Source organism: Haemaphysalis longicornis, unplaced genomic scaffold, assembly GCF_048455015.1.
Source record: "Haemaphysalis longicornis isolate Haplotype H1 unplaced genomic scaffold, Haemaphysalis longicornis Haplotype H1 scaffold_12, whole genome shotgun sequence".
Lineage (NCBI taxonomy): Eukaryota > Metazoa > Arthropoda > Arachnida > Ixodida > Ixodidae > Haemaphysalis > Haemaphysalis longicornis.
This window is the reverse complement of record NW_027526225.1, coordinates 39,512,656-39,584,744: the sequence shown is the minus strand read 5'-3', so window position 1 is coordinate 39,584,744 and position 72,089 is coordinate 39,512,656. Positions and strand designations below refer to the sequence as shown.

At 48.3% G+C, this 72,089-nt stretch overlaps 5 non-coding genes across 5 annotated transcripts; all 5 read left to right on the top strand.

Moving 5' to 3' along the window:
• Positions 1–40,088: 40,088 nt before the first annotated feature.
• On the top strand, positions 40,089–40,160 carry Trnat-ugu (transfer RNA threonine (anticodon UGU)). Its single transcript has one exon. It is a non-coding gene; the product is annotated as a tRNA-Thr (tRNA).
• A 1,886-nt stretch (positions 40,161–42,046) lies between these two features.
• Trnat-ugu (transfer RNA threonine (anticodon UGU)) lies at positions 42,047–42,118 on the top strand. The gene has a single exon. It is a non-coding gene; the product is annotated as a tRNA-Thr (tRNA).
• A 1,378-nt stretch (positions 42,119–43,496) lies between these two features.
• Positions 43,497–43,568, top strand: Trnat-ugu (transfer RNA threonine (anticodon UGU)). Its single transcript has one exon. It is a non-coding gene; the product is annotated as a tRNA-Thr (tRNA).
• A 1,450-nt stretch (positions 43,569–45,018) lies between these two features.
• On the top strand, positions 45,019–45,090 carry Trnat-ugu (transfer RNA threonine (anticodon UGU)). The gene has a single exon. It is a non-coding gene; the product is annotated as a tRNA-Thr (tRNA).
• A 411-nt stretch (positions 45,091–45,501) lies between these two features.
• Positions 45,502–45,573, top strand: Trnat-ugu (transfer RNA threonine (anticodon UGU)). Its single transcript has one exon. It is a non-coding gene; the product is annotated as a tRNA-Thr (tRNA).
• Positions 45,574–72,089: the final 26,516 nt, after the last annotated feature.

Sequence of the window (72,089 nt, the reverse complement as noted above, 5' to 3'; positions counted from 1 at the left end):
ACACGTATTCTAACAGGCACATCTCCCTAACGACAGGTCGTGGATGAATCAAATTTTGCGCAAAAACGTTTTTAAAACTTACCAGCCTACCGCAAACCACATCGTGTTGCCCCGCTCACCAGACGACGTGAAGTTCCTATGCGTATTTGCAACCTCGTAAAAGCCAAAAGTGATTGCCTGCAGCACTCTTGCTTTCATGATGGGCATATTTTAGTGTAATGTCTGCCTGTGAAATCAGCCTTGCTGACTTGTGTTGCACCCGCAGGCCTAAAACAGTACTGTTCGCCAGTTATAGCTAAAGCTTGCCTAGGTAATTACATATTTTCATAAAGATGCATCACACGTACTTTGTAACGTGAGAAGATATCCAGCACTGTGAACTGGAAGGAACTTCACTCCTTCCTCTTTTGTAAGCATTGTTCGATACGGGTTAATTTTTGGGCATAAAGAGTGCGAGCTGATTCCCGTAGGAAAACCCAAGGCGGAACATTAACTTTCCAGTTGCCGTCTTCGCCGTGGAAGATGTTGGATTTCTTTAAGCAGCAGTAGTGCTCGCACACAGAGAATAAATTATTCTTGTGTTGGCTTTGAGGTTTCTAAATTGCTTAATTGGCCGCTACGAGAATCATAAGATAAAAAGCACCCTCTATATGGCGAAGTGCAGTGACTTCGATAGTAGCTAAATTTATGATTAACACGGAGTGAATAAAGGTAAATATGCCTTGCTACCAAACACCGATTTTTCAAACGCATCGACGGCACATAATTCAGCTTATCATTGTCACTTGCAGTGACATTGTCACGTGCAGTCACTTCGATAATAACTAAATGCATGATTAACACGGAGTGATTAAGGGTAAATGCCTTGCTACTAAACACTGATTTTTCAAACGCATCGACCGCGCATAGTTCAGCTTACCATTGTCAGCGTCTTGTACTTTGGATCTAGTGCCATCTCCGGGTTAGGTCCTGTTGGGTATAGATCAGTGTCTCCAGCTACTCTGTCAACGTGTACATTTATGATAATAATCTTGATGAAATCAAACTCCCTGTAAAAAACACATGTCATTTTAAGACGTTATGACCAGAACGCATGCACCCAATCTGCGTCCGCACCAACACTTTCAAGATTTGTTCCAAACTTACACAATTTTCAACTAAAATCACCTCGAAAACTAATACTACTCAGCCATTAAAATACGTTTATTGAACCATCTATGCCAATGTCCTGGTCTCTATCTTCTTAATTCAGCAATTACTCCTTACGACGTAACCTAGTGAAAGGGACCAGTCCCGTCTCCCGAATAGGCTGCCAAGACAGTGGTATTTTTTAGCACCATGGTTTCCATCTTCAAAGGCATCCTTCCTGGGAGATACCTGAGGCCAGCAGTTTGGAAAACTGATGATGACAAAGGAACCGGGCGTGTCCGCAAGATGTCATCCAGAGTTGCCTCAGAGGCCAGGAATGGACAAAAATAACGTCTTCCCAGACAAAATTGAGTTGTCCGCACAGGTTTATTAGCCGGAGTCAAAACTGCGGGAATTTAAAATCTGCGAAAGGCCACCTCCTTGCGGCGGTACCAACCACAGTATTGTATAACCCACGGGAAGAGAAATGGACACGAGTAGATTGCCAGAGTCACCCATACTGAACGAGGAGCGAGTCGCTCTTAGACAACTGAAGCAGGGGTATCGGTAGAATCGTCCTCTGCGGACGGCAGGCCTTATCAGCGTCCATCTGGGCACGTGTCAGTCAGAGTCCACAAAGCTCTCCTTGGTAAAGAAACAAATCCACGATGGGCTGCACATCAAGGCCGAGTGGAGAGACCTGGAAATGTTTGAGTTTACGAGAAGCACATGCGTAATCAGTATAGAGGCAATGCCACTGCGACACGATCATGCATGCGCGAAATACTAAGGCACATAAAACAACCCCAAGCCGTGCCGGAAATTCTCCCATGATTGGACGTAGAAGTTTCTCGGTTACGTTTGAGCACCTCTGCTACTTTTGAAAATAAGTAGGCCACACCAAGATGTTGTGTTGGAGATTCTGGTCCACATTTGCGTCGACCACCGTTGAAGTGCAGTGGTTGTACCACCCGACTGCGATGGTTGGGGGTGAGACTGAACCACTAAAATGCGGTTCGCGTGCAGTACGTGTAGTACGTAGAAACTGCATGTCGGTTGGTTTCGATCTAGTGGAAGATCAGGTGATGCTTGTGGTACTACAGGTTACCTGGAAAGAAAATATTCGGCAAATGCAGAAACAGCGGGAACGGCTTTAATCTACCAACTTTCAGAGGATACTGTTATAGCTTTTTACTACTATTGTTAATTTTATTTGTTTGCAGTGCGCATGAATATTCCCGTCCTACATAGTCGGCGCAGAGAAACCATATTTCCCTAATTTGCAAAGAACAAGCAAGAAGAGGCTGCAAGAGATCGCATATGAGAGTGAGAGAAGAGATAGAAAATTGACCTTGCTGTTTGCCGAGGTTGAAGGCAGGGGTGCGGTAGCCTTATAAACCCTTCCGTCCCCCTTCAGTCAGTGGCCATGAGCCTCTGATATTTGGCGGCGACCTAGGCCATACAGAACGTTCACGATTAAAACTCGGCTACAAAGCCGGGCAGCACCATCTCCCGCTACTCCTGTGTAGTTACATTCTCCCTGGGTGATCATTGTGATAGCAGGGCAGGCGGACAGCTGACGTTTGAGTTCAACTTTTGAGCTATGTCAATATCAATAGTGCAAAAGACATCTCTGTTAAATCGTTGTTCTGTTATATTCGGCTCAGTTGGTGTAAAGGCATCATCATCATTAACAGCGTTTTTAGGTCCACTGCAGGACGAAGACCCTTGCCATTGCCTCCCACCTACTTCTGTCCTGCGCTGCCCGAGTCCATTCTTTCCATGCGAATTTTCTTATTTCGTCACTCCACCGAGTCAATGGTCTTCACCTTTATGCAGACACGCCTCTCGGTGTCCATTATGTGGCCCTCGCAGTCCACCTGTTGTCCGTTCATCGTAGTACGTGGCCATCCCAAATCGACTTCTCTTTCTGAATTTGAACTATGATGTCGTGTACTCGAGTTTGCTCCGTAATCCACGTTGCTCGTTTCCTGTCTCTAAGCTCTACTACTATCACGTTATGGGATCTGACTTCGCTTTCTAGTTTCGTAGTAAGGCTCCACGTTTCCGCTCCGTATGTCATCATCAGCAAGATGCATAGATTGTATACCTTATTTTACGGATATGCGTAGCTCAGTTTTCATTATTTGCGACTGCTTGGCGACTGCTGTCCAAACCAATCCTATTCGGCGCCGGATTTTTTTGTCGTGGTTGGGGTCAGCACTGACCGTCTGGTCAAGGTAGTTATATTCTTCCACTTCTTGCAGTTTTTTGTTGCCGTAGCTGAAAAAGACTGTGGGCTTGTTTGTGTATTATTACTTTTGGGGTTATCATTAGTAACATTAACAGCACGGCGAACCTCTCTGTTTGCAGTTCTTCAGACAATTTATGGTGTTTTCCCGCAGCTTCAGTGAGCAAGAATATGTCATCTGCAAAGCTCAAATCCTTCAAGTATTTCCCGTTTATCCACGAACATAAGTTTCGCCAGGCACACTTACCAACTCAACTGTACAGACAGGATGAAAACAATTTCGGTGAGGCAGAATCTCCTTCTGGCAACCCCTACCCAGTTAGGAAATTTTTTGCTTTGCTTGTGAAAAATGATCCTGCCCCTGAATTTCTTTTATATTTGGTATGGCAGTGGTAGGCAGGTCTCCTTCATGCCGTGGTCCTTTAAAGCGTCCATAAAAGAGCGGTGTTTACTAATTGAAATTGGTTTTTCATAAACTATGAATATCATGTAAAACACCTTATACTCTGAGATGACATGGGCATGATCTATTGCAGCGTATCCTTTTCTAAACCCAGCCTGTTCGCTAGGTTATTAAATATTGGGCTCTCGCTTATAAGGTTAACTATAGCCTTCATAAACAGCTTGCATGCAACTGACAAAAGGGGGTGGATTTGTTGTTCTTAAGATCGTTGTGGTCTTCCTTCTTGTGAATTAAAACTTGTGAAAATTGTGGTAACCCGCAATTCCAACTCGGTAGGCCGTTAGCAGATGACAGTCGTGAGGTGCTCCTAGGCGGCAGCAGCTATTTCAGCATAAAGGTGGCCACTACGGCGGAGTTCGCTTTCGCTCCGGGGGTGGCGCCAACACTTAAGCGTGCTTGGATGGCGGGACCTCGATGGGTGCGCCTACGTGAAGGGACGTTAGGAGTGCTTCTTTCTGAAAGGTGGCTGTGGAGAGCTGGAGCTTCGGCATTGGCGCTGGGTGCGACCGATTGGAGGTGTCGAACGGGTACATCAAGAAGTGAGGCGACGGGACAACCCGGCTTTGGCCTTCGAGACTGGACCGACAATCTTCGACCTGCAGCACGGGAGCCGTACTACAGCGGCTGCTCGAGTAACGCGAGACTCGTCAACGACATAGAAGATTAGAGCACTAATGTGGCATGGTAATACACGACCTCGGAGGTTGGGGTCAACTGCAGTTGCATATCGCCCGTGTCGCACTCCAGCCTCGCAGACGCAGCAGCCGTGTGCAGGGGATCGCCCGAGTCACGCCCAAACGCAACATTTGGCGCCCAACGTGGGACCTCAACTGAAAGCACAGATGATGCGAATACCGGGAAGAGATCAAGCAACGCCAGCGAGTGAAGCGACCGGAGGACGTCCGCCAACATCGACGCTTGCCAGGGTTGAGGCACGTAGACCCATTTTCAACATGGTGGCGGGTCGGCTCCATCACCGCTTCGTACCCGTGCACACTCACCGGCGGTACCAATGAATTGTCTCCCATGCACCGTAGGGTGCGCCGCACACTGCCTTCGAGGAGGCCGCGTTTGAGAGTACGCAAATGCTCGCGATAAACCCATCATGACGGCGCTTCGAGTTTGAGGCGCCGTGGTGGGAGAGGCGACGTCTCACAACGAACGAGGAGGGCGTTATAGATCAGTGTTTCTTTAGCTGCGAGACAAAATCGTCTCCGCGCTGGTGCGTACATGCACTCATAGTCAGAAATGTGAACAAGGTTCCATTCGAGCTTACATAAAGCAGTAAGAGCGTAGCGTGGCTCGCCAGGGGTTTTTTGCCGCAAGCTGACCGCCTGTCTTTGTAACAGACGGATCTCAGACGACTATAACGGAGGGCGCACCCATAAACCGCTGGTAATGTGGTGTTCGCTGGTCTATGGCCGCCTGTATTGCAGGGAGCGGTGATGTGTGTGTGGGTGAGCGTTACTGTTCGAGAGTGTGTGTACGCACTCACAAGAATGCTGCGGGCGCTGAGTTTAGTGCAGCTCGTAATGCTGCGACCCATGGTGTTTGAAAGTTCTTGTCTGGTTGCATGCCCGAGAGCCGCGAGTACTGCAGTTGGCAACAGCTATAGTGCAGCTGGTGTTGCTGTGAGGGAGTTGTTGGTGGCTTGCCTGCTTGACAATATTGCAGCTTTGCCGAGTAATGGAGCCAGGGAAACAAAACTGTAATGTGGATTACGAAACCACCACCATTGTTATGCCAGACCAGCAGCTCCCAAGTTGGCTTTCCCGCCTGTGACAGAAGTTGGCGCGAATTCCATAAAGAATTGGAATTGGTCGCATCGAATGGTGAGAGCAGAGCCCTCCGCACACGGATGGCGCAAGGAGTCACACCAGCTACCAGTCGCTACCGGCATGGACAGTAGTAGAGACCAGCCGAACCACCTGGCAGGGCCGCCCAGTGAAGGTAGCACAGAGCGCATCGTGTTGAGCTGCCGCCAGTTCCTGCACCGGCCCCTCCCCATCGGTTGAGAGCCCTGCGGGGTTACCAGTCAGCCTTTCAGGAGGACCATCCGCCGAAGCAGCCGCGGAACACAGGACCCCGACGGACTCGCAATTGGGGAGAATGCGTTTCGCTCAGAGCGGGTGTCCCATCAGCAAGCGACTCCCGATTATTAGTTTGTGGCTGCAGTAATCTCGTGGACTTTCAAACTGCTCTGATTCTCGACAATGAGGGAATCCACCCAGTGCAACGCGCTTGTGGGCTTGTCAGTCCAGGTTTGCGGAAATGGCATCATATGGCGAACGTTTGGGTGTGAATTGTAATGCACGTGATGTTTGTTGGCGTTTGTCGTAACTTGAGGTTTGGAAATGATTCTTGTGCACCCCATGGCAGTGTGAATTCAAACGCGTCTAGTAATTATTATGGATGGATTCCGGGAATTCGGGAAACCCGCGTTTCCGACTTTGCATGCCCTTAGCAGACGAAACTCGTGACACCGTCCAAGAAGGCAGCTACTGCTGGAACAGGGTGGACACCAAGGCGGGTTTGCTTGCTCCCCGGAGGTGGTGCTTGCGGATGTACTTGCGGAGAGGTGGCCACCGCTTGGGTGTGCTTGGAAGCGGGGACATTGATGAATGAGACGACGGGGAGGCCTTCAGAAAGAAGCGACCATGGAGGTCTGTCTTTAATAGGACGTCGAAGGGCGAGGTGAAGAGAAAGAAGCAATGCGTGCGCTCGTGAAGCGCGATCCCTGATGATGATGATGCCAGCCAAGGGACATTGGCCGAATGCCATCAGGTCGGCCAGGCTAACTGGCCGCAGCAGGTTGATGGGGTCGATGGCGATGGAGCTTAGTCAAAAAGATTCTACATCTTCCCGGCCACCAACGAAGTGGAGCGAGCATGTTTAAAAAGGGTAGAGACATTGACCGGGCAGCAATGATGCTAGTCCCTGCGAAGAGTGCGCCTATAGTCTGGCGTGCCCGACGGTGAGATACAAAGCGGTGTCGTTTTCGCACACTGTTGTGAGGGTCCAGTACGAGACGAATGGCTCTTTTATTGGCGCCATAGAAAAAGTCGATATGGACGCGGTTCTCTGAAGACGCAGTCTTGGGGAAACGGGGTCCTTTCAATCCGTAGATTCCGTAGTCCTCTGTTATCTGAAATTTATCAGTCGTGGGAAGCGCAGTCGTCGTAAGCCCGCGGATTAGTTTGTGGTTCCCAAGGCTCCAGTCGAATCGACGTGACCGTGTAACTACAAAGCGGGTTCGTAGTAGGCAGCCCAATGGGTTATTGTCCGCCGGATTCGAAGTACATGTCTTAATTGTAGAGGTCTGTGGACTCGTTTCCGCGGTTTTTTGCTGTGGCTGCATGAGAACATTTTCCAGTTGCTGAGGAGAGCTGCGCCTAGAACAGAGCATTGAGGGTCCTTCCCACGACTCCGAATGCATCAGTGGCTGGCTTTCCGTTTTTTGGATAAGTTTTCGTCTGTGGTGCCGCTTCCTAGGGAAACGTTCTGATCGTACTTCTTGACCAAGTGACCGCTTCTTCGCTTTCCTCTTCCACAATTGTCACCCAGGTCAGTTGCCTGGTTCGAGCGAACATTAAGTTCGTATCTCGCGCCGACAAAATACATGTTTTTTTTTGGCTCTTCTAGGTCTTCGTGGCACATTGACGGAATGTGCGGTCGTTTGCAATATGAGCAAGCGATCGTCCTCCTACACTGTCGATCAATGTGTCCATGGGTCAGACAACAGAAATAACGTCCGTGTTTTGTGAGGAACGTGTTCTGTTGCTCCATAGTGATTTTCCTATCCGAACAAGATCCTGTATCATGCAGGCCGGAACAAAACAGGCACTGTAGCGTCTCATTAGCTGTGGCATACAGGGCTGCCGCTGAAGGTCGATGCTTGCAAGTTTACGTTTGATGCTGTTTCCTTGGCTCGTCATTCGCCTTAAACTTCGTTCTCGGAGGCACGCTTAGTATAACGGCTTCCAGACACCCAAGTTCGACTCCAAAGCAGGCCGTTAAATCGTCGAACTGTTTCTTGTGGTCTGTTGGTTGGTGCTGACGCTCCACACCGGTTGACGATAAAGCAGTACACGACGTCTTCGAATGCCGGTGGTATCTCAGGACCATGTCTCGAGGGAAGTATCTTACGTAGCAAAGAAGTACCTTACGTAGCATGGCACAGTAGGTCTTTGGGCTTGTGCCAATTGCATTCAACCTTCTGCAGTGTATCTGCACATCGCCGTAAAGCTTTCGTAGTTTTGTTGAATTAGTTGGTGCGAAAACAGGTGGTATGTCAATCAGTGCTCGCAGGTGGTCTCGGGCAATAAATGTCTGGTCTCCGAACGGCTTCTGAATATCTCGATCGCGTCATTGGCGTCATTGTAGCATTGTTCGGTCATTAGCAGTCCAGAAACTGATGCAGCCGTCGAGCTGGTCAGAAGGCTGGTCAAGTAATAAACTTTTTCTGTCGCCCGCAGTTCTTTGTTGTTGTGTGCAGCGGACTCGAATAGACTCTAAAATCTGATCCAGTTTCGATGGTCTCCATCGAACTTCGTCAGTTCTAGTGCAGGTAGGTTAGTTTTAGTTGTAGCGGGCTCGCTATCACAAAGCCTCATTTCAGAAGGCGAAACGAGAGACTCACCACACTTTTGGTCTCGAGATCTGTAGCCAAGCTCCGCCATGATCTTCACCACCCCGTCACTGAACGAACTCGCTCTGGATGTCTCTTCTGTGACCATTTCGTCCGTCGCTTTCAAAACAATGTCATCGTCCAGCTTCTGGATCGGTCGATGCATGGCCTCGATCCTCTCCAAGGATATCGCTGCGTCCATCGCTGTAGTCAGAGTGCATCTTCTGTGGCCGTCTTCTATATCGGTCAAGACGGTGGAAACCTTGTCCCGAAGGGCAGTTCGTCGCAGCAGCTTTCACTCGATCGAAGTCATCCTTGGCCCTTGGAGGTAGGTCCGCCGGTCTCATAAGTAGAAGCCGTAGAAGAAAAACTTTCGGTCCTGCTTGTCTGTGTCGGCCTGGCAGACACGAGTCCTGTGTTTCGGCACCAAATTGTGCGATTCGTCGTCCCCCAAGGACGAGACTCGAGCGTCAAGGGGGGAGAGAAGCGACCATGGAGGTCTCTCTTTAATGGGACGTCGAAGGGCGAGGTGAAGAGAAAGAAGCAATACATGCGCTCGTGAAGCGCGATTCCTGATGATGATGATTCCAGCCAAGGGACATTGGCCAAAGGCCATCAGGTCGATCAGGTTAGCTGGCCGCAGCAGGTTGATGGCAGTCGATGGCGATATAGCTTATTCAAAAAGATTCTACACATACATCTACATTGTAGACTTTATTTCAGACCGCACAGTCACACTCAGAATCCGCGATATCACCTCAGATCCCATCACCCTGGGAAGTAGAGGTACATCTCAAGGCTCAGTCCTCTACCCGCTCCTATTTAACATCGCACTCCTGGGTCTACCGGCAAATTTAACACATGCGCTCTACGCAGATGATATACCAATTTGGACTGGCACTGACTCTCTCGGGAGACTTCAAGACTGCCTGCAGCAAACTTTCAAGTCAAGTCAATGTTTATTTCCACATAGCCATGCTACGTTGAGGGGCAGAGAGAAAAAAGACTTTTTCTCTTTTTTTTCATTACGTTTCTTTTTATAGGGCTAGAAAATGGTCTGTGTCCCGTATACAGTTACAGCAGCGTTGTGGAAAATACATGTGTCTTAAAATTACATAAACCAGAAACAAACCACAGCATCACGATTATAATGTCACATACAAAGACTTAAACAATAGGTGTAGGAAATACATGTGCCACAAAATTCAACCAGCGTAAAGGAACAAGAACAACATCTAAATCATTTCACGATACAAATACCAAGGAGTGGCAAGGAAACAGGAAATATAAGAGTACATGGTTAAATGGGGGATGAATTTAGTATAACAGGTAAATTAAATCTAAGCATTTGTCTTCCGTAGTCCGTTCGTATATATGGTGTTTTCCAAATGTCTGTAGAGCGTGTGTCGAAAGTGCTTACCCGAACTGTTAGAGCAGCAACGTCTCTCAAGAAGGAATCATTCTTTTTATTGCTATTATTGTGGCCCGTAAGTAATAATGAATCATATAAACTTTGCACCGAGAGTAGTTTAAGGTTGTGAAAAATTGGCCCAGTATGTGCGTCGTGACGAACATTTACAAGAGTTCTAACAGCTTTTTTGAAGGATGTGAGTTTTACTTATATTTGTCTCTGTCGTAGTACCCCACACAAGAAAACAATAGCTTCACATAGACAGAAAAAGTGAAATATAAATCAAGATTTTTAAATTTGGGGTAGGACACTACGCAAGCGGGATAATACACCAACCATACGGGCAAGCCTATGGCACACACTTTGTACATGCTGATTCCATGACACGCATTCATTAAATATTATGCCTAGGTTTTTTACAGTTAGAACTTGTTCCGTGTTACATGTACCATGGGTTAAGAATAATGACAGATTAACTTTTTACAGGAAAGCTGTAAATGGTAAGGATCCAGCAGATCATCTCCGGTCCCAGAGCGGTGTAGACAGGAATCGCTACCGAGCGTAACGCCACGTTGCTGAGACCACTCAAATGCCCGAAATCGTAAAACTTCACGCCACACTCGCCGGGAATGGAAAAAATCATAGAAATAAATAGGTCCTGGGGCATTTATAGAGCATGCGGTGTCATTACCACACACGCGCTATAATAAATTTCTACCCCCTATTCCTGTGTGTTTTGTAGCGTAAGCTACACTGGCCGAGGTTGAGCAGTTTCGCGCGTGCCGTGAAAGGCCGTTCTGCGCATGCGCGAGGGGCACTGGATTGGATTCGATTGGCTTGGCTTGGCTTGGATTGGATTTGCTTTGGATTGGATTGGATAAAAGTGCATTGTGTTGGATTGTGTTGCGTCATAGCAGCGGCAGACGCACTGGCGCCGGCGCGTGCCCAGGTGTGCGCCTCAATTGCGCAGTAGCCAAGTCTACCGCTGCATCGGAGCCGCTTGATAGCCGTTTCCCGTTCCCCGTGAAGAGCCGTGCTTAGCATGCGCGAGGAGCACTGACTGCATAGAACTGGACTTTCAGTTATTAACCAAGAACAATGCTCAATCGCAAATTACAAACGAACGTGTTTTGTTTCGTGCATCCCTTAGACTACGACCCAGTGAAACCTCACGTTGAGGCTCGGCACCGCAGCTTTGCTGGCCATCTCTCTTGACGGGGTGGAAGGGCTCTGAATTTTTTAATTTCTGGGACGAAAAAGGACTGCTTTGATTTTAAACACATTTATACTCAGAGAATCTGTTAAGCTCCATATTGCTAGTACCTTGTTTCCCTTTGTTTCAAGTTCCGTTATTGTGTTCTCGGAAAAAAAAATTGAAATCATCAGCGTACATGTAAAATGCGAATAAAAGTGAACTTGCGTGTTCCCCACAGAAATCAGAACTCTTGGTGGTCCGGCATCGCCGCACTAAAAATGACAAGGACAACATCGAAATAAATTTACAGGGACACAAAATTATGCCCTACAGCTCAAGCAGGGTGCTCGGGCGTTTTGTGCAAGCTGATACAAAATGGAACATAATGTTTTAGCACCTCACCACAACGACCGAACAAGTTGTGCACATGCCCGTAGAGTCACAAATCGACACCGGAGCATGAAAGAAGACGATATCATCCGTCTTCTCCAGACCTTTGTGCTATCGAGGCTAACATCGGCAGTACCCTACGTGACTCTAACCAAGAGATATACGGAAAAACTTAACACCTTCATTTGTAAAGCCACGAAGCAAGTCCTTGGAATCCCCATGAGCGCGTCAACCAATAAGGTCCTACGCATGGGCCTGCACAACACAGTGGACGAGCTCATTGAGGGCCACCTCTCCAGCCTGAAAGTGCGGCTTGCAATGAGTAAAACCGGCCAAAAATTGTTGAACAGAATCAACTGTAGCTCCCCAGACGTGAAGCCGAACAAGCAGATTCCTGAGCGGTGGCGGCATAATATCTCAACCAACCCACTGCCAAAGAACATGCATCCGGATCACCACTGCGGTCGACGAGAAGCTAGAGCGAAAGCCTTAGGCAAGAAATACGGCACCCTCCCAGAAACGGTCTACACGGATGCAGCCACACTCCGTAGTAGAAGAGCAAAGACAGTGGCAGTCACCACAAAAACTACTTGTCAGTGCCACCGTAATAACCGCATGAACCAAACAACCGGAGGAGCTAGCTGTGGCACTGGCCGTCACGCAGACGGAAGCCACGCTGGTCGTAACAGACTCACAGGAAGCATGCAGGAGCTTTAGGTCGGGTTGGGTGGCACCAGCAACGCCCCTCATGCTCTCAACCAAATTCCTCACAAAAAATTAAGGATCGTGTCGACGCCTGCACATGCTTCGATGGAGGGCAACAAAGTTTCTTATCAAAAGGCCCGAGAACCTGCCGCCCAGGCCTCGGAGGATGTGGAGAAACCTATACCTCTTCTAACGTACCGCGAAATAACACAACATTACAAGCTTAATCTACGGACTTTCCTGCTACCTCACCCAAACCTCACAAAATCTCAAGCAACAACACTTAGATTCTTACAAACAAACACCTTCCCGCATCGAACTAGGCTCCACCGGATATCCCCACCCACTATGCAGCAAAATGCACATACTGCCAAGAACCTGGTACACTACGACATATTATCTAAGAGTGTATAAAAAACAAGCACCGACCACCCCTTCCCCGCATTTAAAATCCTCAAGAGCAGTGAGAGACTGCTGTCCAGCCACTGCCTCTCGGACCAGCTCCTGCTCACCGAGAGGGCAGCCGGCGCTAAGACAGCTCATGGATTCTTGTGAAGAGGGAGCCACTCCTACAAGAACACCGTAAATGCTATTACAATAAACTTTTTCTCTCTCTCTCTCCACGAATGGAGGTTAGTTGTGCTTTATTGATGACGCGCATGGGTGGAAAATCTTTTTCTTAAAAATTAAAGCAACCTCAAAACTGGTGTTTTACGATTTAACTTCTCCATCTCGGCCGCCGGTGACGAAGGGGACGAGATCGGCGGAACAGGCGGAGACGTGAGATGTCAAGCGTTGGTGTGAGCTCCCTTTAATTCTCATAACTCCTAGTGCATGCGAAAGGAGCGCAAATTGCAGCTATACCTGCCGTAGGTGGAGCGCACAGTGACGGAAAAGGTCGCGTGACGGTATCACGTGGCATTCAGCGAGAACGCAGGGGATAAACCCGCAGATGTGATCGGTGGGAGCACCGTCTGTCTTACCGGTCTCCGCTTGGGCTGTAGTGTAATCGGTAACACAAGGGGCTCTCTCTCTTTCTTTATTCATTCCAGCTTCGATTCCTGCGGGGCAGTAACCTTTATTTGTTCACGGGAGTTTTCTGTTGACGCAAAAAAACTCTTTATACTTGTGGCAAAACACTATTCTCCAACTGGTACTAGCAGTGGCGCTTCCATTGAAAATAAATATCGGATTTTATATACCTTGCGAAACAAAACACGGATCTTGAAAAATATTGGCCGAAACCACACCGTCTGTTTTCTTTATTTTGTGTTTTTGTTTGAGCGTCTGGGCACCCGCAGCTGTCTTATCGGTTTTGGAAGTGAAACGTGTGTTCACTGTTTTTTTCTTTTGCGGGCCGCACAGGCTATCTGCTTTGATAGGGAGCGAGCTTTGTCCTGTCGTCATAACTCTAGAATAATCGTAAATATCTTCGATCTAGTTCGATTGTTCCACAAAATATCAGGAGTGTTAAATGCTCGCCGGCCAAATGCCATGTCATTGCAATGCCTAGGTGCGTCCGCGCAGGGGTGCTATTCCAGGAGGGCCAACTTTAGGTGAAATGCGGGCAAGGTGGAGCCGTGGTGATAATAAGGTCATGATAATATTTCGGGGCATTCCTTAAACGCTTTCAAATGCGATTCATGCTGTTTGTTGAATATTAAGGTGACGCAATCGGTCCAGGGAAGCACGCTGGAAAGATGCGCGATAAAGGTGACGCGCATGGTTCAGTGCGTTCTCTCGTTCCACCGCGGCACTGGTGGCTACTGGGTTCAAGCTAGTAGAACTACTTTATTTTAGTGCACTTTTACTTTATTAATCTATATTTCACTACGAAGATCAGTTTATTTTTTATTCCGGGCGTTCATATGAGCTTCTTGTTTGAAATTTTGAGTCCTGAGAAGTAGTTTCTGCCGTCGGGGGCAGACAGCGCAATGACGTCACTATAGCCGCCAGGCGAAAAGAAAAAGTGGGTGATCGAAGCGTGCCACATTCAAAACAGTTCCTGCTCGTATTACGTTATCGAAACCGTCTGGTTTTGAACACACAATTTTCTCGACGCGGTCCAGTCTGCCTACGTGCTTTTAAGGCGAAAGCCTGGAAATACGTATTAGCAACTTCTTTTGTAATACATTATACTTGCACCTTTTTTCCCGCTTTCGTTTCTTTGTCTTTTGGAACGAAAATATTTAAATGACTTCTTTTCTGTATTACGTCTTTGCATCAGTTTCTTCTATTTCATTTCTTCATCTCAGTGATCCAGGAGACTGGAACGCGCCATAGCTTCCCTAGAATCAGGGTTCTACAATGGTGGTGGGCACCTGTCCTACTCCTGTGACATTAAGTGCAGGCTTTACGCTGCACGCACTATTCTACAGCTGCTAGTTTTCCAATTCAGTGTTATGAATTTTGCGAGCCGGGCACGTTAGTTACTCAAAGTTCCCTACGGGGGGCTGATCCCCCAAGTGGCCATGTGTTAAGAAGGAAGGAATAGCAGCAAGGACAATGCCCTTTCAGCGCTGCTTGCTTTATTTTAGATGCGAAGCATTTCATGGTAGGGGCTATGTCCCTCCCTTGTCGTCATTGTTGCGCCATCCACACCCCACTGCGCATGCTCGGCTTGCTGAACGCCGCGGGGTGTATTACCCTTCTGTGGCTCCTGGAGCGACAGTGATGCAGGTGCATTGCTGGGCCGCCACGACACGAGCACGCTTCCCCTTTAACGACTCCTGGAGCGACAGTGTTGCCAGCGTCTTCCTGGGCCGACACGAGACGAACACGCTTCACCCGCCATCGACGTTTCATCGTCGTGGGCAGCGGTAGAAAAGGAAAAACTTTAATTGCAGAGTATGTCAGCGCTACACGCGCTTGATGAAAAAGGATCCCTGTTCACAGGATTCCATATGCTGCCTTAGCCACCTGGCCCCTGGTAATCAGCCGTAGCTGATACTCCAAGGCGGGGCTGGACAGCAAGATCTCCCATCGCTCGCTAGAGGTAAGGGGGGGGGGGGTTCTTAGTGGATGATTTGCGGATGGGGGGGTGGTGTTTCGGGCTGACGTCGCATTCTCCTATCATGTGGCGAAGAGTAGCGAGCTGCTTGCATAACGGGCAGGCCTTGTCGTACTGAATTGGAAACATGCTAACATGCTATTCAGTAAGCGAAGGTGAGGGAAAGATCCTGACTGAATATGTCGATACAGTATTTGCTGCTCTCGCGTGAGCTCTGGGTGCGGGGCAGAAAGTTTCGGTCGGTCCTCTCGATGTACCGCACTATCCCTGTGTAGGTGACCATAGGTTCACCTCTGGCCTCCTCCTTAGCCGTAGCCCGGTACGTTAACGCGCGGGCCTGTCGGCGGGTAAACTTATTGCCCTCCGCCAAGGAGTGGGCTGGAAACCATACTTATTCCTCATGGCTCTCTGGAGGTGTTTTGTCTCCTAGGAAGAGAATTACCCGCCGGGCCACCCAGCCTGACAGGACGTTCCTGTACGCCTGCTGTGAGTCGGTGACAACATTGGAAATCCCCAGAAGGGTGAGGGCAAGGGCAATTGCCAACTCCTCCGTTTCTTCCACCTCTCTGATTTGAAACGATGCTCTTGTCAGCAGCTCACCCCTAGTTGTCACCACCACCACTGCTCTGGTAGTCCCCTTGCTTTTGAAGGCGTCCATGAAGACGACACCGTCTTCGCTCTCCAGTAGCCTGTTGAGGGCACGAGCACTAGCCTCACGCCTGCCGCCATGGTGAGCCGGATTCGTGTTTTTCAAGAGAGGCTTGGCCTTAATTGCGTCTAGCCATTTGTCCGCAAGCTGTTCTCGATCAGTCAGCTCTGCCACGCTCCAGCCGATTCTTCCAAGAACACGGCGGCCCGCTTTCGTGTGGCTCAGCCTCTGTCTTTGGCAGCGGCGTGCGTCGGCGAGTATTACAAACAGCCCACAACCATCCGAGAAACGCGCATCGACCTCATCTTAAACAACTTTTAAGTTCATCCACAACAGCCTTTCACTTAACATTTCACAGACCATAAGGCGGTCATAATCAAAGCGGAACGCCAACCACAGCGCGACGTCACCTACGTTGAACATGATGATGATAATGCTTACATAAAGACAAACTCATACCACGTACAACGTCTCTCTCTCTCTCTTTTTAGTGCCTCTCCATTCTAACACACCCCACCCCCCTCCAATACCATTACACCTTCGTCCCGTAGGGGAACCCTGAGTAGTATGCGAGACAGCCACGAGGTCAACGCAATTTCCCATTTCGAAGTTCCGTTAAGTGAAAAGAGTGGTAGTTATGATGGAAACCAAACGGTAAATATAACGGTAGCTACGTAACTCAACATCACGAAAACGACGAACTGAAAACTAATGGGAACTTGGATCAACCCAACGCCTGCTTCGCATACTACTCAGGGTTTCCCTACAGAATATGGTGCAATTTTATTAAGTGCGATGCAATTTATAAGCGACCCCAAACCATTCACCGCCGGCGGCGGCGGCGTCCGCAGTCCTGCTCTCCCTAGCAACGGCGCAGAGCGGAGAGGAGCGTCGGTAGCAACGGCGCAGTGACGTCACTCACCACGTGACGCCACGCCCTCACCGCTCCCTCGCGGCGCGGCGGTGTGCGCCGCGCGCATCCCTCTCCTCACCCACGCCGTGACGTCACGCACCACCTCCTCTCCCGACAGCTGCCGTGCGCCGCTGCGCGCGTCCCCCTCCCCCTTCGCTCGCTCCTCCTCTCTCCTCGCTGGCTGCAGCTGCGCGCGCACCCCTCTCTCTCGCGCGCCCGCCTTCTCTCTCAGCCACCTGGCTCGGCGCGCTCAGCGCGGCGTACCCCCCTTTATATGCAGCGATAAACCGCCAGACCTCCGTGGGTCGGCTCGCGCGCGCTCTCTCGCTACAGTCTCCTGCTCGCTATGCTCCAGTTTAGACCGTTCACTGGCTGGGCGCCTCTCAAGGCGATGTCAGAATTACTACGCCGTGTACTCTCGGCGCAAGAAATGCATTCGCACTTCCTCACGATTCCCTTCGGGGAGGTGGGGTCAATTTTTTTCCTCTTCACCGCTTTTGTTCAAACAAGCTCTCCACAGTCATTTGCTTTCAGAGTTCCATCCCCTTCCACCCTTATCTTCCTTATCTCCCTTCCCACTCCCTCTGGAGTCCCGCGGTTACTTTAATTTGCAGCTCTACGGTTTACTCGCTTTCCATCCTGTGCTTCCTGCCGTACGACGGTGATGCTGAACAACACCCATTGAAATGTGTAAAGATCGCCTCTGACGATTGCCAGGTGCCGTTAATTTGATTGAAGTGAGGCTCATGAATAATTTTAATGAATCAAGCTATCGGGGTATAATAAATAACAATGGGGTATAATAATGAATCAAGCTATCGGGGTAGGCCCCGTAGCAGCATAAATCATGTGGAAGTGAAAGGTATTGTTATGTCTTACCTAGATGCCAGGATATGCGCCAAAGACGTGTGAGGGCAAGTAGACAACCCCCTGAGGTGCACACCCGAGAAACGAGCCGTTTTATCCCAATGCCCGGGACGGCGTTCCTAGCGGGTTCACTCCTGCAAATACACCACCTCATCCGCATATCTATGCTCGCCTGTCTCCTTGACAATGTAGCACGGATAAACTGCCCTGCAAGTAACCTTTTCACAAGAAATGCGCGTTATCCAACCCCTCGAGGGAATCTGTCTGCCGCGCTGATGATAAACAAAAGGCACAGTCATGCAACGCTTCGTTCTAAACTGTTTTACGAGCAGATGATAACTGAAGTGCACACTCCGGCATCAAACGTATAAACGCGTGGTAGGAACCAGCGGAAGCGATGTCCACTAAATACTCTGAAAGAAAGGCGAGTTCTCGGAAACCCGTATCCACTAATCGCATTACGCACACACGGGTGGACGGTTGACTAGTGGCGGCCAGTGGTGCGGTGCAACCAACGCTTCTCTAGAAGCTGCCCGTCGCGTAAAACCGCAGCGCACACTACACTTGCTCCTCGATGGTTATGGAGCGAAAGCCGCCTCTAAGTCATTGCAAACGGGGGTCTGTCGCCAGACGATTGTACAACCTTTCCTTCTTCCTTTAAAGACCTGTCGGGGTAGAAATATGCTGCTATGGTGACCATAAAAATAAACTACGCCGCAGCAGCGGCCGCAACGGGCATCCCGAATTCAACTTGGCTGTGCACAATCATGCTTAAGTTTCTCTTGAGTTCTAATGTCAAACACACCCAGCCCATTCGTTGGCGCGGCGTAATAACTGTCGCCACACCCACCCATGGTATCCACTTTGTGTGGGCGCAGCGTCATAGCCACGAAGTCATCATTTCTTGCGCACTAGCAGCGACAAGAGCTTAGCACAAGACAAAAATGAAGTCCACAGGACACCGGCAGCCAATCTTGCACAGTCGCAGGGGCGTTCTGTCCCAACTGGTGTTCACTATTGTACGAGCAGCTATGAGAGGCCAAGATGACACGATTTTATCACGGGAGCCTTCTTCATACACCGTAAAAACAAAGTCGATGAAAAACGACACAACGTTACAGCTTAAAACGCGCCCACCAATGCTCAAACACGCTCTTGACACAGGACGACATCTGATAGGCGCACGCCGTGTACACTAAAGCAAGCCCTAATCAAAAGGGATATTTGATGGTCGGAGGCAGGACCCGTTCCGCTCGCTGCAGTGGACCCATTTGAGTACTTGGTTTGTGCTGACGCAGAGCTGCATTGAGACTACCCTCAATTCAAGTAGCAAGCATAAGTCAAAAGAACCCACACCTAAGCTAGTTGGTATCAGTCAATAGGATTATTGTCGGACCACCGTGTAGTGATGACGTTTAAAGACACTTGTGGCGTATGATTGTATATATGTGTGGTTTCTTTCAATTAAAGATTTAGTAGACAGTCAGCGCCGACTTGTGTGCCGTCGTCCTCGACGTTGTGTTGGTAAGCACTGTTTAGGGTGGGTGCAAACATAATTCAGCGGAAGAAAAGAACACCGAAATAAAGCGGACCGCCCCGCGCCAGGCATGGCCAACAACCAGGCTAGAGATTTCAAAGTAGACGTGAGGTTATCTAGTTTATGCTAGGGAATAAGTAGACGTGAGGTTATCTAGTTTATGCTAGGGAATAAGAATTGCAGATGGATTTCAGATGGTGCTGCATGCGGAATATGCCAAGAGGCACCTTCTCAACCTCAGCGGCCCCAATACAGCGCTCTTACTTTGTCAGGCGTGCTGCGCCCAATCCCAACGGTTTCGCTCGAGGTGTATCGAATGCTCCACTATCTCTGCTTCCATAACCCAAGAAGCTGGAAACTAGGAAGTACAGAAAATCGGGCCTTCTGCAATAGCTCCCTAGGTGACCTCGTTGACTGCTGTACGCAGCTCGTATTTTATTAGGTTTTGGTAGCATAAACTCGCGCCAAGAAACTTTTTTCACCCATCAACCCTGCGAGGACTTTTGCTGCGTGATATCTGGTAAAAGGGCTGGGTCATCCACATCATCAGCCAGTCTACGCCCACTGCACGGTAAAAACCTATCCCATAAATCTCCCATTATTCCGGCGCTGTGCTAACTGAGACCAATTTATCACCGAAAACTTCTTGATCTCTTCTGGCCGTCCAACGTTCTGCCGCCCCCTGCCACGCTTCCCTTCTCTAGGAATCCATTCTAGGGATGACCAATGGTTGTTTTGCCTTCGCATTACATGCCCTGCACTAACCCATTTCTTATCCTTAATTTCTATTATGTCATTACACGCGTTTGTTCCCTGTCCAACTTCGCTCTCTTTTGGTCCCTTAATGTTACACCTATCATTTTCCGTTCCATTGCTTTGCATAGCCGCCCTCAATTTAAGTTGACCATTTTAGTGAGCCACCAAGCTCCTGCCAAGCAGGTTTGTACTGGTAATTAGCAGCTGTCATACAAATTCTTCTTCAGGGGCAATGGTAGGCTGTCGTGGGTAGGCTGGTAGGGTTTAAATGTACGTGTCCCCTAAAATAACGCCGCCTGTATAAACATTGCCTAACGCGTCACGCGCTTTTTAATGGGAAGGGGCGGGACACTTATTTCAGGCACTCATCCACTATGTGGTGCGTGCCGGCGGAGATCTCGCCTTAAGTCACTGTTTGCGAGTCGCGAACACTGCACCCATTTCTACGACGTGAGTCTGTCAGCTTGCCTTTTGGGCTTCAAGGGTCCTTTCACTCCCGTCTTAGCCGCGACGCTGCTGTAGTTCTGTGGCGCACTCGGGATCTCTTTCAACGTATCGCTCGCTTCATACTTGCGGCATTTCTCCAAAGTTAACTGCTCCTTTAAATATGGTAGGAACATATTTATTGTTGGCTAGAATTGTAGATCACAGAAAAACGATATTCTCGGATGGGACAGCCATTATTTTACTGCTATTTTTCTCTGTGGACTATATAGGGAAGGAACAATTGCGTGCTCGTTTTTTGTTTAGGCGCTCACTTCTACCACTACTTTCCAATACTATCACGTGCTTGTACATGTCAGAAAATTGTAGAAAACAATACACTAAGCAGCTGAGGGTCCCGCCACGCTGTTCAGGCGCTTCTACAGTACAGTCCTCAATTATAGAAGTGTGTACCGATGCAGAGTGCGAACTGCGGGGAACAAAGAAAACCGAAATGTGGGAGGGACAGAGGTGGGATGCCCCACTCAGAAAATTTCGGGGCCTGTGATCCGAGTAGATAAACCCGCAAAGCTGGAATCAGCCTGCCGCAGCACAAGTGATTCTTCTTCGTGGCAAAGGCGGTTTAATCAGCGACAGGCCAAGACAGACAGGCATGGTGAAAAGCAAGAAGGCGTAGGAGCGCCGCCTCGGGAACGCTTAACAAGCTTTCAACTATGTTGCGTAGTTTCCGAGAAGCGCCGCTGGCCGGCGGACTCGAAAGCACGCTGGAAGGCTACGGAGCGGGGAAGGGTAGGAAAGAGCAACAGGAGAGTGGTGGTTTGGCCATTTTTCGCTCACGCGTTAGGCAGTGTTTATAAAGGCGGCGTTGCCTAAACCGTCTTCCAGTCCCCCACCAATCCCAACTCGCGCCAGCCGACGTAGGACTAACTCGAGTTTAGTCCAACCCGGGCCTGGACTGCTACCGCAGAAATTGTAGTCGGAAGACGTTGCTTAGTTGCGCCATAAACAACGCCGCCGTTATGACAACCACTGTCAGCACTCCTTTAGTTCTGCAGCAACTCCTAAAGCCTCCATCATTTCACGAGTGACCTTGGCAAGATCATGAAGAATGGCTGGGATATCTGAAGCGTGTCTGTACAATTAACCGATGAGATGACAACATACTGAGCGAAGTATTTTAACTTGAAGAATCGACTCTGATTTCGTTCAAGAACCGGGAGCGCACCCTGACGACCTCGGCGTTCCTCAAGGCTGAGTTCTTGATAACGTTCACGCCGAGCAGGTACTGGAAACACGCAGAGAGCTCCCAGAGAAAGTGTCGTGGTGTTGTTTGAGGAAATGAAGAGACGTTTTTGCCATGCTTACGCAGAAATGGCAGAAAACAAAAAAACTGCACCTAATGCTAGCAAGACCTCTTCCGTTGCCTTGTCCGTAACGCCTTCGGTTGCCTTTTCCGTAATTATGACAGCATACTCACTGCGGTGGTATCGAAAACGATTGGTGCCGGGGCTATTAGCTCAGATACGCTACGCCAGACCATCGAGCCAGCGTTCAGGAAGGAGCAGCGGAAATGTTTCCAAACTGCGCCGCATCCCAAGATCCCCTCTCTAAATTTCGTAAGTATTGAAGAAGGGTAAAAAGCACTGGAGAGTCGTAGGTCACCGGATGCACCACTCTAGCAAAAGCTATCGCGTACGCCATTGCTGTTCGCTGCGCACGAGCACCGGTTAGTACTCATCGTCATGAACCATCTTACCACCACCAACTTTGGCCCGCAACAACCTGCGGTTCAACACTCCGCTCCGCGGAACAGTGACGTATGGTGAACATGCGACCCCCGTCCGCTGTGATATCATTGCAGGGAAGCTGAGCAACCCTGTGGCCGTTGGCCTTGCAAGAGAATCGGCCTGCAAGTTTTTCCCGTCGAGATCCCAGCGCTTTGCCTGGACAAAGCTTGAACGAGACCGATGAGTCGGAGACCAGCTGACGTCCACATCGCTAGAATTGCTTGAGTCTTCCTAACCGCACGGTTCCCCTCCCCAAGGTCCCCATGAAGTTCAACCAAGCCACGCAGGAGAAACTAGAAGCAGCAGCGCCTGGAGCTGTACATCCTCTACTGCGGAAAACGGAAACTCTAAAACGAAGCAACGACGCAATTACAACTCAAAGCCACGGCGTAACGGTCACGTGATTGCCGAACACGACAAGAGCCGCACGGTGCGACGGGTTCCTGACTTCACCGAGCCTGCGATTAAAAAAATCAATGACAATGACGGCGCCTAGCGTCCGACCATCGACCCGCACAAGCCGCGACACTACGCACCAAAACTGTAGGAAGGTGATAACTGACGTTTCCCTAGTCATAGACGGCTTTGGTGTAGTGTCCTTTTTAGATGCAGTCATGGTCTTATCATGCGCGTCTGAGCTCGAAACGCTAAGGACCACGTGGAATGGTACGCACATCCGCACAGCAGGGGCCATTTCCTAACACCAAGTGGAGTGTGCACTTCGTGCGTAACCATAGATGGAACCAGGTACCCTAGTGCGTTCGAGTATTGCCTAACTGCAACCGCCACGTAGTTTTCGTAATTGACTTTCGACGGACAATGGTGCAATAAATTACCGGCAAGCCCAGTCGATAAATGATTCCTGTGATAACTCTATGACGCCATAACCTAGCCTGAAACAAAGTTATGCTTTAAGAAGTGTATGTGAACATGTCGCCCTGCCTCTGCGTGCAAGCCTGATGCCCGCTGTCTATGGTGAAGATCTGGGTGTCCAACCGCAATTATTTCGTGTTTGGTTTGCAATATGTTCAAGACTTTCGGGTTCAGTACCGGGTTCGATTCTGGAGCCCCACTCCGTTCCAGAGCACCATTCAAACGGGTTGAAATGAGTTCGGAAAAAAACTATGAGTGCTTTTTGTTTATTTTTTTTTCTGCGTTTTCGTTTCATTATAACTTCGGTATCAAAAAGAATTTTCATTGTAGGTTTTTTTTCAAAATTTTTATTAGGGCGGCTCAAAGAGACCCTGGAACCCTTTTTTCAACTTTTTTCGAAATTTCAAATGCTTCCAGAACGTAGTCAACCAACACATCAAATACTTAGATTTGGAAATCGCAAAGCCCATGAGCCACGAATTACTGCTCTATGCTGATCAGGTGGATTCGAAACTTGCTGAAGAGATTTTTCACCCTTTCCCTTCATGAACCACCGGAATTACATCATTACAGCGGTGGAATGTCTGGTGGCCAACTTTCGCTGTGCTGCAGCAATGGACGAATTTGATGGCCACTTTAAAAAAAAATTCCAGCCATTCCACCCTGCGAATGTGGTTTGAAAGCAAAGCTGTAAATGGCACCCACAACGATTACCCATGCAAAGTCACTTAAATTCACTCACATGGCTCCACAAATAGTGAAACCAGAGAAAAGTGAAACACACTTAACCACACTCTTACTTCAAAGAGATATTCTTTGCTAAAGTTGAACCAATGCATGATGCATTAACGGTGATTATTTTAGGTGTATTGGTGTAGCACATGAGTGGAAACGTTTTTTATAAAATGAAAGGAAGCTCAAATTCACTGTTACATGATGTCCCTTTGCGCCTCTGCCGCCGCCGGGAGGCGACTAGATCGGCGGCAAAGACGGAGGTGCAGGAGAAGCCGAGTGAGCAGAAATACTTTTATTCAGATTTCTGAACGGCCCACGGCGGCGCAGGGGAGTGGTTCCTTCATTGGAGCCCAGATGGAATACGCACCCCCGTGCTCTGTCCACCTGCTGAAGCTGGGTAGGCAGAGAGGGACTGGACAGCAGCCTCTCCCATTGCTCTTGTTGCGTAGTTGACGGGAACAGAGGAGGGTGCTCTGGGGTAAAGTCGCACACCCTGATTATATGATGGAGTGTTCCTATTTCTGAGCAAACTTTACATTCAGCGTCGTTGCGATTCCGGTGCTTTAAGTGAAGACGCGTCTGGTGCGGAAAGGACCAGCATTGTATGAGCCGTAGGGTAGTTTGTTGTTCTCTGGAAAGGTTAGGGTTAGAGGAGGGTAGCGTGTGTCTCTGAATTCGATAATGCTAGGTTATATCACTGAAGGTGGCAAACAGTTGACTGTCTTCATGCAGCTGCATAACCTGGGGGTAAAAGCGTTGGCTTTTTGGGGGCCGTACTCGTTGCCCTCCATTGAAGCGTAAGCGGGCGTCCAGATGAGCTGAATGGTATCATTTGGAGTGAAAGACGCGAAGAAAAGAGTGAAAGCGTTCATCGAAAGTTTCCTAGAGTTTCTTTAACTGCAAAATTTACTGCAAAATGTTTTCCATGGGAGGTCAATGAATACAACAATAACTGAAGCGATATAAAAGGCCTACAGGGACACTTAAGGCTAGATGTCTGTCAGTGTGAAAGAATTACTGCTTAGGGTCGCAAGTTTGTTTTTTGAGTTGAGGTCATTTACATATTTCAATTTTATTTTATTTTTCGCTGATAAATCCTCAGTTTCATAAAACAATTGACTGACGATTTAATGCTACCACATGTGAAAGTTGAGCGAAGCACGAACTGCTGTCTTCTCGGCGACGGCATGCATCTCTTCTGTATCAGGAAGTGATCGCGTGATCAGCGAACGGTGACGGCTCTTGCCTTATTTCTTAGCCCGTACAACCAGGGTCATGGCTCGCGCGGCTTCTGCATACCACCCTCTCCCTCACACTTTTGCCATAATTTCATCTTCGCCTTTTCTGTTTACTGTACCTTCGGCGGCCTCTTCCTTGTCTCGGTTATAACGAAGCCCAACCTGAGGGATTATGCAAAACGAGAGCAGCGGGTGCTTCAGAGATGCGCTCTATAACATGACTCTGCGGAACTGCCCCGGTACCGCCTTCCATCTCATTTCTTTCACCGACGACTTGGGCCCCAACTAATGCGTCCCCGCCACAGACTTGTGTCAAGCAGGCATGCAGCCTCTTCTCCAATGGGGAGCTCCCTGGTGCCGAAGCCGCCTCCGCATCCGCTCTTGTGGGATCCAAGCCTTAAGCTTCCACGAATTGGCACCTTCCCTGCAAGCTACTCAATGCCCCATCCGTCCACTAAGCAGCCGAAAGTCAGTCTGCCATGATTGTTTTGTACCGTATAGTGTTGCGGCGGTGCCGCGGTGCGGCATTGCGGCCCCCCTTACCCCCGGATGCCTGGTCACGGGCCGCCGCTCTTTTCCAATCACGAATCCTCGCCAGAATCTTCAGGTGGACAGGAAGGCAGGCAGAAAGGTTGTTTACTCGGAAACGGGCACCCTCTCTGCCGGGCAGCAGCTTTTCATTTAGCATAGAGTCTGTCCTACCACCACCGTACTTGATACCATCAAACGTCAAAGACTGAAAGAAGCAGACACATGCAGAATTCTTCAGGCAATGCTGATCAGCAGAATCACTTATGGGACACCCTACGGGGCACTCAAGACAAAAGAGACCAACAAAATCGATATTATGATTCGCAAAGCTTTCAAACCATCTCTTGGCCTACCAGTCTTCACATCAACTAATTGAAGCCCACACTAACAGTCAGCATCAACGGCTTCGGTTAACTGGTAAAGAGCGATATGTGCTAAACACTTTCGGCTACACTTTCCATCAACAATCGACACCCTGCAGTGCACACAGCGATCCAACGATCTGCCATATTGGTGCTTCCAGTTCCGAAGCACATGCACGCGACTTACAATGCTGGTCGCCGGCGACACCGCGCACGGCATCCTACAGACAGATATGCTACGGACCCCGAAGCATGCTACACGGACGCCGCGAGCAACTGCTCCTGACATGCACTTCCGGCAGCGGTAGTCAGGGCGGATGGTAGCACACTGGCAACAGCAAAATTTTATGCCGGCTCTACAAGTACAGCTGAAGAAGGGGCCATCGCATTAGCGGTGGTGCACGCCCCGACGTCCAACGTTACCGTGCTCGCCAACTCACAAACAGCCTGCCGACGTTCGCAACGAGGATCCTAACCGGCTTTGCAGCTGCCATCCTTAAACAACGACGAGAACTACCAGAGACCCGCATTGTATGGATTCCAGCCTATACGTCCCTTACTGGGAATGAGGTAGCGTATGCCATTGCTGGCTAACTTACCCACCGGGCATTACCAGAAGGAGAAGAAGACGACCCACTTAGGGACGCTAAGGTCCTGCACCAACTCTCACAGAAATGCTCCGACATCCTTAATCAGTACAGAGCTTCCCGCAGGGCTCTACTGACACCACAGTCATCCCTAGGTGTGGCCGACGCACACATTTCGCGACGACTCCAGACCAAGACTTAGCACAGCCACACCTTCCCCCATTGGATTTGCCCAACCACACACCGCCCCGTTGGCCGTATTTTGTTTCGGCCTCCCCCGCACGGGGCACCTTGAGTATTCATGGTGACGGTGTTGGCGACACCGCGGACCCCGAGCCCCCAACATAAACTGTAACCTACCGTGGTGATGTGTTTAAAGGTGAAGGGTAGAAGCCTCAAACGGTGGCCGTCGGAGCCCAGGTCAAGCTCCGGCGGATGGGCTCCCTGTCTGTTTACCAGGCAGGGAGCTCCGGTACCTCTCAGGCTATCAGGGTAAGGTTTGAGAAGAAAGTACCCCCGTCCCCTGCTTTTTTCTATGCTGTATGGAAAATTCAAAACCCCCCTCCAAACGTGATCGGTCCCTGAAAAGGGACCGCACCGAAGTATCTTTCCCTCCACTTTCAAGCAGTAGCTTCCCAAAGCCAGACAAATACTCTCGTTTCCTTGTTATCGAATCTCTTGACTCAGCCCGCCCTCTTGCTTCACAATCAGTATTTTTGATTACAAAATACCTTGATGGAATAATTGGGAAAACCTACAATGCCAAAAAACAACGCACAGGTGAAGTCCTTGTTGAAGTAAAAAACCAACAGCAGGCAACCACACTTCTTGGTCAGACGAAAATGGTCGATCTGGACATCAGGGTCACACCCCACCGCAGCCTGAATAGCTCGCAGGGTGTGATCTCTGAGGCAGATCTTCTTAACGAGACAGATGCCGACATTCTTGAAGGTCTAAAGGATCAGGGTGTCACAGCCGTGCGCCACATCACGATGCGTAGAGATAATAAGATAATCCCCACGAAACATACTATCCTGACCTTCAACTGCTCCTCACTTCCTGACCATATCAACGCAGGGTTCATCCGATGCTCCATTCGTTCTTACATTCCAAACTCGCGCCGCTGCTTTAAGTGCCAGCGGTTCGGGCACGGAACCAACTCCTGCCGTGGTCGTCTGACCTGCGCAAAGTGCGCTCAGCATGATCATCCTTCTGATAATTGTCCATCGTCAACCCTCACCTGCGCCAACTGCCAGGGACCCCATGCCGCCTACTCTCGAACGTGCGAGAAGTTTAAGCAGGAGAAGGCGATCATTAATGTGAAGGTAACTGAGAACATCACCTTCCCAGAGGCGCGGAAGAGGTTCGCCTCTTTCCCTCTGTGGAGGTACGCCGACGCAGCTCGCCGGGGGGCGGAGCGGCGTCTGGTTTCCACAGGGACCCAGTTCAGCGAGTCTGACCTCGTCCCTCCGCCGCCCCCCTCTGGGTTGCCTCTGGCAGCCCAACCCGCCGTCACGCCGCTTGCTGAGGCAGCAGCGGTTGTGGTGGCAACCTCTTCCGTCGGGACCGGTGCCGCTCCCGCCTCTGTCTCCCCGTCCTCCAGTGCGTTGGAGGGTACCGAGGTGATGGACACCATGGGCCCCGCACCGGTTCCCACCGCCACCGCACCGCCCGTGCCACCTCTGCCGCCCCGGACGCCCTCGGCGGTGGCGGCTCAAACGAAGGGCTCCCGAGGGGGGGCCAAGTCCGGGGGGCCCGGTCCGTCGGGCACCCCTCGGACATCCGACGACGACATGGATGTCGGGCCGTTCCTGCCTGCAACGCAGCGCAAGGAACGCGTCCCAACGCCAAAGCCTCCCGACAAGCCAAAAAAGGCGAGAGTCACAGCACCGAAAGACGACACATAAACAAACAAACACACAAACTCCAGTAGCTCTCACACTAAATAATGGGAAGAGAAAACATAATTCAATGGAACTGTAGAGGTCTTCTTAAAAATCTTGACGATGTATACGAACTACTGCATGCTAATCAGCCAAGTGTAATGTGTGTTCAGGAAACACATTTGAATTCCAAGCACACAAATTTCTTGAATAGCTACATGGTCTTTAGAAAGGACAGGGATGGCTGCACACACTCTTCTGGCGGTGTGGCCATAATTGCCCGGAAATCCTTAGCCTGCCACCCTGTCACTCTGAACACTGTCCTAGAGGCTGTAGCAATCCGTACGATAATATTTAATAGGTTGATAACGGTATGCTCCATTTACATTCCTCCTGATTTTGCACTTCTGAGCTCTGATTTCGAGGCACTGGTTGACCAGCTACCCGAACGATACATACTAACAGGCGACCTTAACGCGCACAACTCTCTTTGGGGCTCCTCCAGAACGGATTCCCGAGGTCGCCTGTTGGAGAAGTTTCTTAGATCCTCCGGAGCATGCCTTTTCAACAAAAAACAGCCTACATATCATAACTTAGGACACAATACATACTCTCATCTTGACTTGGCTATTGGTTCCGCAGTTCTCTTTCCATGTCTTGAGTGGGGTGTGGGCACGGACCCATATGGTAGTGACCATTTCCCCACTTCATTAACGTATATAGGTATAGGCCCGAGCAGTCCATCTTCCCATAACAGGTTTATGAATCCAAAGCAAACTGGAGTACATTCACAGAAACATCTAAACTACACCACACAACCATAAAACACCTACGCGTGGAGGAAGCCGCCCAACTCGTCACGGCGCACATCCTCGACGCCGCCGAAAAGTCCATTCCCCAGGCCTCCAGTGGGTCCCGCCGCCCAAGGAGGCCCTGGTGGAACGAGGACTGCAGGCGGGCGCGAGAGGCCCAGAACAAGGCGTGGGGTGTCCTTCGCCGGTACCCCACGTCAGATAACCTCATTTCTTTTAAACGGGCAAAGGCTTTTGGAAAGTGAGTGCGTCGTGAGGCGAAAAGGGAGAGTTGGCGCACCTTCCTCACTTCCATCAACTCATACACTGACACACAAAGTCTGGACACGAATACGAAAACTAAAAGGACAACAGACACACAGCCTGCCCCTGGTTAGTACAACAGGGGACACACTGGAAGACCAGGCTAACACACTTGCACAACACTTCGAACACGTGTCCAATTCAGCACACTACACAAACACTTTCATGAAACACAAAACATCTGTAGAAAAGAAGTCCCTGCGTGATAACAACAAGTCGCACACTTCTTACAATTCTCCTTTTTCACATCATGAGCTGAAGGTTGCTCTGAGCACATGTAAGCCTTCAGCTCCAGGTGCAGACAAAATCACATACACCATGATACAACACCTACACCCAGACACTCTTGAAACACTCCTACATCTATACAACAACATATGGCTTTCGGGGCACATTCCTCGCTCTTGGAGGGAGGCCATAGTAGTGGCTTTCCTGAAGGAAGGAAAGGACCCTTCCTCTCCCGCTAGCTACCGGCCCATCGCCCTCACAAGCTGCCTGTGCAAGCTCCTCGAGAAGATGATAAACAGGAGACTCGTGTACTTCTTAGAGTACAACGGTCTTCTCGAGAGCTGCCAGGCGGGCTTTAGGGTGGGGCGATCTACGAACGATCAACTCGTTGCGTTAGAGTCGTATATTAAAGACGCTTTCCTGCATAAGCAGTACTGTATGACAGTATTCTTTGATCTTGAAAAGGCGTACGACACTGCTTGGCGGTACGGCATCCTCAGTGATTTGAAGTCCTTTGGCATGTCGGGTAACATGATGAATACGCTTGTTAGTTACCTGTCTGAAAGAACGTTTCGCGTGCGTGTTGGAGCTGCACTCTCTAGGGTTCATATGCAGGAAAACGGCGTGCCGCAGGGTGGTGTTTTGAGTTGCACTTTGTTTATTGTAAAAATGAATTCTCTTCAGAAGGCACTGCCACCATCGATCTCCTGTTCAATCTATGTAGACGATATTCAACTGTCCTTCAAATCGTGTAACTTGTCTATCTGCGAGCGCCAAGTGCAGCTTGGTGTGAACAAGCTAGCCGTCTGGGCAGATCGCAACGGTTTTAAATTTAATCCAGGAAAGTGCACTTGTGTTCTGTTTTCTAAGAGGCGTGGCATGCGGCCGGATCCAGACATTCTGCTCCACGGTGCCTCTGTTTTTGTCAAAAAGGAACACAAGTTTTTAGGTATAATCTTTGACGAAAAGCTCACATTCATCCCACACATAAAACAACTAAAACATAAATGCTTAAAAACAATGAATATCCTGAAGGTTCTGTCGCACATCTCTTTTGGTGCTGACAAACAACTTCTTTTACGTGTTTTTACCAGCCTAATAGGTTCACGACTGGACTATGGTAGCGTTGTCTATGGGTCAGCCACTAAAACATCCCTCAGAATGCTGGACCCAGTCCTTCATCTAGTGCTCCGCTTGGCGTGTGGCGCCTTCCGAACTAGTCCGGTCGAAAGCCTGTATGTAGAGTGCAACACATGGAACCTTCAACGTCAACGAGCATACACAGACCTCCTTTATGCCTTTAAAATTTCATCCATGCCACACCATCCTTTTAAATCAGTTTTTAATGATGCATCCATGACTGTACTCCTTTTAAATCGACCATCGTTCTCTGCGCCCTTCTCTTACAGAGTTAGAGAGGAAGCGTCAGAGCTTGCTGTCTCCTTTTTAGACACCATCCAAAGTTCTGTAACAGATTTCATAGCACCATGGCATCTCCGCCCTGTGTCATGCGACACATCTTTCACACATGTTGATAAAAACCGAGCTCCCACATGTGCAATTCAGCAGCACTTCTTGTATTTGCAGGAGAAGTATCATTATTCTGAATTTTCTACGGATGCCTCTAAGACTTCCACCTCTGTGTCCTGCGCGGCGCATGGGCCCGGCCTTAGTGTCACTAGAACTCTGAATAGTCATACTAGTATCTTTACGGCAGAGGCTTACGGTGTACTTCTTGTTGTCAATCATATACTTCAAAGCCACATCCCACAATCCATTATCTATACAGATTCCCTCAGTGTTGTGCGGGCACTGTCGTCAACAGTGCCGCCGAAAAACCACGTTATCAATCTGATCATCAAGGATATTATGTCGGTGAATGTCCACAAATTTGAACTAGTCCTTTGCTGGGTCCCTGGCCACAGTGGTATAGCCGGGAACGAAGCAGCGGATCGAATGGCTGCTGCTCCTACACTCTCGAATGCAGTAGACATAACCACATTACCCTACACTGACGTGAAACCACACATCAGACAACAACTTCGCAAAACATGGTAAACACACTGGAGTGAACAGTCAGACAACAAGTTACACGTAATAAAACCACACTTGGGACCATACACCACCGACACACGCAATAGATACACTGAAGTCGCCTTGGCCAGATTACGGATAGGGCATACTCATGCAACACACTCGCACCTTCTCACTGGGTCTCCAAGACCTCTGTGCAGTAGGTGCGGAGAGGCCCTATTCGTGATGCACATCCTCGTACAATGTAAGGCACTCGACACTACACGACGCAAACACTTCCCTCAACTACACACACGACATATTCCACCACACCCGTCACACTTCTTAGGAGACGAAGCCCTGTTTTCAATCCAACGCGTTTTCGCGTTTCTCACCGACGTAAAATTTTTACATCTCATTTCTTATCATGCATGTTGACAACCTGGCCCTTTACACCAGTCATTTTCATTACGTTGTGTTTTACTTTGTTTATTTTTACTAAAGTGTTCTTTTACTTCCATGTTAGTTTCATGTTATCACTTTTGTTTGGCGCTCTTTGCCCTTAGTCGGCCTTGCGCCATTAAACTCTAAACATCATGTTTCGGCCTCGGACAGGTTACGCGATGGGAAAGCGATTGACTTTGTCCTTCCTCCATCGAAAATATGAGAAAGAACCGCCCGTAAACCGTACTGCGATGCGTCACATGACAGCTTTAGCGGTTTACACTGGTCGTAGTGCGGCAAACTCGGCCGCTACGCAAGCAAGCTCTTTATATTGGCAAACGCCGCCTCGCCACGCGCGTCGCAGCACCATGGGGCGTTTTTGCGTAGCAGTCAGAAAAATGGTTGCGCCACCGTTGCTAGGCTGGGGACGAACTTGCCGTAGAAATTGCCGACTGCTAGGAACGACCGCATCTGCTGCTCGTATTTAGTAGGTGGAGCCTTGAGGAGCACGTCAACCTTCTCCGTGGTTGCCGAGATGCCTTCAGCGCTGATTAGGTGTCCGAGGTAGCTAAGCTCCTGTTGGATAAACTAACAGTTCTTTTTCTTGACGCGGACGCCTCTCTTAAGAAGTCGTTTTAGCACAGGTTCCAGATTGGTGAAATGCTCTTTGTCATTTTTACCCGTCGCCAGAATGTCTTCTAGGTAGGAGAAAACCCCGGGCAGGCCTTTCAGCATGGTATCGATTATTCTTTAGGAATATCTCAAGTGCAGAAAAAATTGCAAACGCCATTTGATTAACAGGAAACAATTGCTTCTGCGCATTCAACGTGAGGTACTGTGTTAACGACTCCGATTTGAGCACTTCCTGATAAGCCCGGTTCAGATCAACGTTCAAAAAATGCTTACCTCCCGACAAAGCTACGAGCAGGTCGTCCACCCTCGCTTAAGGATAGCTGTCGACATCAGGGCACTGGTTAACGGCCGTCTTGTGGTCGCCGCAAATCCGTATGCTACGGTCCTCTTTGATTACTGGCACAGCTGCAGTAGCGTATTCTCATGCCGTAACAGGCGATATAATCCCCAGTTTTTCCATTTCTCTGTTTTTTTGGCTAAGCTTTTGGCAACTCCAATCGAACAATCCTGGCCTTTACGAATCCAGGCTTCATATCAGGTTTAAGAAAACGTTCGGCTCGCTCTTCCGTTACCGGGCCTAACTCATCATTGCAAAGGGAATGGTACTGCGACATCAATGCGTCAAGCCTTTCTTTGCGCCCCTATGAAAAACAGTAACAAAGAATACTAGATTATTAATGAAAGGGCATCAGGTCTTGTAATTAGGCTTAAAAAGAGGTACAAGCTGAAGGTGGTACAGGCCTATTCGCCCACATCCAGCCACGACAACAAGGTAATGGAACGCTTCTATGAAGATATTGCTACGGACGTAACAAATGGATGAAGGCTTTATTTACAAGTCGTCCGGACCCACAGGCAAGACGTGGTACCACAGATGCCGGTAAGCAGCGAGCCGGGGAAAAACTCTTCTTCGCCCTCCTCTTCTACGTGCAAGCATACCCCCTGGATCCCGTTCCACTGGGACATACCCTACACAGGCGGTTAACCGCCAACTAATGTAACAGACAACCTACTGATTGTCCTGTACCTAACACTGTAACAATATTGAATCGGCAATGGCTAAAGTAAAATAACTTTATACCATAGTTCTGGGGGACTTCAATGCTAAAACAGGCAAGAAACGGGCTGGAGACAAGGCAGTTGGAAACTGTGGTCTCGGCTATAGAAATAGAAGGGGACCTAAAAGCACTCAGACTACTCGGGGTGGAGGGGACCTTTTTTTTAACCCCCGGTCCGTGACTCGAGTGTTTACGACATGTCAAGTGTGGTCAACAGGCGTTGAACCCTCTTAAGCTTCCTAGGCCACGAAGACTGGCAGAACAGAGGCCCTCGCTATGCATGTAGCGAATCGGAATAGAAATTGAGGGGCTAGTTGAAATAGGACAGAAATAATAGTTGGCAATCAGGAAAACCTCCGAAAGCAAAGGGGAGGATGTGGTAGGTCATTGAAAGAGATAAAGAATTTGGAAAGAAACAAAGTGGAGAAAAAATGCCCGCGAGATGGGATCCGAACCCACGTCCTCCAGAATCCGATCATACCGGGAATAAAATTTAATTCACAACCTCATCTCCATGCAACCTACTGGAAATAATGTGTCTAGGGGCGACTTGGAATCCTGGCCATATTCACCGGGAATACAGAATTAGGCATTGTCTTGCATATACCTTATGCAAAGACTATGACCCCTCCCTCTTCTCCTTATTTTGTTTTCATTCCTTAGCTTCCAGCATAATACTCGCCCGCATCCCTGCAACCTTTGCTTTTGGAATTCCATTTTATTTTTTTCTTCTTTATTTTCTCGGGTTTGTCTTGTGATCCGTACGTCATCCTAACTTTATCTTTTCGTTTTTGAGTTTCAGGACAGGCCTGTTCCAGAAAAGTTGCCGTGGGTGACACGTGTCCTTTCAGTTGTCAGGTAATTGCTTTTTTCTTTTCTGTGTGAGTTTGTGTGGTTTCCAACCCTGTTTTTTTTCCTCTTTTTTTCCTTGACCTAGTTATTTCCCCCTTCTCTACTTTCTCTTTTGACCTGAGCCTCGAAGATAGTTTATGATAAGGACCGCACTCTCACTGCCTGGTCTGCTTCGGGCAGTTCTGAAGCCCTTCTGAGGTGGGCCAACAAACACCCACTCCTCCTTTCTCTCCTAGCATTCCCCGAATATGAACCCCCAGCTGGCTTCCCTGCGACCTACTTCGCGGCTCAAACTATACGACCTTCTTTTCCCCTCAATATCTTCACCGACATACTCCCAAACCAGTCCGCTTTCTCAGTTTCACTTCCTTCTTTCAGTCTCTCCTCTCACCACCAGGGGGACCTACCCCTATATAAAGCGTGCCAGCCAGGCGAGAGATCGCCCTGACGAAAGCAAGTCTCTTTGCTGAAACGTGGGAAACAATCGTGCTTTTACCTTGTGCAAAGGTTTCCTGTCTTATATATATATAAATATATAATATATAAATATATGTATATATATATATATATATATATATATATATATATATATATATATATATATATATATATATATATATATATATATATATACAGAAAGATAGGTCGGCAGCCTACAATGCCAAAGGAGGCATAGGGGTGTGGTTAGGCTGTTTTCTTTTTCAATACAGTTAATTAGGTAAAAATTTTTTTACATATAGAGAAGAAAGAAAGAAAAACACGCGCCCAGAGTGGGGACCGAACCCACGCCTTTCGATTACATGTCGAATGCCTTACTAATTCGGCTATTTGGGCGACTGTGGTCTCCTTCACTTTCTGGGCTAATTATATTTACTGGAAGTGTATCTGACTCTTGAGGGTGGTAGCCAGCGCCACTCTGACTCCACGGGGAGAAGGGGACCTTCTTTTCAACCACCGGGGCGTGACTCGAACGTTTACAGCCTGTCATGAGCGGTTTACTGGCGGGAAGCCCTCTTATGCTACCTAGGCATCAAGGCTGCCAGAACCGAGACCCTCGCTAGGCTTTCGTAGAATAATATAGTAAGGAAATGAGGGGCTCGTTGAGGAAATACAGAAAGATAGGTCGGCAGTCTACAATGCCAAAGGAGGCATAGGGGTGTGGTTAGGCTCTTTTCTTTTTCACTACAGTTAATAAGGTAAACATTTTTTTACATATAGAGAAGAAAGAAAGAAAGAAAAACACGCACCCAGAGTGGGACCGAACCCACGCCTTTCGATTACATGTGAATGCCTTACCAATTCGGCTATCTGGGCGACTGTGGTCTCCTTCACTTTCTGGGCTAATTATATTTACTAGAAGTGTATCTGACTCTTGAGGGTGGTAGCTAGCGCCACTCTGACTCCACGGGGAGAAGGGGACCTTCTTTTCAGCCCCCGGGGCGTGACTCGAACGTCTACAGCCTGTCATGAGCGGTTTACTGGCGGGAAGCCCTCTTAGGCTACCTAGGCATCAAGGCTGCCAGAACCGAGACCCTCGGTAGGCTTTCGCAGAATAATATAGTAAGGAAATGAGGGGCTCGTTGAGGAAATACAGAAAGACAGGTCGGCAGTCTACAATGCCAAAGGAGGCATAGGAGTGGTTAGGCTCTTTTCTTTTTCACTACAGTTAATTAGGTAAACATTTTTTTACATATAGAGAAGAAAGAAAGAAAGAAAAACACGCGCCCAGTGTGGGGACTGAGCCCACGCCTTTCGATTACATGTCCAATGCCTTACCAATTCGGCTATCTGGGCGACTGTGGTCACCTTCACTTTCTGGGCTAATTATATTTACTAGAAGTGTATCTGACTCTTGAGGGTGGTAGCCAGCGCCACTGGGACTCCACGGGGAGACGGGGACATTCTTTTCAACCCCCGGAGCGTGACTCAAACGTCTACAGCCTGTCATCAGCGGTTTACTGGCGGGAAGCCCTCCTATGCTACCTAGGCATCAAGGCTGCCAGAACCGAGACCCTCGCTAGGCTTTCGCAGAATATATTGTAAGGAAATAAGAGGCTCGTTGAGGAAATACAGAAAGATAGGTCGGCAGTCTACAATGCCAAAGGAGGCATAGGGGTGTGGTTAGGCTCTTTTCTTTTTCACTACAGTTAATTAAGTAAACATTTTTTTACATATAGAAAAGAAAGAAAGAAAAACACGCGCCCAGAGTGGGGACCGAACCCACGCCTTTCGATTACATGTCGAATGCCTTAGGAATTCGGCTATCTGGGCGAATGTGGTCTCCTTCACTTTCTGGGCTACTTATATTTACTAGAAGTGTATCTGACCCTTGAGGGTGGTAGCCAGCGCCACTCTGACTCCACGGGGAGAAGGGGACCTTCTTTTCAACCCCCGGGGCGTGACTCGAACGTCTACACCCTGTCATGAGCGGTTTACTGGCGGGAAGCCCTCTTATGCTACCTAGGCATCAAGGCTGCCAGAACCGAGACCCTCGCTGGGCTTTCGCAGAATAATATATTAAGGAAATGAGGGGCTCGTTGAGGAAATACAGAAAGATAGGTCGACAGTCTACAATGCCAAAGGAGGCGTAGGGGTGTGGTTAGCCTCTTTTCTTTTTCACAACATTAATTAAGTAAACATTTTTTTTTACATATAGAGAAGAAAGAAAGAAAAACGGGCCCAGAGTGGGGACCGAACCCACGCCTTTCGATTACATTTCGAATGCCTTACCAATTCGGCTATCTGGGCGACTGTGGTCTCCTTCACTTTTTGGGCTAATTATATTTACTAGAACTGTATCTGACTCTTGAGGGTGGTAGCCAGCGCCACTCTGACTCCACGGGGAGAAGGGGACCTTCTTTTCAACCCCCGGGGCGTGACTCGAACGTCTACAGCCTGTCATGAGCTGTTTACTGGTGGGAAGCCCTCTTATGCTACCTAGGCATCAAGGCTGCCAGAACCGAGACCCTCGCTAAGCTTTCCCAGAATAATATAGTAAGGAAATGAGGGTCTCGTTGAGGAAATACAGAAAGATAGGTCGGCAGTCTACAATGCCAAAGGAGGCATAGGGGTGTGGTTAGGCTCTTTTCTTTTTCACTACAGTTAATTAGGTAAACTTTTTTTACATATAGAGAAGAAAGAAAGAAAGAAAAACACGCGCCCAGAGTGGGGACCGAGCCCACGCCTTTCGATTACATGTCGAATGCCTTACCAATTCGGCTATCTGGGCGACTGTGGTTTCCTTCACTTTCTGGGCTAATTATATTTACTAGAAGTGTATCTGACTCTTGAGGGTGGTAGCCAGCGCCACTCTGACTCCACGGGGAGAAGGGGACCTTCATTTCAACCCCCGGGGCGTGACTGGAACGTCTACAGCCTGTCATCAGCGGTTTACTGGCGTGAAGCCCTCTTATGCTACCTAGGCATCAAGGCTGCCAGAACCGAGACCCTCGCTAGGCTTTCGCAGAATATATAGTAAGGAAATGAGAGGCTCGTTGAGGAAATACAGAAAGATAGGTCGGCAGTCTACAATGCCAAAGGAGGCATAGGGGTGTGGTTAGGCTCTTTTCTTTTTCACTACAGTAATTAAGTAAACATTTTTTTTACATATAGAGAAGAAAGAAAGAAAGAAAAACACGCGCCCAGAGTGGGGACCGAACCCACGCCTTTCGATTACATGTCGAATGCCTTACCAATTCGGCTATCTGGGCGACTGTGGTCTCCTTCACTTTCTGGGCTAATTATACTTACTAGAAGTGTATCTGACTCTTGAGGGTGGTAGCCAGCGCCACTCTGACTCCACGGGGAGAAGGGACCTTCTTTTCAACCCCCGGGGCGTCACAGGAACGTCTACAGCCTGTCATGAGCGGTTTACTGGCGTGAAGCCCTCTTATGCTACCTAGGCATCAAGGCTGCCAGAACCGAGACCCTCGCTAGGCTTTCGCAGAATAATGTTGTAAGGAAATGAAGGGCTCGTTGAGGAAATACAGAAAGATAGGTCGGCAGTGTACAATGCCAAAGGAGGCATAGGGGTGTGGTTAGGCTCTTTTCTTTTTCACTACTGTTAATTAAGCAAACATTTTTTTTACATATAGAGAAAAAAGAAAAAAAGAAAAACACGCGCCCAGAGTGGGGACCGAACCCACGCCTTTCGATTACATGTCGAATGCCTTACCAATTCGGCTATCTGGGCAACTGTGGTCTCCTTCACTTTCTGGGCTAATTATATTTACTAGAAATGTATCTGACTCTTGAGGGTGGTGGCTAGCGCCACTCTGACTCCACGGGGAGAAGGGGACCTTCTTTTCAACCCCCGGGGCGTGATTCGAACGTCTACAGCCTGTCATGAGCGGCTTACTGGCGGGAAGCCCTCTTAGGCTACCTAGGCATCAAGGCTGCCAGAACTGAGACCCTCGCTATGCTTTCGCAGAATAATATAGTAAGGAAATGAGGGGCTCGTTGAGGAAATACAGAAAGATAGGTCGGCAGTCTACAATGCCAAAGGAGGCATAGGGGTGTGGTTAGGCTCTTTTCTTTTTCACTACAGTAATTAGGTAAACATTTTTTTTACATATAGAGAAGAAAGAAAGAAAAACACGAGCCCAGAGTGGGGACCGAACCCACGCCTTTCGATTACATGTCGAATGCCTTACCAATTCGGCTATCTGGGCGACTGTGGTCTCCTTCACTTTCTGGGCTAAATGTATTTACTAGAAGTGTATCTGACTCTTGAGGGTGGTAGCCAGCGCCACTCTGACTCCACGGGGAGAAGGGGACCTTCTTTTCAACCCCCGGGGCGTGGCTCGAACGTGTACAGCCTGTCATGAGGGGTTTACTGGCGGGAAGCCCTCTTATGCTACTTAGGCATCAAGGCTGCCAGAACCGGAACCCTCGCTAGGCTTTCGCAGAATAATATAGTAAGAAAATGAGGCGCTCGTTGAGGAAATACAGAAAGATAGGTCGGCAGTCTACAATGCCAAAGTAGGCATAGGGGTGTGGTTAGGCTCTTTTCTTTTTCACAACAGTTAATTAAGTAAACATTTTTTACATATAGAGAAGAAAGAAAGAAAAGCACGCGCCCAGAGTAGGGACCGAACCCACGCCTTTCGAACCCACTCTGGGCGCGTGGGTTCTTCAACGAGCCCCTCATTTCCTTACTATATTATTCTGCGAAAGCCTAGCGAGGGTCTGGGTTCTCGCAGCCTTGATGCCTAGGTAGCATAAGAGGGCTTCCCGCCAGTAAACCGCTCATGACAGGCTGTAGACGTTCGAGTCACGCCCCGGGGGTTGAAATGAAGGTCCCCTTCTCCCCGTGGAGTCAGAGTGGCGCTGGCTACCACCCTCAAGAGTCAGATACACTTCTAGTAAATATAATTTGCCCATAGAGTGAAGGAGACCACAGTCGCCCAGATAGCCGAATTGGTAAGGCATTCGACATGTAATCGAAAGGCGTGGGTTCGGTCCCCACTCTGGGCGCGTGGTTTTGTTTCTTTCTTTCTTCTCTATATGTAAAAAAATGTTTACTTAATTAACTGTAGTGAAAAAGAAAAGAGCCTACCCACACCCCTCTGCCTTCTTTGGCACTGTAGACTGCCGACCTATCTTTCTGTATTTCCTCAACGAGCCCCTCATTTCCTTACTATATTATTCTGAGAAAGCCTAGCGAGGGTCTCGGTTCTGGCAGCCTTGATGCCTAGGTAGCATAACAGGGCTTCCCGCCAATAAACCGCTCATGACAGGCTGTATACGTTCGAGTCACGCCCCGGGGGTTGAAAAGAAGGTCCCCTTCTCCCCGTGGAGTCAGAGTGGCGCTGGCTACCACCCTCAAGAATCAGATACACTTCTAGTAAATATAATTAGCCCAGAAAGTGAAGGAGACCACAGTCGCCCAGATAGCCGAATTGGTAATTGGTAAGGCATTCGACATGTAATCGAAAGTCGTGGGTTCGGTCCCCACTCTGGGCGCGTTTTTTTTCTTTCTTCTCTATATGTAAAAAAAAATGTTTACATAATTAACTGTTGTGAAAAAGAAAAGAGCCTAACCACACCCCTATGCCTCCTTTGGCATTGTAGACTGCCGACCTATCTTTCTGTATTTCCTCAACGAGCCCCTCATTTCCTTACTATATTATTCTGCGAAAGCCTAGCGAGGGTCTCGGTTCTGGCAGCCTTGACGCCTAGGTAGCATAAGAGGGCTTCCCGCCAGTAAACTGCTCATGACAGGCTGTAGACGTTCGAGTCACTCCCCGGGGTTGAAAAGAAGGTCCCCTTCGCCCCGTGGAGTCAGAGTGGCGCTGGCTACCACCCTCAAGAGTCAGATACACTTCTAGTAAATATAATTAGCCCAGAAAGTGAAGGAGACCACAGTCGCCCAGATAGCCGAATTGGTAAGGCATTCGTCATGTAATCGAAAGGCGTGGGTTCGGTCCCCACTCTGGGCGCGTGTTTTTCTTTCTTTCTTTCTTCTCTATATGTAAAAAAATGTTTACTTAATTAACTGTAGTGAAAAAGAAAAGAGCCTAACCAAACCCCTATGCCTCCTTTGGCATTGTAGACTGCCGACCTATCTTTCTGTATTTCCTCAACGAGCGCCTCATTTACTTACTATATTATTCTGCGAAAGCCTAGCGAGGGTCTCGGTTCACGCAGCCTTGTTGCCTAGGTAGCATAAGAGGCCTTCCCGCCAGTAAACCACTCATAACAGGCTGTAGACGTTCGAGTCACGACCCGGGGGTTGAAAAGAAGGTACCCTTCTCCCCGTGGAGTCAGAGTGGCGCTTGCTACCACCCCCAAGAGTCAGATACACTTCTAGTAAATATAATTAGCCCAGATACACTTCTACTAAATATAATTAGCCCAGAAAGTGAAGGAGACCACAGTCGCCCAGATAGCCGAATTGGTAAGGTATTCGACATGTAATCGAAAGGCGTGGGTTCGGTCCCCACTCTGGGCGCGTGTTTTTCTTTTTTGCTTTGTTCTCTATATGTAAAAAATGTTTACTTAATTAACTGTAGTGAAAAAGAAAAGAGCCTACCCACACCCCTCTGCCTTCTTTGGCACTGTAGACTGCCGACCTAGCTTTCTGTATTTCCTCAACGAGCCCCTCATTTTCATACTATATTATTCTGCGAAAGCCTAGCCAGGGTCTCGGTTCTGGCAGCCTTGATGCCTAGGTAGCGTAAGAGGGCTTCCCGCCAGTAAACCACTCATGACAGGCTGTAGACGTTCGAGTCACGCCCCGGGGGTTGAAAAGGAGGTCCCATTTTCCCCGTGGAGTCAGAGTGGCGCTGGCTACCACCCTCAAGAGTCAGATACACTTCTAGTAAATATAATTAGCCCAGAAAGTGAAGGAGACCACAGTTGCCCAGATAGCCGAATTGGTAAGGCATTCGACATGTAATCGAAAGGCGTGGGTTCGGTCCCCACTCTGGGCGCGTGTTTTTCTTTCTTTCTTTCTTCTCTATATGTAAAAAAAATGTTTACTTAATTAACTGTAGTGAAAAAGAAAAGAGCCTAACCACACCCCTATGCCTCCTTTGGCATTGTAGACTGCCGACCTTTCTTTCTGTATTTCCTCAACGAACCTCTCATTTCCTTACAATATATTCTGCGAAAGCCTAGCGAGGGTCTCGGTTCTGGCAGCCTTGATGCCTAGGTAGCATAAGAGGGCTTCCCGCCAGTAAACCGCTCATGACAGGCTGTAGACGTTCGAGTCACGCCCCGGGGGTTGAAATGAAGGTCCCCTTCTCCCCGTGGAGTCAGAGTGGCGCTGGCTACCACCCTCAAGAGTCAGATACACTTTTAGTAAATATAATTAGCCCATAAAGTGAAGGAGACCACAGTCGCCCAGATAGCCGTATTGGTAAGGCATTCGACATGTAATCGAAAGGCGTGGGTTCGGTCCCCACTCTGGGCGCGTGTTTTTGTTTCTTTCTTTCTTCTCTATATGTAAAAAAAATGTTTACTTAATTAACTGTAGTGAAAAAGAAAAGAGCCTTCCCACACCCCTCTGCCTCCTTTGGCACTGTAGACTGCCGACCTACCTTTTTGTATTCCCTCAACGAGCCCCTCATTTCCTTACTATATTATTCTGCGAAAGCCTAGCGAGGGTCTCGGTTCTGGCAGCCTTGATGCCTAGGTAGCATAACAGGGCTTCCCGCCAATAAACCGCTCATGACAGGCTGTAGACGTTCGAGTCACGCCCCGGGGGTTGAAAAGAAGGTCCCCTTCTCCCCGTGGAGTCAGAGTGGCGCTGGCTACCACCCTCAAGAGTCAGATACACTTCTAGTAAATATAATTAGCCCAGAAAGTGAAGGAGACCACAGTCGCCCAGATAGCCGAATTGGTAATTGGTAAGGCATTCGACATGTAATCGAAAGGCGTGGGTTCGGTCCCCACTCTGGGCGCGTGTTTTTTTTCTTTCTTCTCTATATGTAAAAAAAATGTTTACATAATTAACTGTTGTGAAAAAGAAAAGAGCCTAACCAAACCCCTATGCCTCCTTTGGCATTGTAGACTGCCGACCTATCTTTCTGTATTCCCTCAACGAGCGCCTCATTTCCTTACTACATTATTCTGCGAAAGCCTAGGGAGGGTCTCGGTTCTCTCAGCCTTGATGCCTAGGTAGCATAGGAGGCCTTCCCGCCAGTAAACCGCTGATGACAGGCTGTAGACGTTCGAGTCACGCCCCGGGGGTTGAAAAGAAGGTCCCCTTCTCCCCGTGGAATCAGAATGGCACTGGCTACCACCCTCAAGAGTCATACACACTTCAAGTAAATATAATTAGCCCATAAAGTGAAGGAGACCACAGTCGCCCAGATAGCCGAATTGGTAAGGCATTCGACATGTAATCGAAAGGCGTGGGTTCGGTCCCCACTCTGGGCGCGTGTTTTTTAAGTGCGAATGCACTTCTTAAGCGACCCTCAATCACTCGTCCACCGTCCGTCCGCAGCCTAGCAACGGAGCTAGCTGGCGTGCCTAGCAACGGCGCCGGATTTCCGACGCGTGAGGGCGCTCGCGTAGCGCCTCCTCTCCCCCCTCGCCTACTCTCCAGTTCGCAACACCCGCTCTCGGCGCGCCAGCCAGGCCACTAAACTATATAAAATCACAGCATCCGGCGCCCGGTTTCGATCCGAGGACGTTGCGGCCGCAGCGCGACGCTCTACCGACTAAGCCACGGAAGCCACGCTGATTTTAGAGTTAGGAACGCTCCTTATATCTTTAACGCATTCAAACTACGTCGTCAGCGGCGTTATAGCGGCTTGATAACATCGTGGTGTACACTTGATACTACAAACCCGATGGAAGAGAAGGCGGCGAGGCGGTGGGCTGCGGGTGCCGAGCGCAAGCGCCGCAAGCGGGCCGACAACCGTGCATTCGCACTTTCACATTCTCCCCCTCGGGGAAATGCGGGGGAATTTTCTTTCTTTCTTTCTTCTCTATATGTAAAAAAATGTTTACTTAATTAACTGTAGTGAAAAAGAAAAGAGCCTAACCACACCCCTATGCCTCCTTTGGCATCGTAGACTGCCGAACTATCTTTCTGTATTTCCTCAACGAGCCCCTCATATCCTTACTATATTATTCTGCGAAAGCCTAGCGAGGGTCTCGGTTCTGGCAGCCTTGATGCCTAGCTAGCATAAGAGGGCTTCCCGCCAGTAAACCGCTCATAACAGGCTGTTGACGTTCGAGTCACGACCCGGGGGTTGAAAAGAAGGTACCCTTCTCCCCGTGGAGTCAGAGTGGCGCTGGCTACCACCCCCAAGAGTCAGATACACTTGTAGTAAATATAATTAGCCCAGATACACTTCTACTAAATATAATTAGCCCAGAAAGTGAAGGAGACCACAGTCGCCCAGATAGCCGAATTGGTAAGGTATTCGACATGTAATCGAAAGGCGTGGGTTTGGTCCCCACTCTGGGCGCGTGTTTTTCTTTTTTGCTTTGTTCTCTATACGTAAAAAAATGTTTACTTAATTAACTATAGTGAAAAAGATAAGAGCCTAACCACACCCCTATGCCTCCTTTGGCATTGTAGACGGCCGACCTAGCTTTCTGTATTTCCTCAACGAGCCCCTCATTTTCATACTATATTATTCTGCGAAAGCCTAGCCAGGGTCTCGGTTCTGGCAGCCTTGATGCCTAGGTAGCATAAGAGGGCTTCCCGCCAGTAAACCGCTCATGACAGGCTGTAGACGTTCGAGTCACGCCCCGGGGGTTGAAAAGGAGGTCCCCTTCTCCCCGTGGAGTCAGAGTGGCTCTGGCTACCACCCTCAAGAGTCAGATACACTTCTAGTAAATATACTTACCCCAGAAAGTGAAGGAGACCACAGTCGCCCAGATAGCCGAATTGGTAAGGCATTCGACATGTAATCGAAAGGCGTGGGTTCGGTCCCCACTCTGGGCGCGTGTTTTTCTTTCTTTCTTTCTTCTCTATATGTAAAAAAAATGTTTACTTAATTAACTGTAGTGAAAAAGAAAAGAGCCTAACCACACCCCTATGCCTCCTTTGGCATTGTAGACTGCCGACATATCTTTCTGTATTTCCTCAACGAGCCCCTCATTTCCTTACTATATTATTCTGCGAAATCCTAGCGAGGGTCTCGGTTCTGGCAGCCTTGATGCCTAGGTAGCGTAAGAGGGCTTCCCGCCAGTAAACCGCTCATGACAGGCTGTAGACGTTCGAGTCACGCCCCGGGGGTTGAAAAGGAGGTCCCATTTTCCCCGTGGAGTCAGAGTGGCGCTGGCTACCACCCTCAAGAGTCAGATACACTTCAAGTAAATATAATTAGCCCAGAAAGTGAAGGAGACCACAGTCGCCCAGATAGCCGAATTGGTAAGGCATTCGACATGTAATCGAAAGGCGTGGGTTCGGTCCCCACTCTGGGCGCGTGTTTTTCTTTCTTTCTTTCTTCTCTATATGTAAAAAAAATGTTTACCTAATTAACTGTAGTGAAAAAGAAAAGAGCCTAACCACACCCCTATGCCTCCTTTGGCATTGTAGACTGCCGACCTTTCTTTCTGTATTTCCTCAACGAACCTCTCATTTCCTTACTATATATTCTGCGAAAGCCTAGCGAGGGTCTCGGTTCTGGCAGCCTTGATGCCTAGGTAGCGTAAGAGGGCTTCCCGCCAGTAAACCGCTCATGACAGGCTGTAGACGTTCGAGTCACGCCCCGGGGGTTGAAAAGGAGGTCCCATTTTCCCCGTGGAGTCAGAGTGGCGCTGGCTACCACCCTCAAGAGTCAGATACACTTCAAGTAAATATAATTAGCCCAGAAAGTGAAGGAGACCACAGTCGCCCAGATACCCGAATTGGTAAGGCATTCGACATGTAATCGAAAGGCGTGGGTTCGGTCCCCACTCTGGGCACGTGTTTTTCTTTCTTTCTTTCTTCTCTATATGTAAAAAAAATGTTTACCTAATTAACTGTAGTGAAAAAGAAAAGAGCCTAACCACACCCCTATGCCTCCTTTGGCATTGTAGACTGCCGACCTTTCTTTCTGTATTTCCTCAACGAACCTCTCATTTCCTTACTATATATTCTGCGAAAGCCTAGCGAGGGTCTCGGTTCTGGCAGCCTTGATGCCTATGTAGCATAAGAGGGCTTCACGCCAGTAAACTGCTGATGACAGGCTGTAGACGTTCCAGTCAGGCCCCGGGGGTTGAAAAGAAGGTCCCCTTCTCCCCGTGGAGTCAGAGTGGCGCTGGCTACCACCCTCAAGAGTCAGATACACTTCTAGTAAATATAATTAGCCCAGAAAGTGAAGGAGACCACAGTCGCCCAGATAGCCGATTTGGTAAGGCATTCGACATGTAATCGAAAGGCGTAGGTTTGGTCCCCACTCTGGGCGCGTGTTTTTCTTTCTTTCTTTCTTCTCTATATGTAAAAAAAAATGTTTACTTAATTAACTGTAGTGAAAAAGAAAAGAGGCTAACCACACCCCTATGCCTCCTTTGGCATTGTAGACTGCCGACCTATCTTTCTGTATTTCTTCAACGAGCCCCTCATTTCCTTACTATATATATATATATATAGATATATATATATATATACAGAAAGAAATTCCGGCAGTCTACAACGCCAAAGAAGGCATAGGGGAATGGTTGGACGTTTTTACCGTTAGTGACGTTACATTATTATTTTTTTTATTAATTACGTGAGAAAGAACGAAAAAGACGCGCTCAGAGTGGGGACCGAACCCACAGTGGTAGAGAAGGTCCAAGTCCTTTATCCCTGCCCATAAAGTACAGGGAGCGCTTGTACACTTTTTGACTGGTGGGGGCCCAGCGGTGCCTGACCCCGCCCTAATGTGATCTAAGGATCTCCCGCACAGACTTCCACCTCTGCTTGTAGTCAAGCTCCAAGCGTTTACTCCCACGCCCAAGGCGTAGAGAGGCTCGCGATGCTTCCACCCTTTAAAGAAACGGGTGGGTTCGGTCCCCACTCTGGGCGCGTGTTTTCTTTCTTTTTCACGTAGTAATAAAAAATAATAATATTAATAATGTAACGTCACTAACGGTAAAAAAGTCCAACCATTCCCCTATGCCTTCTTTGGCGTTGTAGACTGCCAGCATTTCTTTCTGTGTTTCCTAACAAGCCCCTCATTTCCAACCCCTATATATATATATATATATATATATATATATATATATATATGTATATATATATAGAAGAAAAAAAATTGAACAAGGTAGAATTGTTGCCTAGTAGAACGAAGACTAGTCTCTGTTCAAACGTTGGCAACAAATGTGGTTTCTACCTTGGTCGAAGTTTTCTTTTCTTGTGTTCTCTACCATCTTCAAAATTTTACTGCTGCCAGGATTTTATATATATATCTAGATATATTTACACAGCCGCACACGCCCATATATATATATATATATATATATATTTTTATACAAACACCACCGAAGGCGATGGTCGAGTTGGTAAAACACTTCTATCGTATGCGGGAGGTGCCAGGCTGGAATCCTCGTCCGCTGGATACACACCGGTTTCTTTAAAGGGTAGAAGCATCGCGAGCCTCTCTACGCCTTGGACGTGGGAGTAAACGCTTGGAGCTTGACTACAAGCAGAGGTGGAAGTCTATGCGGGAGATCCCTAGATACCATTAGGGCGGGGTCAGGCACCGCTGGGCAACCACCAGTCAAAAAGTGTACAAGCGCTCCCTGTACTTTATGGGCAGGGATAAAGGACATGGACCTTCTCTACCATTGTGGCATGCATAGGAGGCTGCTTCGCACTGACTGCAGCCGCTGGCCAACCACCAGATTAAAAATTGAGAAAAGGCACCTACCATGCGGGGTTCCTGGGAACCGAAATACCATGCCGGACTATATCATTGGTTAAAAAAACTGGTCGGTACTTCGGTACCGCTGGGCACCAACCATTATCAAAATTGCTGCAACAAGCACCCCTTGAACAGGGATCCAGTGCTTGGGAAGTTACCCGATTTCGCAAAGAAATGTCCCAGTGGAAGTGGTCGTAATTTTTAACCGCAGCGATACCCAGGAGGTACAGCACAAGCCTTGTATGCCGGCGGTACCGGTTTGGAATCCAATGGGATTCCAATGGTTTCTTTAATGGGTACAGGCGTCCCTGGTCCAGTGCAGTCTCTATAGAGGGGATTTCATGTCATGAAATCTGCCTTTACCCTAGCGAGGGCACTTGACCATATCCCAGCTGGCGGGGCTCTGGCCGTCCTTCCGAGTTGCGGCATTGCACTGCGGCAGGAGTCTGGCAGCATGTCCCACCAAAGACGGTGGCGAGTTGAGCGTCGACCGTGGTGTTGGAAGGCATGTGCCGTGTGTCCTGCTGCGGTGTGTTCAAACAGTGCGTGCCGTTCGCGATTAGACAGTGGTGTTCCCGTGCATTCGGATGGGCACGGCAGGATTGGTGACCCGCTCGTGTCCTAGTGCAATGTCTTAAGATGTCTTAAGATTTTAGGGTGGTGTACGCTCACGTTTCGTGCGCGTGTGGACGGGCCAGTGGACATGCGTGGCCGTGCAGGTACGAACTGGCCGAACCGCTATGAACTGGCCGAAAGTGTACCAATATGGGGGTGTATTTAATTTTGCATTCTACAAATTGACTTTTACTACAAAAAGTATGTTTGGGTTATAACCCCTGTTCATTTATTTTTGATTGGCTGCAAACCTGCCATAGCGTTGCTGGAGCGGGTGTTGTTCCCCAGGTTATTCTTTTTATTTTTGGGAGGGGGGGAACATGGAAAAAGAATTGGAAGAATTGGAATTGGTGTTGGAAGGCATTATCAGCATTCGTCGGTCTTGGTGGCGGCAGGCACCTACAGGTAAAGTAGGTACAAGCGATTCCCTGGCCGGGCGCTCGGCCCTTCTTTGGGAATAGAACGTTTGGGAAGTTCACCCGGCTTGTGCGGGAAATCGCCCCTGTGAAAAGGGGTGGCTGAAAAACACAGGAACGTTTACCGACGCGATGGTCGAGTGGTAAAACGCTCGTTTCATAAGCGGGAAATACCACGTTTGAATCCTTCGCCGCTGGTTATCCACCGGTTCTTTAAAAGGTACAAGCAATACCGGAGCCTCTGGACGCCGTGGACATGGAATAAACGCCTGTAGTTTGATGAGAATCAGCCGTTGGAAGCTACGTGGGAGGTCCTTTGAACTCCTTCCGGCGGCGTGAAGAACCGCTTGGCATCCGCCAGCCAAAAGGGTACAAGCACCCCTGTACGGTCTTGCAGAGCTTAAGGGCTGGGACATGCTCTACCACTATGACATACGTGGGATCCTGTTGCTCCCCGACTTCTTGTGCTGGTCACTCACTAGAATAAGAAATGGGTACATGCGCCTTCCATTCGTGGTAACCGGAATACCACGTGTGACCCTATCATTGGTTAGAAGAAAGTGGAAGGTATTTCGGTACCGTGGTGGAGTAGTCAGTAACAAATTTTGGACAAGCACCCCTACAGATGTGATGCAGTGCTTGGGAAGTAACCCAACTTTGTCGGGGAATGCTCCAGTCGAACGGGTCGTAACTTTTACCGCACCAATGGCTAAGCGGCACAACCTCGCCACGTATGCGGAAGGTACAAGGTCCGAATGAGCGTACCGCGGGGCACCCACCGGTTTCTTTATGCGTACAGGTCTCTCTGCTGCATTGCGGACTTTTGAGAGGGAATTTCACGTCTTTAAAGCAGCCCTTACCCTTGCGAGAGGCCCCTGACCCTTGTTGCTCTGGCAGGGCCCCTGGCCGTCATGCCACCTTGCGCCATCTCTGGGGATGAAAGAGTCTGGCTGCAAGTCCTTCCACAGGTGGTTGTGAGTTGAGCGACTAAAGAACACCGCACAAAGAGTTGAGGAATGTTTATGTGCCACTTGGGTGCTTTGCATTGTAAACCTCCTGGGCCTGTGTAGCAAAAGGGAAATTTTTTGGGAATTCTTGGTCTGCTGCGACCAGGAGACCATAAGAGAAGGAAGGTTCCTGAGAAACAGATGACGCTTCAATTGCAGGGATCCTAGCGGGTCTTTGCGATGATTCGAATTCCAGCAGTGTAGTTGGAATGACCTAACGAGAAAGTTCGGCCGGGGTGGTCGCCTCGTTGGCATATTCTGTAGGTTCTAGGATGGGAGAGACGAACGTGTCGACCGGCAATGTCGAAATTACTCTATAGATAACACGTAATGCGGAATCCAAGCCTGTCGAAGGGGGAAGAGTTGCAGGCAAAGAATACGATGTGGCAGTTTCGATTGGGCAGATAACAAGTAATTGCAAACATGGCAATAGGGGTTTGGTGGAGACGTTTAGCCCATTTATGTGAGCATGGTAAGCAGTGAAAAGTTTGTGTGTTCTGAAGCAACAGCGAACGACGCCCTCAACAAATTGGAAAAAGAACTGCCCAACTCGTTCAATACAGGAATGTCAAGGAGCACCAGGCTTTATATTTACGTCACAGAGACCTTAGTTACGTCAGTCGCACAGCAAGTAGGAATCGCCAGTGAAGCATTCTTTGTTGTCTGCAATTCCTTTGTTGTTTGAAGAAGATTCAGGAAAAGATCAAATAAGGGTGACGCCGACGAGATAGCGGCGCCTAGTTGGAACTTGCAGCTGTCTAGGAGCACCGGCAGGCAAACGAATGGTGTCTCCGCCGTTGGCTAGTTTCGCATGCCATGACGTATTTTCAAACTGAGCGGTGGAGACCGGGCAAGCTAAAGCGATATCGTGCCCCGTTACAGGAACTGGTGAAGCCCAGATAACCTTCTCTTGGCATGTCATGAGCTGATGTAGTACCAGTAACTACATGTTCTCCGAAACGAAGAGTACCAAGGCAGGATCGTAAGAGAGGAATTTGAGGGGTACGCCATCCTGGAGCATGAGGGCTCAAGAGAAGGGTCAGGATTTGAACAGTCTCTGCTTTCGATTATTGGTCGCAAGGGAGGGCCCCAGTTTTGCCTGTCTCCTGCTGGTAGTGGATCTGATGCGGGGAGGATTCATGGGGAGTACTTTGATGCAACAGATTAAGGCGGATTGAGGGGTTTCAACGGGGGCAGTCGGCATATAGGTGTAGATGTTCAGACATGCTGGTGACACAAAAGGTCAACACATGGAGCTAAAATCTTGCTAGCCCTACGCGTTGGATCAAGAATCAAATGGTGGCTATGGAGATTAAACACCTTATTATACTGCCCACACCAAGGCAAGGCACACGTGGTACGTACGTAAAAATTACACTCGGATGCAGATAGGAGACGACTACCCTGTTAGCGAATCAAAACAGCAACTATCCCGTAACCACTGGTGTGTACGATCACCTGCTTTGGGAATGCCGAAGACCACCTTGTTAGCGAAGCAAAAGAGCACCTATTACATAGCCACTGGTTTGTACGGGAACCTGTTTGGGGGCAAACGGGTCGGAAGATCCTCAGACAGAAGACGACGTCAGCAGGCAAACTAAGGGGTCGACTTGTTGACTTGCTCAGGGCCCCAAGAAAAGGCTGCGTCTTTTCGAAGAAGGTCGCTGAGACGACGTGCTCGAACGGGGATTTCATGCAGTTTGTTTCAAGGCCTGCTCACAGCAAAAGTTCAAGAATTCCGTCAAAAGCAGAGAGAAAATTACGACGTCGTAACGGAGGGATCTCCACCCCAATAAAATAACTGGTACGAGTGTCAATCATGGGATCAGGTTGTGCGGACGCAATACGGAGACCTAATCGCATCACTTTGAGTTGATATGGGCCATACGTTGTAACAAAGGCAGTGTTCGATCGGTCAATTTTGTCAAAAGCAGTGTGCCAGTAACAGATTGTAAGTCAATAAAAGAAAACTTTTGCGTTGTGAAAACGATCAAGCGCTTGCTTGGTTAGAGTGAGGAGACACGCGTCTTTGTTGGCAATCTTGGTTATGGGGCAGTAATTGGCTCCAAATAACCAGATAACGTCGTACTTCCCCCCTCAACTACAGACGATGCCCATGGGCTGGAGGAAATTTGGGCGACATGCTTTTGGTGCCATTTTTGTTTGTCAAGCACAGGTAAAGTTGCTTGGTGTATATTACTTTACATGGTCACACGCCATCGTGAAACGGTACGTTATATATATGCCAAGGACCTTCATTCCTTGATATCAGGCTTTGTAAATGACCGCAAACTACTGCTCCATATAATTAATTTACGTATAGTTGTGAGGTTACTTGAAGGGGTTAATTATAGCGCAGGTTGAGAAACATTTCCTAGCTGTATAAGAAAACCCATTCTCTAAATACTTGTAATTGGTTTATCCATTGGATAATGTTTCAGAGCAATCATTTTGCTTCTTTTATTGCTCAATTAGAAGACTACCACGCCCTCAGGGGTGCCTCGCGGCTCCGACTCTCTGAAAAAAAGACATCCTTTCTCATAACAAAGCAAACGAAAAAGATATACAGCAAATGCCAGCCAAACCTTAGATTCCAAAATGGGCCTCAACTCGTGTCCGATTGATCGTTCTCAATAGCCCCTTTTATTTATTTCCAGAAGCGAGAGCTCAGGATTACAAAACAGAGGTAATTTTACGTTCCTTCTCGAGTGAAGTGCTGATCGCTATTTTCCCTCAAAGGTTAACGTGAATTACCAACATTAAAAACTTCCGCTTGTTACACTAAAAACCTACCAAAAAAAACTGGGTAAAATGGCTGCAATGCAACCCTAAATATTTAAATCCACTCTTGATGATTTCATTTCCACATTTGATCTTGCTCAAGCTAGTCCGCTCTGTTTTTTTGTTGGAGATATTTCTTGCTTATGATCCCAAATGAAACTGCCGCAGTGCTTCGCAGCCGTTCCATGCAAAAAAAATACATAAAAATAAAACGTCTACCAAGACAACTTACTTTATTGTCTGTCGAATGTGCCTCATTACGAGGTCCGCTTTGGTTGAATCTGTCGTAGAAACTCCAAGCGCCACAACTGGTTGCCCTTGAACTTGAATTTTCGAACTATTGATGGTATCAGCAGCCAACTGAGAGAAACAACAAATCAGAATTAACCTTTTCATCATGCTCTACAGCAGTGGGAACATCAAAAATGATAAACTTGAAAACCACCAAACAAATATTGGCAGGTACTTCCGCGGCAAATACATTTTTTTGAAAAATGTTTCGCGCGTTAAATGACAAAGTACAAAACTATTTTAATTTTGCCGTCGAAAAAAAAAATCGTTAGCAACTAATCTGATGTCCACGTAGGCGGTTGAGAACCATTTCGAGAATTCAAGAGTACCCCGCACCACTCAAATCCCAAAGGCAATACAAGTGATACTGGTGATACTTGGTGGTACTGGACGTAAGTAGGGCTGTGATACAAAGCGTGCTAGTTGCCTCGAACGTGTTAGTAATGCAGATTACTGCGCCTTATAGAATGCAGTGTGCTCTTAGTTGTTATTACTTTTCTGATAAAGGAGGTTACGTGTATCTTTTCAGTTCGTATTTTCTGACCGTTCAGTGGCAATACACTCAGATCTTAGTTAGCACCCCGTCTCTTTGTCGTTTTAGTAGTCCCATTTCCCTCGCTGTTTTCTACCTCAGGTATACACCAAGTGACCGGTCCGTGTTGCCACCTAATGCAACTTGACAATTTCATGTTGACCTCAATCGAAATTTTTGCGTTTTTATTTTGTAATTACCGCCAAGATATACAAAGTGTATTACAGTGGGACATACACAGAATCATAAATAACATAATCCAAGTACTCATTTTATAAAGGTTGGGCGTGTTAAGGGGTTTGTGCAGTTCACAGTTTCTGAGAACTTGTTCTCTGAGACAATTTAAGTCCCGACAGCGTCACTGCTAATGTACATTCGGCCAAATTGTTAACTGGCGTGGGGGAGCAGCGTACTTTTGTGCATGAGCTCCGCATGACGGAAGGCAAGTTACGAACAGGTCGAGAATAAATTCATGCTCAGATACCACGCTCAGCTAGGCCCATCATCTGCTAGGCTGTTGCACTTTAAGATGGCCACAAGGCAAAAATTCCCGCTTGCACACGCTAGTTAAAGATTTCGCCGACTTGACATTATCGTACGCAATATACCTGTAGTTGTATTGACCAAAATGTTTCTATCTCCCTGATACTTGGGTAAGTTTATTTAGTTGTGTTTTCCGGGTCACGTCATCTGTCTTATCTGAACCACCAAAACCGAAGTCAATCGTTTTATAAAGGAGAAGGTGTTACATTGGGGTCATTGTCCCAGACGTTTGTGGAATGGGTAATGCATAGAGAATCCCCCAAACAAGGCACCCGTGTCAAGGACGCTGAAGTGGGAGGCACGCAAGAGGCAAGGACAACCGACGGTAACTCTCAATGGTGGGTCATTCGTAAAAGCCACCTGAGCGCTCGCGTCTGCTGCGCCGCCGACAGGTCCCGTGTTCCTTGAGCAGCCAGCGCTACCTGTCAACAACATTGGTCGAGGCTAGTTGAAACGAGCCCGGTACTCTCACTCCTGCTCCTCTCGCCAGCGACTCGTCGAGTCCGGCAGGGTCCGTTTCCCGGGGAGGTTGTCATCTCTCTGAATGACATGTCACTAGTTCTGCCGTCACATTCGACGGCCGGGTTTCCGCGTGAGCCGCGACCTAATGTGCACCTGGCTGCTGAGTGATGGTGACGGCGCTTACTAAAAAGCCGCTCGCGGGTTTCCACGGTTCCACCTCACCTCACGTTTTTGTTTATTGTGTGATGTTGTCGGTCTAAATAGATGTTTCAAGCACAAGGAGATTTGTGGAGGAAACGTGCGTTCTGAGTAAAGGCCATGACAATAGACTTCGCCGAAGCTCGTCCGTCTACGTCACTTTTCAGCCTGCTTCTTCGTCGCTTGTGTTTTCCTTATGTTTATTGCGCAACATCAGTTTGATAGAATATCCTATTTTCTCAACGCCCCAGGGTCTTTCTTGACTATGCGACATCTAATACAGGTTCTGGTTGCACACAATAATGTTCACTACAATCCCCAGAGGCAGCCAAGCCACTCAAACCCGATCAAGCGGCCGACTGCAAAGTTGAGAAGCTGTGTGGTCTCCTGTAACAAGGGCCCCAAAAAACACACCCATCAACTGAGAGCGTGGCGCAAAAAAGCCATTTGACCAATCATCCTGGAACAGGTCCGTGAACCCTAATCGTTGCTCGACCTCCTGCTGAAGACCCCGAAAGTGGTTATAAAACCTAGAGCCTCTCCGGATTTTCAACAAATGGACTAGCGAAGAAACGGTCTGGAAGGACCATTTTTTCTTTAAGATGCCGCTGGAATTTGGTTCGACAGAAATGGCAGCACTGTACCTCCACTAGTCTTGTCACCACGGAATTGGTAAAAACTTTCAGTTTGGTCGAAATAAAAAACGAGCTTAGGCGTTGCTACAAATACGCTCACAACGGTCTAACGAAGGTGTTACATTGTTTTTCCATGGAATTAAGAGGCTGTACGAATTACCTAACGCTCAATTCACGGAAGGGAAAAACCTGCGATACCTGTGCGACGCGGGAAAGGGAGTGCTACGCCGTGATCGTGCGTCATCCGCTGAATCTCGTCTGTGAGATTGCGTCCAAATTTGCCGTGATTGATAAGGCTATCCACACACCTTCCGTTACCATGACCGCTATTTTAACTTACTGACGGGAAAGTCCGTGAATTCGGCTGATTTCTCAACATATACGTTGCCTGAAAGATCCCCGGCGTATGTCATGAAGAGATCTGGGGGCAATTTCTGGCGTGCCGGAACCTTACATCACAGCTGTATTTTATGTGAGCTGGGAGAATGTGCAGCACGCACAACAGACTCCTCGGCCACCGAAGCACGCCATGAACCCCTACCCACGACCTATTTTGCCGAAAATCGCCGCTGGGATCACCTGCTGTGCCCCCTCCTACTGCCGTCCAACGGCACCAGCCCAACAACCTCAAGGGCAGCACAACACTCTTCGGATGACGGACGTGAGACAAACTCCGTATCACGGTCTACTCTGCAACCGCTGCAGAGAGTCCGGCCGCATCCACTTTCGCCTCCCATGCAAGCAACTTCAAATGCGTGGTTTTCCCGTCAGCAAGCACCACCCGTGACTTCAAAACCGCACAAATGAGATTGAAGAATACGTGTCCAGCAGTGAAACTCCATTCTAATTGAGTAGTTCGCGATCACCCTATTTAAACGAATCGCCCATGCACCGGAACGGCGTTGACTTCGCCGGTGGAAAGTCTCCCAGCCCACGTAGACGCAATAAACGTAGCAATGCCGGGAGGAACATTTTGTCCATTACCAACCCTCCAACTTTGGAACGATTGACCCTACGACCACTGCAGATGAACCATCATCACTCCGAGGCGCAGGTGGAACCCTGGCTCGAACAGGAAGCGATACCATGACCCCGTGCCGCGCTGTACTACGGTCGTGACCAAGCTATGCATGACAATCAAGACGACGCTTCACAATGGACCTCCAGGCGCACCAACCGAGATACGACGCCCCGAACTGCGCTATACTCGAAAAGGACTGCCTCCTGCGTACACGTCTCATACGACGGCGTTGTCCTAGTCCTAGTGTTCGACACGGACATGTACTCGGTTATGAGCGGTGCCAAATTTGTTACAAATCAGCACAAGGCCACCACGTCACGCCAAGTAGACCGTACAGTCTTTGTAAAAATTTTCAAGGCCAAGCCGATATTGCATAGGCAGCAAAAAATTCAACGTACAAGCGTACGTCCCGAGGAAGGTTGTAACCTTTAATGCGGGAAAACTACAGAGAACAGATTTCTTTCTTACTGTCATGAAATATTTTGTCACGTCAAATTATAAGGTAAAGCGTATTTCCTCAATTCTTTGTGGTCCAGAAGGCTTCGAATTGGCCCAAAAAGTTTAAGAAAGCGTACGCATATTCAAAGCAGGAGCCCATATGCTAACCGTAAGTGGAACGTGAGCATCGCGCCTTATTGTATACGGCACCACATAACCTTTTACGTTGGTTATTCTGTCTAAATTCTCCCGGATGCAGTGGTCGGAATAAACGTTTTGACGAACGGTTTATCAAGGGGCCCAGAGACCAGATCTCTAACGTTTCCAAATAAGAAACATTGACTTCCGAATCATGCCGGAACCAAATTTACGAATTGCCCCTGACCATCACCCTGCCTCCCCGTGAAAAATGGATATTCGCTTTGCACAACGACGCTGTTGCTACAGAGTGACCTGGGTTTGCTTCCCCAGCGTGGTGCTGCTCTTTCAGGAGGCATTGTGTGGTCACAGAGCAGAAAATAGCACTTACACAGAAGCTCATTCGTTTTGTTCGTCGAAGAAATCCAGAAATTAAGTTAAACTTTCGCGGGCCCGATGTGTGACGGCCGACTGGAAAACTTCAATTCTACGCGTATTTTTCGTTTTAACCCGCCCAATCGCGTGCCAACTACAAACAGTTAAGCGTTTTGTAACCCAGATAGTGCGACGGCTGCTTGTGGACTTCGAACTCCCCAAGACCCCTATTCCACTCACCAAGTTGGAGCGCGACCTACGCGACAGCCCCGTGCAGGCTGGCTTCCCACGAGCACGACCCTATCTCGACGCGAGGTAAGGCCATCCTCGGAGAAGAAATCAAAGAGCCATCGGAAGGCCTCTCTCAGGCCCTTGTAGTGCTTGCGAAGAAAAATTCACCGCACTGTGATTTTGTGTTCACTACCATCGACCGGTTAAAAATTACCAAAAAGGACGTGTGTATCTACACGTCGGCAATTTCTTTTATCACCACTTGAAGTATTTCTACTTCAGAAGACTCAAAACCCGCTACTGACCAGTTGAAGTAGGCGAGAGAGAGAGAAGACTGAATTTTCTGACGTACTGCAGAAGTTACAGATTTGGACGGTGCCCAGTAGCAGCAACGTTGCAGTTGTGAACAATGTTCTAGCCGAGATAAAGTTGCGCACGTGCCTTTTCCACCTCGACGACACTGTTGCGTTTGTACAGAAATTACGAACACCTTGTAAGAATAGAACCTGCTCTCTAGGCTTTTCTTATTTCCGGGTAAATTCTTAAACCTGAAAACTGCGGCCGGGAGTCTCCGGAACTGAAGTTTTATGGCCATGAATCCAATGACGAGGAGCCTTTTCTGGCCCTGTGAAATATTCAGCCATACCCCAAGGCAAAGGCTTGAAATCCCTGCGAAGGTTCTCTCAGAATTTGCTCATACTAGCGGCGTTCGTAAAAGCTTTCCAAACCTTGCGCCACCGCTTACACTGTAGGCAAAGTACATTGTCGATTTGTGCTAGGAGAAAGATAGCAGGAAGCTATCAGTGATCTTCAAACAGCCTGCAGCACTCGCATGTACACTCTCCTTTCAACAACTGAGCCAAGACAGAAATGCACACGTAAGCCAATGACGTAGGTTTTGGTGCCGCCCTCACCGAAAAGAACACGAGGTCGCGGTTTCGATTCCCAGCCGCTGCGGCCGCTTTTCTGATGGAGGCGGAAAGGGGAAACGTGCGTGTGCGAGATTTCGGCGCACGTTAAAATCCTCACGAGGTCAAAATTAATCCGGAGCCTCCTCTACGGCGCGCCTCATCGCCTGCGCTGCGACGGCGCGTTAAAACCAACAATCAATCAAATCATCGAAAAGCAGAACGGGAACAAATAATTTACCGTCGCATCCAAAAGAAAGTTGCGAGGAGCACGAAAGCTATCAGTCCGTCCGATTTTGTACAAAAGGCGTCCAATCGGTTGTCAAACTTTCAATCAACTAAACCTGAAACGGAGGATGACCCCTTACGAAGAATCTTCATGCACTAAGTTGATGCATCTACGAACGATCTAGATCATACCAATACGTGTTTTACGAGACAAAGATACTATTTTACACCTTCATTATATGATGTGAGCATTGTCTTATCTAGTACTATTATCTTTTCTAGAGTTCAAAGTGACTGATTTGATCAACTAAAGCCATGTTTGACGCATGCACCGTGTCTCCAGACACCTTATCAGAGGTCGACCAAACGGTCTATGGAGAAATGCATTAGTGTTTTAATGAAGGCCATTGGTCCCACCAATAAAGCTTTGGGTTTAAAAGTAATGGCCATCGCCAGCCCGGGTTTGTCAAAAAAAGGGAGGAATTATTCCGTCTTTTAAAAAAGAAATGCCACCAATAAAGAATCATGCACCTATGCATTTAACCCCGACAGTGGGTTTACGTATAGCTGTTTCGCGATAGATTCCGTGGTTGGACAGTCCCACGCTACAAGTATGTGGCACTCTGAAGTTATGCACCACTTTTCTAGAAAACATGCGGCAACTCTCAGGTACGCACTTCCTAAGTCTAACGGTTGGGTTTGGAGCCTCCGGCGTGAATCAGAACGTGCGGCTTACTGTGCAGTCAGGTCGTGTTGAAATGGGGGCGGTTTAAACGTGTTAAACATCAAAATGTGACATCATGTGTAACCTCCTAAACTTCAAAATGCATTGTTTGGGCCATCGTCCGGCAGTAACAGACTTACTGCATGCAGAAGAGCGTCATTGTCAACGAACGTAGATCGGTGCGTAACGGCTATCGATGTTCATTCGCCTCAGCGCATGATGTTAGGCCTATATACGTGGCGCCGTGGCACGCCTGTGCCATTTCCTCCCTCTCTACTGCACATTAATCTGTCGCGGAGGAGGAATAAAGAAGATTCGTCAAGCTTAACAGGAAAGTGTTTCAATTTTTCGACGCTTCAACCATGATCATTATTCACGTGAGAGGAAGTTGCCTTCCTGCAGTGCGTTTTCGCTTATGGACATTATCTGTAAGAGACTAAAAGCTACGCTTTTGTGTAAGCCAACTGCAACTTCGGAATTAGGTTAAGGCAGCCCGTTGAAAGTTGCTACGCGCGGTGTGCTGGCCCCGAAACTTTAAAAACCACTTGGTTTATCTTGGGGAAATTCGGGGTTAGTAATTCCAGAAATTTGACAAGAAACATTCGGGTGCCGACTGCCTATCACGCACCCTTCTACAAGGAGAGTATTTCGCCGGCGTCACTCCAAGCGACCTGGAATGTGAGCCGCGCGCTGCAACCTAGCTGCTTGTCATGGTCAACTTGTCAATGGACACACGTAACAGATAACAGAGATTTCAAACTTAATTGATTATATTTTGGCATAAAAACCTCCATCCTGTTTAAAAAAATGTCGACCCCAGGACGAAAAAAGAATATTCTCACCACCTCCGGCTGCAACTGTGACAAACGTTTGCGGAATTCGATAACGACCTGTCTTTCTTGCAAATCGGCCCACTGTACACTTGGAAAACTTAAGACGGAATACCAAGCCCTCTTCGAACATCATACGTTAGCCACATCGACCTGGTCGCTGGTGCCGTGAGCACCTGCGGGAACAAAACTCCGCAAACAATACCGCCGAGCCTTTTCAGATTGTTTTTGTACCACCAAGGTCTTTGCCGATAATCAAAACAAACTGTAGACGTTTCCCCTACAATAAGCGCAAAACTCCAGCTCGGGGCACCTTGAGTAATCTTGGTGACGGTATTGGCGACACCGCGGACCCCGAACCCCCAACATAAGTTGTAACCTACCGTGGTGATGTCTTTTGAAGGATAAGGGCAAAAACCTTCAACGGTGGCCATCAAAGCCCAGGTCAGACTCTGGCAGATGAGCTCCCTGTCTGTCTACCAGTCAGGGAGCTCCGGGACTTCTTCAGCCATCAGGGTAAGGTTGACGAAGAAAGTACCCCCGTCTCCCTGCGTTTTCCTATGCAATATGGTAAATCAAAAACCCCCCGCTAACCATAATCGGACCCTGAAAAGGGTTCTACCGAAGCATTTTTCCCCCTCTTCCTGCCATGAACCCCCCAAAACCCGACAGCTACGCCCGCTTTTTGACAGCTGAATCGGTTGACAAATCCAAGCCTCTTCCTTCAAATCAGTATTCCTTGTATCCAAATCTCTTGAAGCTATCCTTTGGCAAGAAGTACAATGCTAAAAAACTAAGAACTCGTGAGGTCGCAATCCACAACTCTCATGAGCCAAAGCCGCATGGCAGTCTGGAATATCAGTGACACCACAGCGCAGCATCAACAGCTCCTAGGGTGTGGTATCTGAGCCAGACCTTCTAACCTAGACACAGACCGTCCTGCTCGGAGGCCTAAAACATCGAGGCGTCACGGCAGTCAGGCGCATCGTCATTAGGAGGAAAAACAAAGAAATAGCCACAAAACACCTGATACTGACTGTTAACCGCTGTAAACTGCTTGAGCATGTCCACGAAGCACACGCGAGGGCCTGGATGGTATGGAGACGAAGGAAACCGTGGTAGTTGCCACCGCCGCCGCACCACCTGTGCTACCCAGGGCGCTCCGGACGCCCTCGGTGGTCGCGGCTCCAACGAAGGGCACCGGGAAGGGTGCCAAGTCCAAGAGTTCCGGTCCGCCGGGTACCCCGTCTAAATCTGATGCCGACATGGATGTGAGACCTATTCTGTCTGCATTACAGCGTAAGGAGCGCATTCTTCATCGAAACATCCAGAAAAGGTTAAAAAACCCCTTCCAAGAGTGCAAGCCCCGAAAGACCCTACATAAATAATCACACTCCAGTTGCTCTGAACACTCAACAATGGGAAGATAAAATATTGTTCAGTGGGACTACAGAGGCCTTTTGAATAATCCTGATGACGTTGAAAGATTCCGCATGCTAATAAGCCAAATGTAAAGTGTGTCTGAAAAACACATTTGAATTCCAAACACACAAATTTCTTGAATAGCTACCTGGTATACATGAAGGACAGGTATGGCTGCAAACACTCTTCTGGCGGTGTGGCCATAATCGCCCAGAAATCCTTGGCATGCCACCCTTTCACTTTGAAATCTGTCCTTGAGGCTGTAGCAATTCGCTTAATATTATTTAATAGGTTGATAACGGCATGCCCCATATACTATACTCCTCATATTGCACTTTCTAGCTCTGACTTCGAGGCGCTGGGTTACCAGCTGCCCGAACCATATATCCTCACAGGTGACCTTCATTTACACAATTGTCTTTGGGGCTCTACTCGTACGGATGCCCTAGGTCGCCTCATAGAGAAATTCCTTACATATTCAGGAGCATGCCTGTTCAACAAAAAACAGCCTACATACCATAACATAAGACACAATACATATTCAATTCTTGACATGCCTATTGGTTCTGCAATTCTCTGTCCATGTCATGAGTGGGGTGTGGGCAAAGACCCACATGGTGGTGACTACTTCCCCACCTCCCTAACAAATATAGGTAAAGGCCCAAGCAGCCCATCTTCCCAGAGCAGGTATACTGAAGCAAGAGCATACTGGAGCACATTTACAGAGACATCCAAACTACACCACACAAACATAACACACCTACACATTGAAGAAGCTACACAACTCCTCACGGCACACATCCTCGACACCTCTGAAAAGTCCATGCCCCGCGTCTCGGGGGCCCGCGCAATCAGAGGAGGCCGTGGTGGAATGAGGACTCAAGCCGTGCACGAGAGGCCCAGAACAAGGCGCGGGCTATCGTTCGTCGCTACCCCGCGTCGGAAAACCTCCTTTTGTTCAAAAGGGAAAAGGCGATGGGAAAACGAGTGCGCCGTGAAGCAAAACGAGAGAGTTGGCGCTCATTTATAATATCAAACACTCCTACACAGACACACGAAAAGTGTGGACAAGAATACGAGAACTAAAAGGACAGCCAACACACAGCCTCCCTCTGCTCAGCACAACAGGGGACACACTCGAAGACCAGGCTGATACTCTCACACAAATCTTCCTAGACGTATCCAGCACAGCACATTTCACTAACACTTTCATGCAAAACAAAACATCTGCATAGAAAAAGCCCTTAAATGACAAATACAAATAAAAACGTCTTACAACTCTGAATTCACAGTCTATGAGTTGAGGGCCGCCCAGAGCACATGCAAAACTTCAGCTCCAGGTGCAGATAAAATTACATACTCCATGGTGCAACATCTACACCCATACACTCTTGAGACACTCGTACACCTATACAACAAAATATTGCTTTAGGGGCAGCTTTCAAGGTCTTAGAGGGAGGCCATTGTAGTGGCTTTCATGAAAGAAGGGAACGACCCTTTCTCTCCCGCAAGCTATCGACCCATTGCCCTGACCAGCTGCCTGTGCAAGCTTCTCGAGAAGATGGTCAACAGGAGACTCATGTACTTCTTAGAGTAAAATGTTCTTCTCGAAAGCTGCCAGGCCGGCTTTATGGCGGGGAGATGGACGAACGATCAAGTGGTTGGGTTGGAATCATATATAAAAATGCCTTCGTTCACAAACAGTTCTTTCTGTCATACGGTGTCTTTGACATAGAGAAGGCCTATTACACCGCATGGCGTTACGGCATACTTGGTGACCTCAAGTCGTTCGGCGTCTCGAGTAACATGCTAAATACCCTTATTAGTTACTTGTCGGAGAGAACCTTTCGCGTGAAAGTCGGTAGTGCCCTCTCAAAGGTTCACGTGCAAGAAAATGGAGTGTCGCAAGGTGGAGTTCAAAGCTGCACTCTCTTCATAGTAAAGATGAACTTTCTTGGGAAGGCATTGCCACCTACAATTTCTTAATCAATGTATGTAGATGTTTAGATACCCTGAAGCCGGGGAATATGTCAATCTGCGAACGTCAAGTCCAGCTTGGCGTCAAGAAACTTGCCGGCTGGGCAGACAAGAATGGTTTTAGACTTAATCCTGCACAAAGCTCTTGCGTTGTGTTCTCCAGGAAGCGTGGGGTTTATTCGGACCCAGACATTACTCTGAAAGGTGTGTAGCTTCCTGTGAACAAGGATCACAAGTTTTTAGGTGTTGTGTGTGACCACAAACTCACATTCATTCCTCAAATCAAGCAACTGAAGCATAAATGTGTCAAAACAATGAATATCCTTAACGTCTTCTCACATCAATCGTGTGGTGCTGGCAAAGAAAGAGTTGTACAATGTCGTCGCTCAGCATGTCTGCGTCTTGTGTAAGGATGGCTTCCCGCTCGTGTGAAGAAACGTGGTACGGTGACTTACGGGTAGGTCGGGCTTCATCTTCTGTTTTAATTCGGTGCTTTGCTAGGGGCGTCTGAGGTAATTTTGAGTTCGTCGAAAAACATCCCTGTAGAGAAGCAGCAAATCTAATATTTTTTCTCCAGGTTTTCTTGTGGCAGTGCCGGCTTCACGTCGAAAGGATGCGGCAGCTTTAAAGCAGCTGCGCGTGCGCGTTTAAAGTTGGCGACCACGATCACTTGACTTGATTTTTGCGTTTCTTCGAGAAACGCAACTGCAACGCCCTTGTTTACATACTGGTACGCCTCGGTGAAGTTTGTGACAAAAACGTCGGATTGGCATTGCTTAAAGCGCGGAATGCCTCTGGCGATGGAAACACCGGGGTGGAGAAGCAACCATTGTTCTCTCTCTACCATAGCGTCAATATCAGGAGCAGCATCCTCACAGTAGACGGTAATCATCAAGCTTGCGCGGGATGGCAGCGTAACGTGATCATCCGCGATCCTTACAGCAGCACAGTCTTCGGGGTCCGGCTGCGGCGTCGTGGAGTGATCGCAGAAAACGTTATCGGCTTGATCTGCCGATAAATAATGGCGCCGTTGTCCGTCAAAAGTATAATTTGTGAATTACCTCGCGGGAGCTGTTAGGTAAAATGACGAACGCAGAAGAGTACGTGATGCCGTCTATATTGGAGCGCGATGTGCACTTTTTAATTGGCGATATGAGGTGATTTGATTGATTGTTGGGTTTAACGCGCCGACGCAACGCAGGCGATGAGGCGCGCCGTAGTGGAGGGCTTCGGATTAATTTTGACCACCTGGTGATCCCTAACGTGCGCCGAAATCACGTACACACGGGTGTTTTTGCTTTTTGCCTCCATCAGAAAAGCGGCCGCTGCAGCCGGGAATCGAACCCGCGACCTCGTGCTCAGCAGCGCAACGCCATAGCCACTGAGCCACCGCGGTGGGTTGTGTTATGAGGTGGCTTCGTGCTGTGCGTATGTGTGGATCGTCCCATCTTCAAGCAACTTTCTTCAGATTAGACGCTAATGACCCGCTTATTACCGTTTAGCCAGCTTCCTTGTCGACGAGGGCGACTACGTCAAAGCCGTCGAAGGACAACTGGACGCCGGACCGCTTACCTCGACTTTCGGGCGCATCGGGGCGTCGTATCTCTGCTTGTGCGTGTAGGCGGTCGGGTAAAATGCGTCAGCATTGTCGTCGTCTTCTCAGCAACAGGCTCTGGCATTTCGGGTGGGCGTCGCGTCGTGTGGCCAACGTCGTGTCCGGGAGTCAGGTCAGGTTTGGATCTGGTCATCTGGCTGAGCGCAAGTCGTGTATCACGGTCTTCGGTGTATCCTTGCGTCTGCGTCGTTGGAGGGTTGTCGTTTTTTCTGCCGTTGTGCCACTTTACCTCCTGAAGTTGCTGATTTTAGTTTCCCCTGCTCGGTCTGGGGGACATTCCACGTGCGAAGTCAGCATTGTTACGGAGGTTCGGTGACTCGTACGGGAAGGGCAACGACAAAAGGTTGAAACGAGCTCTCCCACTGCTAGTTTGAGATAGATAGACACCGGGTCGTTGGCCAGGAAAAGGGCGACGGGCGTCGACTGAAAAACCACGCAGTTCCAGTCTCTTGTAATCGGCAGCGACGGTAGATGTGGTCGGACTCTTCGCAGTTGCATAACCAGGGACGATTATCGGGAGTTCGCCGTATGTCCGTCTTCTTCGGCGTCTAGTTTCGGACTACCGGGGGTCGGGCGGGCGAAAGGGGGCGGTGGTATGGCGGGGCCTCTTGACGACGTGCTGCAGCAGGGCGGGGTCGACGAACAGCTGCGGTGTATGTCATAGTTTTTGGCTCGCGGAGTACTTCAGATGGCGTGGAAATTCCCAACGCTTGTTGCACTTCTTCCCTAATTACGTCGGCAAGGGAAGCTACTTGGGGCTGCAGTGCATGGGGAGAAGTGTTCGCAGCTGCTCTATCACTACTGCGCGTATGGTCTCACGTAAGCTATCGGCCGTAATCCGCATATTGTCCACGTAGTTCGCATTGGCCGCGCAAACAAAGTTGCGGTGATATTGCTTAGCACGCATTTCGAGGGCCCTCTATATTGTGCTGGCATCGGTCACGAATTCGAATACGGTTTTGGGTGGGTCCCGGACAAGTCCAGCAAACAGTTCCTCCTTAACAATGCGCATTAGGAAGCGAAACTTATTTTATTAAAGAACAATTGGAGGAGTGGTTTGTGTCAGCATGTTCTAGGTTGCAGCGCTCTTTCTTTTGGTTCCTTCTGCTGTGGGGCAACCTCGGCGGCAAACTTTGCAGTCGGAGGCTGGCTTAGCTGGGGCTGGCTTCTCGGCTTCCGGAAGGGAACGGGAGCATGAAGGGTACGTATCCAGACCCGCCACCAGATGTCACGTGGCCAGAGACGACGCAGTTGTCTTGAAGGAAAACAAGTTGTTTGGAGTGAACTTGTGCTCCCCTAACAACTTAAAGAATAGACAGGTGGCGAAGACACACCCAACAAAGCGACGTGCACAGGCGAGTTCCGGCGAATCGAATACCACGTCGTCTGCTCGCTTAGGCGCGAGTGTTTTTAGAACCGTCAATGTACACCGAAAACATTGCAGATCAAAGAAGAATATTCTAGGCTGGTGAAGTCAGTTCGATACACTATCGCCATGAAGGAGATAACACGTGCGGCATAAAGAATGGCACGCGAACTTCACTTGGCCCACGGATACCAGAGATAACAAATCCGGGCGCACCCGGTCGGCAAAAGCATTAACAAACAAACCAAATGCACGGTTCGCCGCAATAATATGTCAACGGTTAGAGTGACATCACTACTCCGCACTGTACTTACTCTTAAGTAGAGCAAATCCCCGTTTGTGAAGTTGTCATAGTCTTCAAAGTAATCGGCGTTGAGGATACCAAAGCTTGTCATGTGATTTGTAAATAGTATTTTCATTTCTTTCAACACATCATCTCTCATGCGGCTCACCGAGTCCCCAATCCTGCGCAACGCAACAGTCATGTGTTATCGTAATAACCAAATCGTAATCACTCGATGACTTTGTTACTATTCACAAAAGTGACATAATATTTTCAGATGCAGGGTGTTTATTACCTACATTTTAGGAAACGCTGCAGTCAATTTAGAATCGAGCGTTATGTTTAGCTGTTCTGTGTATGTAGACCACTACAAGGGTATATGTAGGCATGTGGCATGAATTCTTCAAAGAAAAGTTATAATTCATCTGCACATCCTGAAAGTTTCGAAGTTTTGTTGGCAACATTTTCGCGCATCTGATTAGACGCAATGAAGATAGAGCAAACCTGTTTTAAATGACCTGGGTTGGCTGCGAATTCTGCGTTCTCTCACTCCTGCTTCATACATGCATATTCTAGGTATTCGCATGAAAAAATTAACACTCAGTTGCCCACAAAGCGCCTAGAAACCTCAAAGGAAAGCAATTTTATGACCTGTCACTCTTTAGTCCTCCGCACTGCATGCTCTCTGCTAAACATCGGACATGTGCAGTCATGAGAACATGTAACGCGAACAGTAAAATAGGAACCGTAACACACAAACCAAGTTCTCGTGTGGATTTTTTATCTTAACAATCTAAAATGTGTCTTTTTAGATATTGCAGTAACGGGACATTATTTTGTTGCCGTTACCTATAATATTTTTATTTTGCGTCTTCCGGTTTATATTTTGTGTTTTTATTTCCGTTGTATGTGACCATACGTTAGTTGGTCCGTGCTTGTTACTCGTGACAGCAGCTGGGGCGAGCCCGTTTTTTCAGCTTGTTTTCAGCGACCGAATGAGAATTTTATATATGTGGGTTTTAAGTTTTCTCAGCAAAAAGAAAAATTCACAACTATTCTCAACATTTCAAATAGTTGAATCTGGATTGGTTCTAGAGGAAAAATGGTCACTTTACTGCATGGCAACATTAGTTGCCTAAATATATCGCCATGATGAACTTTATTTTCTCTTCCCCTCCAAGGCTGGGGAGCTTAGCAAAACGGAATTATTTTTAGGCACTCCTAGCGCATCAGTTTCGCCAAAATGAGCACGCGCCTTTTTTGCGGATGTTTTTAAAACTAGTGTCTTTGAAATCCTCCCTTTTTGGACACGAGCTTGATGACTCTTTTTGTGTGGCAAAATAACGCAAGCCTAATCTCTGTTTTGTTTCATTTAAAACTAATATGCAGCACTTCAAATTCGGCGGGTATTTTTCTCGTTTCAATACAGGTATTGTGCGTGACAAGCTAGACACTAATTGCTGTTGTAACGTGTGATAACCAAAAGTAAATGCTTTGAAACTGGGCCCGGGGCACGAATATGGTACTGCAATGCCAGACGTCAGTTTCTATCTCCCTTTGAACATATATGGAAAATGTGATTCGCCTGTAGGCCAACAGAAAGGAAGGACACGCTTTACACTGCCACTATGAGTAGGTTCAACAGCTTCGCATTTTATTTAGATCATATATCTAAGAGTGTAATAGCAGTAGGTCGTTCGCATGACCGTTTTTGTTTCGAGTGCCACCACAGTGATATATCTTTGTCGGCGGGTGGGTACTCCGATGCGTCTACCTCTAGAAATGCTGCGAAGTTTGCGGAAATGAGACGAGGAGTCGAAGGAGAGAAGACGCGCAGCATGAGTAAAGTGGGGGAATTGAAATAGCACGAAGTGTTGGAAAACGCACGTGAGTGGGAAACGCTGGATAACGGTAAAAGGCGAGACGAGGGTGCTACTGCTTGCCCCACAATACGCCAGTGCCGGAGGCATGATCCGAAGATATCGGATCAATACAGCGCGCATCCAGCCATCGAAAGTTGCCTGACGGTGGCGTGTATCCGCCACATTCAACAGACAATAAGCAAGTGAAAAATGAGCTCCGTGGAAGCTGCGCTTGTTGATGGGCACCAGAAGCCTCCTGAGTGTCATTGCCGTGCTTAGCGGACGAAACTTCATTCCTCACAGGTTGACGAGTGACATCTTCACAAACGTCATGACACTTTCGGACTCGCTTGAGCAAGCGGGCCCACACAGGACGATTGCTAGAATTCACTGTGTTGTAAGGGCAGTAGTAAAACAGATGATAGACGTTGAGTTGAGATAAGCCTGTTACTAGAGTGTGTTACGGCTATTACCGTAATTACATGTCGTTGCTTACGGAGTTTTAATTGTATTATTACCCATTTCGTCAAGAGTAATTTGCTTGGGATGGGTTAGTCGCGCGTTACCCGCTGGCGGGTCCTGTGACCAAGGTGTGACCCCGGGTTAGTGTTTTACTGGTCGGCGGTAGCTTACTACCGTATTAACGCCGTACAGGATGTGATCTGTTACAGACAAAAAGTCGGTATCCACGCTATAAGCGCGTGCAGTTTGGAACATGTTAGCTGTTGCGCTTCGCATCGTATCGACCACCGTTGCTATGCCTACTGTGAAAGTATGGAAAATAAACGAATATATCTTCACGCAGATCAATGAAAGACTTCTGGTTCCGGTTACGAAAGCCTAGGAGATTCTGCTCGCCGCCTCATCAAGGCACTGCCACACAAGTACTATATTCCGCCTGCTTTGGAAGGCGGCACACACCGGAAACAGAGACATTTAGCGAGCTCACGTGGCGGCCAGCACTCTAACCCACCTGGCCTATAATCGTCGAGCCCCTCAATATTACCCTGTTCTGCCATGTTCCGGAAACACCAATTTCAATCACGACAATCTGCGGGTTAGCCTTACCGGATAGCCTTATGTTGTTTCCCTGCATCATCGAGCATTTTTGGGGCAGCAGGCGCCGACTACCAGATCCACAACGAGATCTCACACAGCCACAGCAGGGAATTTTGGGAAGAGTGCAGATAAACACAATTATGTGTCCATTCAGACTCCACCAGTTTAACTTAACCCAACGAAGTTCACGAACCCTAGGTACAAGTAATGTAGCACCGACGGTAAAGTAGAGCACATGGTCTGGCTTTGCAGTCGCACCCTGGGCCCCTACCCAACACTCTCCCAGTTCCTCCCACGGGCTCTCCTACTCCCTAGTTTTTAAGAAAGGCCACACAGAAGGAGGCACCCCAACAACCCACCAAAAGTAGCACTATCCCCTTTTCATCCCTCCCCACTCCCAGTCCTTAGAGGATTATCTTTGACAGCACTACCCCGACGACCAGCTCCTGTTGGTCGGCAGAGCTGAGGCCGAATCCATGGCACTGCTCCCCTGATCACTTGCTCTTCTAAAAACCAATAAATTTTGTTTCATCACCAACACCTTACGCAGAATCTTGAAAGGCACTAAAACAATACCTGGAAGCCAGTTTAACCAACCCGCTAATTTCAGTGGAAAAATAGTCCATGCCGGTTCATCGCATTTCGAAGTTCTCCGCAAACATTTGGTGTCCAAGTTGTCACGCACATAATGTAACGCACATGTTGTCACGCACATGTTGTCACGCACCGTCAACAACTGAAAAGAATGGTACTTTGCATGACTCTCATAGCAAAAACTACGAAAATGCTTTAACCTTAACCCAAAATTTACCCGTGTGGCCTTAAGAGAGACAAATAAAAGTTACAGAAGATTTGTAGGTGAAGAAAAGTTTAGCTTCTCCGTTTCATAGCTGCATAAACCGTCTATGTATTACTTCTGCATAACCACGGAGCAAAAAAGTATACTGGTCATAATTACGTGAGGTCGAAGTCAAGCTCAGCATGAAGAGAAGAAAAGTACGGTTGAGAGATTTTGACGAACGTCTTGATTTGTCGCGTCGTTGCAGAACAAAATTGACAGGCTACGTGAGTGTTCTTTAGTCGTAAGAATACAACGCGAGGAGTTGATACCACGAAGATAAACTTTCCTTTGTATTGAGCACTCACTCTAGATGACGTTCTCCGTCTGGTAGGCGCTCGAGAAGCCGTGCTTGCTTGGACTACAACTTATTCAGGAGAACAATTGAGTCGATTGTAAACCGCAAGTTTGGTACAGCTGTCAGTCAATATTTTACTTACCACCACTGAGAAGAACTAGGTGGCTGTATTAATAAAATTCATGCTACTATACGACACTTATGTTACTACGTATCACCCTTTTTTGTGGCAGTAGTGCTGCATACAAGACAGCTGTGATATTTTATACAGGTTCCGCGGGGTATTACGGAGACAACGGTGCACCGAATTTGTGGATGTAAAATGTTTTGTGCCGGACGTTTTTGCACACCTAAAACTTCCGTAACCGTAAATACCGTGATTGTTTCGAATCGTGGGTTAATTTTGCCCCTCGGAAAGAACGCTATCCTACAAAAGGTAATTTAATATCGGTGTAATAAGCTGCCTGCGGTGGATTCATTCCAGAAATTTGTCAAACATCCTGGTAGACCTGTTGTACGTCTGTCGTGACACTTATGCTTTAGGCCAAAAACGCATTATTGTTCCTCATGATAATTTTCCAGTATGTTGATAAAGTAGAGAGATCCATTTGCGGTACGTCGTCCGTTAGTTATTTTACCGACCCATAAATGTAGTATTCAAAACTTTATTCCCTCACCGTCGGGAAGAAACACCAGTCGGAATAAATGTTCACTCATCTCTACGAGGGGAATCATGACGAGTGGGTGAAGCACTGGGGATCGTTCTTACCAAAAAAACACGTGAGAGTGCTTACTGCTGCTAAAACAATTTACAATCCAATGCTATCCAATACAATTCAATATATGCTAATCCAACCAAATCCAATCCATTTAGGTCCAATCCAATCTGATTCAAATGCAACTCCAATTCAATTCAATTCAATCCAGTCCTATTCAATGCTCCTTGCACATGCGCAGCGCGGCTCTCCTAGAGCACACACACTCTCTCTCTAACCTTTTGTGAACATTTATTTTTTTCT